At 46.0% G+C, this 71,358-nt stretch overlaps 1 protein-coding gene and 1 long non-coding RNA gene across 2 annotated transcripts; both read right to left on the bottom strand.

The window, feature by feature from the left end:
• Positions 1-27,346: 27,346 nt before the first annotated feature.
• Positions 27,347-48,779, bottom strand: LOC104696383. Its single transcript, XR_753004.4, has 5 exons — positions 48,190-48,779; positions 32,775-32,809; positions 29,421-29,574; positions 28,192-28,314; positions 27,347-27,656 (listed from the first exon to the last, which is right to left on the bottom strand). It is a non-coding gene; the product is annotated as an uncharacterized LOC104696383 (long non-coding RNA).
• A 2,988-nt stretch (positions 48,780-51,767) lies between these two features.
• EMP1 (epithelial membrane protein 1) lies at positions 51,768-66,537 on the bottom strand. Its single transcript, XM_010410699.3, has 5 exons — positions 66,359-66,537; positions 55,122-55,239; positions 54,316-54,418; positions 54,071-54,211; positions 51,768-53,455 (listed from the first exon to the last, which is right to left on the bottom strand). Exons 2-5 carry the CDS (start codon positions 55,197-55,199, stop codon positions 53,292-53,294), a joined length of 486 nt encoding a protein of 161 aa, XP_010409001.1. The 5' UTR covers positions 55,200-55,239; positions 66,359-66,537; the 3' UTR covers positions 51,768-53,291.
• Between the last annotated feature and the right edge of the window lie 4,821 nt (positions 66,538-71,358).

Here is a 71,358-nt window from a genome sequence, read left to right as displayed (position 1 = left end):
CAGGATCCCGTTGCGTTAAACATTTTTCTCATCCTGCATAAAAGTGACCCTTTTCACTCTCATGCTATCTCAGAGCACACATTTAAAAGCTGCCGGCTCAGGTGCCCGCTGCAGGGGAGGGGAAAAGAGTCACGAACAGGAACCAGAACAGCTGATACAAATTACCTCTCGAATTGGAGCAAATGCTCCCAGAAATGTCACCTATTAAAAGATCAACTAATAAGTTCCTGCTGCAGCCCAAATAACTCAAGAGAAAAAAAGAATATAAAAATTCTGATAGTCCTCAGGCTCAGGTTTTTTGTAAGCTTTGAATTCTGAGGTTTGTGCTTAGTGCAATTGATGAGGCTCTGGGCAATATTTATTTCAAAAACCTGCTGGATCTCCTTGAAAACCTGGACTTATCTGGAGAACAGACATGTGACTCCTTCCTCTTGCCAAATCAAGATGAGGACCATAGCAGATAGCCAGAGACCGCTGGATGCCAGGGCTGGGGGATGCTTTGCTGGTTCTTCACATGCTGATTTAGTACAGGTTAAGTTGAAAAATGCAGTAAACCTCCCAATGTACTGGAGCCTGAAAGAGCAGTATGGTTTGGATGAGGTTACAAGATGAACATCTCTTGGCTGCAAATGCTTTAAAATAAGTATGGTTTGACTGTATCCTAATGGGTAGATTTAATTTTCTTTGACTGACTCCTGATCACTTTTCAAAGTCATGTGTGTAATCACGGTGAAACCTACAATTTTCATAATTATAAATGTTGGCTATTTTAAGGTTTATGGAATCTTCCTGTCACATATTTCTTGTTTTCCCTGAGGAAAGTTAATTCCTGAGGCTACTAGCTGTGAACTTGGAAGGTCTTTACCATCCTGGCACAGGTAAGGATCTCTTTGGTAAAAAGATTATTTAACAATTTTTGAAAAAATCTATCAGACAACGACTAACTGATAAAGCAAACCTCTGCAGAGGCTTCTTAGAGCTAATGATAGTGACACCAAGCCCTAAACTGGAGGCTGTAGAGTCCAAATGCCGCTTGAGTCCAGCTGGTTGATAGGACTCACTCTTGGGGTTAGACTATCACCCACATAACCTAGTTTTAAGTCAGTGGGGATGTTCCTGCATGGGTAGCAGTTGCACCTGTATGTTGCAGTGCAGATGTGTCTGTGATCATGAAAGGATTGGAGGGAGATGTGTTTCTTCTCCTGTGGTGTAGGAGGGTAAGATGAATGATTGTTTGAACAGACTTACAGCTTTCTGTCTGGGTGAATTGCTGATGGTGTTTATTGTTAGAGTTACACCTGGGGAGAAGTATCACAGCAGAGACTCTTCTGTCTCCTTCCAAGCACCATGCAAGGGAAACACTGCCAGAAGATTAATACTTCAGTACCTCTGGCCTGCTATCCTCTCTGACATACTCTGTGTAAGAGCAGCATTGATACAGACACTTGCAGAACCACCCATGAAGCTTGCTGTCATTGCACCCTTTGAGCACTCAGTTCCAGGTGAACTGAAAGCCAGATTTCAGGAGAATTGCAAGTGGGCCTAATGCAAGTGGCTCTGGTCTTGTCTGACCCTAGACCCACCAGGTCACAGAAACAAGATGAATTAAGACCTAAGCTTACCCATGAAAAAAAGAAGTGTCGTTTATTCAGCAAAGTATGCAGAACAAGATGCTCTGCTTTTTGTGCTTTAATGGCTAGATAAAATTGGTTTTGCCCTGCAGAATGGTGGCCACTTGCCTTCCTGATGTGGTATGGACAACAGGTGGCCACTGGAATTCCATTTCTCTCTAAAGCTTTTGTTCTAGCTTTTTGACAATCCATTGCACAAATAGTCGACTGCGTTGGGGTACTTCCTGGGAAGCTACTTCTCATACAATCTCCAAGTTGGGTTATTCTCAAGCTACTGTCAAGGAGGTCTTGATTGCCCTATGGCCAATCTGCCAGTCCTGTAAGGGTGCCTCAGTGATCTTAGAGTGGCACATCCTGGAGCGAACAAGGCAGTAGCAGGGGACATCCCACACCATCCTGGAGATGACAACAGGGTTTGTACTCCTGATTGGGAAAGAGAATTTTGACTAGTCATCTGGGGAGAGGCAATTGTTTGCCACCACTTTTCCCTCCAGATCCTTGCCAGTACAGGAACAAATAATTTGTTCTCTCTCTCTGTAGTGATGTCTCTGCCAGGGGTAGAATAAAAGGGAAATAACAGGGTATACGGAGCCAAGAGGCAGGAGAGTGTCTGTGCTGTGCCAGACAAACCGACCCACTGCAATATATTAGGGCAGGACTAGAGCCAAGAGCTCTAATCCACAGTAGCTGTGATGCACCATGCTTCCAAAGGCTTGTACAAAGACTCCTGTTCTTCAGATCAGCCTGCTTCCATGAAAAAGGAAAACTCTGAAGGCTCTCTGTAGTCCCTGTCTTTATAGTCTCTATAGGGACATTTCTTGAGGAACACAGTTCTTTCTGAGACCATTAAGCCTCAAAGTTGGCTGAATGAGGGTAGAGAACAAGGTCACGGCCTTCTGCTCCCCTCCCCTAACACTCTCACTTGACTGACACCATGAAGCTAGATGCTAATAAATCAGAATCAGCCATGCCCTTCTGAATAATCTTCTGTTCCCCTACATTACATCTTCTAACATTGGCAATTTAATGTAATTAATGCTAGACAAGAGAAGGTTTGGAATTCATGGCCTATAGGAATGCAGGCTCTTTGTATGCAAGTTTCCTGTGCATCTGAAAGAACTCTGCCTTAAGTAATTGTTGCCCTGATTTTAGGATTACTGCTGGAATAAGTTAAAACAGACAAACCGAGCTGCCTGATGCATGGCAGAGGAGGCTGGAGCCATGAGGTCTTTGCTTTCGCCTCGCTGCGCTGATAATGTTTTACACAGGCAAACTTTGCTAATCCCAGAGCAGCTGGAACTCTCGCCGGGAAGGACACTGCCTGCCACTTCTGTATAATGGAGATGGAGTATTTAGACACACGCAGGCTTATATAATTTTCCTGACTAAGTTACTTCCTCTTTGATAATGTATAAATCAGATGTACCTTAAATTGCTGTCCTGTTTTCATGAAAGCCTGCGCAAAGATGTACAAGCTGGGAATAATGATCCCTTGATAAATGAGGGAACTTAACTTCCCAGGAAGGGGGGAAATGGCCCAGGCAACATTCTCATGAAAGGCAAAGATAAAGCCTTCACAAAGACTTACCCAATATCCCAGTACTGGTTTTGGTTACAGTGCAGTCTTCCCATGGACAAAAAGGGTATTTTGGTGGGGATGATTTCTGCCCCACTGACTTGGAGGGGAGGCAAATATGTGTGCCTAAGGAGTGGGAACAGCAGTACTTGCTGAGCCATGACATGGTGTTAATCTCTCTGTCCTCTTCAGTGAATATCTGCTTTTCTATCAAAAATGCTCATTATTCTAAAAGGATGGATTTGCAATCTGATGGTGTATGGGCTTAGGGAAACATTGATTGGTGTGATGAACATCTGGTCAAATGACACATAGGCAGAGATGCTGCAGTTCTCTACACAATATTCCTGCAGAAGAGGTCATACTTTATCCAAAGGGAGTTGTGTTCGAGCCAGTAATGCGTCCACAGATCTCATGAGTTTAATTTGTAAAATGTGTTACCAGACATTATAAAAAGGCTGCAAATTGATGCCAGGCTACTGCATTTGTTGAGCTTCTTTGGGAAAAGGGCAGCTGTCACCAGCTTCCTGAACTCATCTCCATCATGGCAACAGTGTCTGTTCGCAAGGGTAGTGGCTTTTCACTCTCTTCTGTTTCCCCTGTTTTGCCTCTGCCTGTGGTGTTAACTCCAAGGGAGAAAGGTGAAGGGATCTTTTGATGTGGATTTTCTCTGTCATATTTTGGAAGGCTCACTGTGTCTGTTTCAGATCTTGCTCAGATGTAAACTATTTGTTTATCTCTCCACCAGTGTAAAGCACAAGGTTTTATGGATGTAGAATCAGTTCTTTACAACTCCTTAGGTAGAAGGTTTAATCCTCTCTTAAGGGTAAGGAAAGGCACATAGATAGAGGTTCAATGACTGACTGGAGGCCTAATTATGAGTAGAGAATAAGCTTGAGATTAAAAATAAGGTTTGAATTCAGCCCCTTAATGAACGGTCCTAGATCTTGCTGCCTCATTTTATGCAAATGTACAAGCAGCATATGTTTTACACAACAGACTCATCATGTTGACTCATTGGAAGGAACAGAAAAGGACTGTTTCTGTATTATCCACTATCTGCCTTTTGCGATGCACTTTCCCTGTCTCTGTATCTTGACCACCCTCCTTGCTCTGGTCTCAAAGTATGTGTGTGTGTTCATGAAGCCAGATGGAAATCTATGCAATCACACTTCAAAGGAAGGGGTAAAGGTGGAGAGGGAAGGAGGGGATTTTGGCAGGATGGAGCCAGCTGAGGAATCTGCTCCCTTGCCCTAGGAATGGCGCAGATGGGAACATTGTCTGCCAGAGCCTGGACTGCATGTTCTGGGGGGGAGAAGGAAGCCTATAAATTAGGATTTCTTCTTCTCTCTATTTTAACATTTATTTATTTGTTCTTCTCTTTCTTCCCCCTCATCCCTCCCTGCCATCAACAACAAAACTAATGGCATCACGTCAAAATCTGTTAATGCATCTGCTCTGCAGGTCCAGGTTATGAAAAGTATTAGCTAAGCCAGTCTGCAAACACTTGGCAAACATCTGTCTGCCATCACACAAAATACTCCGCGTGGCAGGGAAAATTAATAAACCTAATTGGTTATGAAGCAGTATTAGACGTTGACTAATATCACATTGGAATACTTCCAGTGTCCCCAGAGCTGTTGCACACACTCTCTGTGCATGGACCATGACTGTAAGGGAGTCTAGGAGAGACTTGTTTTGGATCTTCCAAGTCTTACATATTGATCATTGATAGCATTAATCTGAACTTCTGATATTGCACCCTCTTCTCTCTAATGATTCCAGTGGTGATGGTGATGAGTGACTTTCCCCAGTCCATGGATGTTTAGAAATTGGTAGTGGGCATGCTTTTTGTTTCTCCCACTAAGACAGCATATGCTGTCTTTGAGCCTTTTTGCCAAGTGTGGTAGAAGCCTTGTTTCTCTGGGTAGTAGATGCTAACCATGACTCCAGTGCAAATCCTGTCATCCCATCTCCCCTCAGAAATAAACTATAATTATCCAGGCTGAAGATAGGAGAAGGATTCGTGAGATAGAAACCAAAGATGAGGTATCTTTTAGCAAATCGATAGACTTCTGAAGAGTTGAGTAGCACAGTGAGAGCTGTTGAAGGATTGGCAGGGAGGATTAACAACATGAATCCATCCAGGATGAGGCACAGCCACTTGCATTAACTCAGTCTCCTGGCTGCTGCTAGGAAATCAGAACAAGAGGAGATAAAAAGACATTCCAAAGCTGTCTCCCCTGTGGAGGGTCATATACGGTGGCTGAAAATCTGCACTCCACAGACTGCACTGTAGACCAGGTTCTTACTGTTTTCTCACCTCAGCGAACCATGGCTGCCTCAGGGAAAAGGGGAATGTAAGCAGCACAAAGAGGAAGCACTCCCAGGGAAATTGTGAAACAGCAGTCATGAAGAAGCAGCTGTCCTGTGTGGCTGAACAGGGGATCCTACTGCATTAACTCATTTTCTGCTTCTGGATCACCTGGATGAGCTCACTTTCCCAATCTGAAGCAATCTGGGACTTCCTTGCTAGATCCTCCTACCTCTTCTGTGTGGTTATGTCACAGGTTAGTGACTGGCTCCTCTTTGTGGTCCGAAGCATCCTGTCTCAGTCTAATGGCCTAGTGGGAGATGCTAAAGAATCTTTCCTTTCTCCACAGACTGGAGAGAGGTGGCAACACTTTGATCCTCAACCTTGGATCTCCACCAAGCCTTGGTAGCAGATGGACTGATCCCGGCAGGCTCCATACCTGGCAGCTCCAGCAATGATGCTCAGGCTCCACTGAGGTTTCTGCTGTGACACTCTCTGCTTTTGCAAATAGGTCAAAAACACTTCTCCTAGACTGAGACTGGTTTTTTGATTTGCTTTCAGCATCCCATTGGTGGCTGTAGCACCAGCATCCCTGTATGTTAAGCCATTCCCCACTGGAAGGACGCTAAGTCTTCAGGAGACAGCACTTTATGGTCAGCTCCACAGTCAACACTTGCTTGCTTCAACTCTTGCCAGAGCTTATCAGTGCCCTGAAACCATAACTGCTCCTATTCCTTCACCTCAGTGCTGGCTTGCATGCTGGGAATGTCTCTGTTCCATCTGGCAGCCTCTCCCGTGGTCCTGGTGCTCCCAGTCTCCTTGTCAGGCTGGGCACATAGAGTTCTGCTCCCCAGGTAGTTTTGTTCCTTGCCCACCTGAGTGCTGACGCTATGGTAAAAATAATTCTGCAAGGAAATGAGAGCACTGATTGGGATTTAAATAAAATTTACATAAAACTCTGCCTTGAGTACTAATTAATTAGGTGTTAAAAGCCCCTGAAAAAGCAGAAAGGGGGGCTGGTCTGCCTTGCCACATGGGGAGAAGCTATTAGGAATCATAGAATACAGAATCATAGAATCATTTAGATTGGAAAGGACCTTTTAGATAAAGTCCAGCTGTTAACCCAGTACTATCAAGTCCACCACTAAACATGTAAGTTTAAGTGCCTCATCCACATGTTTTGTAAATGCCTCCAGGGATTGTGACTCCACCACTTTCTTAGGCAAGCTGTTACAGTGCTTGACAACCCTGTTGGTGAAGAAATGTCTCTTAATCTAACAAGGAAAAAACTTCCAATCTAAACATCCTCTGTCAAAACTTGAGGGTGTTTCCTCTTGTCCTATTGCTTGTTACTTGGGAGAAAAGACTGACCCTCACCTGGCTACAACCTCCTTTCAGATAGTTGTAGAGAGTGATAAGGTCTTCCCTGAGCCTACTTTTCTCCAGGCTAAACATTTCTTGCCTTAAACTCACTGGCAGCCACAGCCGAGGCTGTGGTCACCAACACTGTGAGTGGCCCAGATGAGTATGGTGTGGACGGAGCAGTGTTAGTTGCCATGCTGTGCTCCCCTTGGCATGCCTTTTGCTGCAGCAGTGTCCCTGGAGCTCTAGGCTTTATGGCTCTCAGAACCCTATCTGTGACCCAAAACAGAATTGCAGCCTTCAGCCATGCCAGAGGTGCTCAGCACCACGGCTAGCCTAGATGAGAAAGGCAGGGAGAGAGAAATGCTGGGCCAGTGCTGTGCTCCCCTTGGCATGCTCTTTGCAGCACCAGTGTCTCTACTGCTGTGATGGGGAAGTGCTTCCAGCCTCATTTGGTGGTGTCTCCAGGCCTCCTTCTTGTGCAGGCAGTGCTCACAGAAGAGGCCTGTAGCTTGTCCTTGTCCACTACCCAGGGCAGTAGGAGGAAAGTGCAACATCAAGAGGGAGAGGGGCTGTGCTGGTACTTGTGTATGCTCTCTGGTAGCCCCTCGAGGCAACTTTTCCCCATCTATTACAAATATTGTAAGGGACAGTCTGCTGCTTGTGGTGACTTACTGGTTAATTAAGCAGTGAGATGTACCAGCCTGGGTGACACCACCAATTAACTTGTTCTTCATATTGTCTATCTAATTTAATCTATGTAGGATTTTATAGAATGCTCATGGCCATGGAGAGGCTGAGGGTAGGGAGGCCTCTAAATTTTACTGCAGTTTATAGTGCTGCCCAGAACCCCTGGGCCACCATTAGAAAATGGGTCACATAAATGGACAACCAGGAATGCTCAGTTGCTTGAGCCATTTGAAATGGGATTGAACCAGCTTGTTGTGTCAGAGAGAACATTAGATTCTTCCTAGACAGATTGGCCTTCTCATGCCCCAGCTGGTCCTCAGAAAATTTCAATAGGCTGGGTTATGAGGCTTCCTTACTCAGTAGCTCCTTACTACTCAAAAAAGTCCTGCTGTGTCAGACCGGTTTCTCTGCTTTCAGGATCTTTGTTTGCAAGACCATGGAGCAGTTTTGATCCTAATGGGTGTTCTCATAGAGGCTGCCTGCCAGGTTGGGTGTACAGTTTGTCTGGTTCCTGGCATCTCTGGGATATATCCCTTTCTCCTCTTGAGCCCACCTGAGCGGCAAATCACCTTTCACTTGTACAGAGATAGGCTTTCTTGGTCTATTGGCAGCCTACTGGTTGGCCTGCTCAAAGCTAAGAAGACATATCTTCCTGTGAAAATTGAGGGTTTGTTCCAAATTGGACACCTCGCCTCCAATAGAATTACAAATATTTAAATCATCTCCAGAACAGAATTTTCTCTCCTTGCCCAGTGGTAATCTCAAAGAGTGCAACAGGCTGCTGTGCAAATCTGGAGTTAACACTTTATGTGAGTCAAAAACCTTTCCCTGCTCAGCTTTGATGGCCAATCTCTTCTAGCTTTTTTCTTTTCATTTTTCAGAGAGGTTTGCAGCTCACAAAATCCACAAGCAGAGGAGAATCCCCTTGTTTTTCCATTAATTTTTCTCCACAGATGATCATTAAGTACATGGGAGCTGCAATAAGCCTCACTCTATTCCAGCCTTGGCATACACTACACACCTTGAGATGATAACAAATCTCCATATGGGAGTACCTTTTCATCCTTTCCATTCCACCATCCAAAACCAATCATATAGACTCTGCAAATATTTAGCTCAAACTCTCTTTCTCAGCATTTTCCCCCATAGACATCTGTGCCCCCAAATATTTTGAATCTTCCAATGTCCCTGGCACAGAGATGTGCCTTTCTGACTTGTTTTTCTGTATGTAATGGAGGGAGATCTGTCCTGATCAATGCATGGATGTGGACCTTTCAAGGAAAATTAAGTGCGTAGCCACCCTATGGTGGGCACATAGTGGATCACCTGAGCTTGGGCCACTGCAGTTCTGGAAAAGATGTGAACAGAGACCCTCATGCTTTTTTTCAGTGCTGTAGAGGTTAATTCTGGTTCCTCTGACGAATTCCAGGTGACGTTACATGCCGCTTAGCTAACCTTTTCTTTGCAGCAGCATTTGGCTATTGCTGTTTTGTTTGAGATTTTTACCAGAATGATAATGGTCAAAGGCCTGGAGAGCAAAGTCTAACAATCCAGATTAGAGTCCTTCAGTGTTGGGTGCTGTCCAAAGACAGGAAAAAACAGCTGGAAACTGGTTTCCTCGTTTCTCTTCCCCTGTCCCAGTTCTTATCCCATTTCAACATATTTAAATTGCAAGTTCAGACTGAGCAAATGCATAGTTAGCATAGCAGGCTACATATAGTCTTGGAAAATATCATTCTTCCTAGAATCTCAGATGCATTCAGCTTCCATTTTCCATATGTATTCTGCCCGCCAAGCTAAGTGTAAAAGCAGAGCTGCTCTGTTCTGTGTGGGTATTGAGGACCCCACAGTGTCTGTTGTTCCAGGAAGCGTTTTTCCCTTTCTAATGTCCAGAATGTCTTTGTCCTACAATGCACAACACCCTGACAGTCTGTGTAGTGTTGCTGCCATTCTACCAATCACTACTTCGGGCTGGAGACACCATTTGCAACACTCATTTGGGATTAATTTGTGTGGATGTGAAGCTATGCCAGAAAAGTAACATCTCTCCACAACTGGGTGACATGTTCTGTAACCAAGGCGGGATTGGTAACCAAGGTGGGGTGACTGAAAGCAGCTATGTCTGCATGCAATATTCTGATTTCAAAGTGTTGAAATCATGTCTAGCCTTCTGGATCTTTGGCAAGGTATCCAGTCAAGACCCAGAGCTCATTTTATCTCTAGTCTTACCTTCACCACTGAAATATTTGAACCCCATTCAGTAGTATATTATGTTAGAAGCTTGATAAGCATATCCATAACTAAATAGATGCATTTCTGAAGAGAGGAAATAACTTTGAAATATGAGTACTTAACTATACATTGCATTGTCTTTTCAAATGGGAGGGAACTCAATCTCTGTTTCTGTTATATATATCTTGTGTCAGGCTTATATTCAATGTTTCTGCAGTTGTCAGGACTTAAAAAGGCTTTATTCCTCCTGTCTTCTGAATTTTCTTCCTTTTCCATCTTTCTCTACATCTCTGGAGACAGTCATAGCTCAAGATAGGATGCAGACCACAAAGTTGCAGAGCTTCAGGTACCTTTGAAGTGTTCTGCTTACAGGCTCAAGATATTTGCTGAGCTTATTCATTTTCCTGCTAGATGTCTGAACCCTTTTTAGGCCTTCTCTGAGGAAGCAAGGATGCTGCCTCCTAGGATCACCTGGGAATTTTGTTTAACAAATTACATTTTAATGCAGAAATCCACAACAATGACAGCACTTAGGCTCTGTCTAACCTCTTGTAGTGCCACATTACAATGGTGGCATAATACGGGTCCTAAGTTTGTAACAGTTTGGTGAAGCATCCTGTAGACCCTAAACTGAGCAACACTTTTGTGACTGACTGTGATGACCAGGGAGCAACCTCAACGCCACAGCTGCTCTGATTGATTCCTCTACAGAGCAGGACACCTACCCAAATCTCCTCATTGACAGAGGTTAGGATAGTCAGAATAAGATCAGTTCTGCATTGCCATACTTCCCAAGAGATCTTGGCTGTAAATGTAATTATCTCAGCTTTTTTATTCATATCCTCTTGTTTCCTAATGTCATGCCTCTAATACCATCCCTGCCCGGCTCCGTGGGGTCCCGCGTGCCCCCACAGACGCACGGGTGGGCTCAGTATTACAGTCGGTAGCAAAGAGTCGAGAAGGGCATTTGTGCAGCAGGAGCATTTATTGCTGCTACACTGTCAAACGGTGCAGAGGCAAACACAAACATGATCCCAGCTCCCAGTTTTATCCGGGGGCGGGGAAAAGGCAGGACTAGGGAACAGGGACCAATGGGGAGCTCTGGGGGAGTGGCGAGGGGGTAGAGGCCAACAGCCAACCGGGGAATCCAAACTTGGACAGATTAACACGACAGAACAATGCATCCTGGGAGAAGCCCCCTTGGCCACCCCAACACAAAGTGGCTCCTGTGGTACTAGGGACCCGTCTTACTGAGAACTCTCTGTCCCTTGTAATGTATGTTCACCAGCCACCACACGCCTCCTCCTTATCTAGAGAAAATTCATATATTTCCTCTCAGTGATGGTGACCAGAGAGAGTAGGTAGAGTGGTAAAGGCTCACTGCCTACAAAAGAGCTGCATTGTATTTGATCCATTTCAGCCATCTCCTATCATTCTAGTGATTTCAAGAGAGCTAACTTGTTCTCAACTCTATAAAAAGCCTCAAAACTGCTTTAAGTTCCTGGGTGCTGCTGGTTTTGATTTATTTTTGTTTGTGAATCTAAGCTCTTTTTTTTTCATATGTGTTCCCCTACATGTCGTCCAGGTTAAAGTAAGATTCTTTAAATTTTTTTTAGGGATTGCTACTGCAAAGAAAGAAATCACTCTCCCATACATGTGATAAATTCAGTATTCCAAATTTCTGAAAACAGTCACTATGTTTTGGGGTCAAACCTGTAGATTCAGGTTGGAAGAAACTCAGGAGGTCATTTAGATCTTTCTCAGGCAGAGTCAGTTGTTGGGAGTCAGTGACCTGACTTATTTCACCTCACTGTCTTATACACACTGTAGCCTTAACTGTAATGCTATCTGAAAAAACCCAAAAATAGTAATTATAAAAAACCCAGACACAAATCTGTCAACATTATATGCCGTTTTGAAGCACTGTCACAAACACTGACTTTTTTTCTCTGCTAAAATACAAGGAATCTCATCTGCAAGTGGTAAACCATCACATTTCCATTTGATAGCACACTCTCATAAAAATCTCTTGCACACAACCACCACTGTTTTCAGTCCAGATCTGGTTCTGTATTTTGAGTTGCTTGGAAGTGCTGGAGGCTGAGCACAGGGAGCTCTGTATTCAGGGAGAGGAGCTGTGTGTAGTACATGGCAGCTCTGGTGAGACAGTGCAGACATCAATGTGAGACTCTACTTAAGGACCCAAATCCAACACAAGTAAATTTGTCCCAGATATCCTGGTCTGTTAGGCACCTGTCCTAAGGGGTGGAGGAATAAAACCATCTTTCCTGAAGTCAGTGGTCTCACCTCTGCACTGCCATGGCTACCAGGGTAGCTCCAGCTATTGGAGAGGGTCCAGGGATGGAAAGAAGCTGTAGTGATCTCATTCCTGCTTTCAGCTTCTACAGTGTGCAGGGTAAGTCCTTGGGAAATGATTTGCAATAGTATGTAGGTGCCTGCCAGGGTCATACCGACATTTTCAGAAACTCCCAGGCACCCAAGTATGTCAGTAAATATGTACCTCGTTTAGTAAATACGCACCTCGTTTAGTCCCTCACAGCATGATCCTGAATTTACCTGTAATGAGAAGGTACTGGATGCCTGGTGGGACTCCACTCTGGGGAACAGAGCTCTGATTAAGCCCAGGGGACCTGAGCAGCAAATGACAAAAATGACGCAGTTCTGGGAAACTGAACTCACTAGAAACCTTTCCCAGCCTTGCTAGCTAGATGTCTCACTCTTCCAGGGCTCAGCCCAGCTGTCCAAATAGAACAAAAATCTACCTGTCAGATTTTTTTTACTTGCCCAAATATGGATTTACCCCTCCCCCCGACCACTCCCCCTCTTCCTAATTACTCTGGCCTATAGCTCAGATTTGACACTGGCCAGCCAAGGGATAGGTTTTCTACACATCCACGTCTCTTGGTAACTGAAGTCATGTTGATGAACTCTGTAGCAGGTTACTGTGCAGTCAGAACATACTTCGTACTGACACAAGAATCACCAATGAGTGAAGTAGCTTTACTTCAGCTTAATATGCCATGCATTTAAAATGTCTGTCTTCTATGACAGGATCTTCCAGGCATAGCGATAGAAGGTGTGTGGGCTGTGACTATGCCTCAGCCAGAGATATCGTAGAGATATAACAGAAACTTTGAGAGTTGAATGGATTGGCATGAACAGCACCAGAGAACATGGCAGAAGAACAGGAATGACAGCTGTTGATCACACCTAAGCTAGAAGATCATCAAGATCACACCACATTTGCAGCTTCTCAAAACACCCAGACTGGGAATGACGAAGAAGACAAACTGAAGCCATTAAGAGGTAAGATAAAGGACAAGCCTGGAACCATTAAAGATATCCAGGTAAGGAAACTAAAGAGAATATTTCCTAATAATTCTGAAAGATGGAACCGGGTGAGTAGACAAGAGATCACAACCACTGTGAATCCTTAAAGTGAACAAAAGACAGATCCAAATCCAGCCTGGCTGCCTGCCTGAGATGAGCCCTAGAGATGTGGTGACATATTATATCATGTCCCATGCCCCCCTGTCTTTGGAAGGAGTCCTAGCTGGCGCACATTGGCATATACCTGTTGGTGCATGAGAAGATGTGGACATGAAAGAACGAGTGTGAACGAAATCAGGGGTTTAGAATAAAATCATCTCCTCTGATAAGGTCTCTCATTCAACTCTGCTGCATTAGTTGAGATTTGTGCAAGAGCAGAGCACTCTAGTTCCTAGCAAAGGAGTCAGTGTGAGCTAAACCCTAAAAGATGTTCTGCAAAAGAAATATGGAATATTCACACACAGCTTTGTGAAGGTAGGTGTGTGTGCTCCCAAGCTTGTGGTTAAATTAATTCTTAAAGCTCCTCAATTTGACACTGCTTTCCTCTCCATAAAGAATGTAACTGAAGGAGGGATAATTTTCTCTCCTCCTCTGCTTCTTTCTTTCTCTACCACCTGTTCCCACATATGATGTCTTCTGTCATCAAAGACTATACATATTATGTTGAATGAACAAGCCCTGATGCAGGGCTGTAGTCCTGAGGCAAAGGTGTGCAGAGAATATTAAGAAGGCAGGCTATGAATGGAGAGAAACCTCTACAGATTATATAAATTCTTCTTTGTCTTCATTTCCCTGTAAACCCTGGCTCTAACTCATGTGTGAGCTGCAAGACATCTGTCAGACTGAACACTGCTTATTGAATATATTTAGTGAGGAAAGAAGGGTTGGGCTAGTGCAGTGACAAGAAGCAAAGCCTTCATCTCAGTTGACAGATGGCTTGTGGCTACTGGCTGGACCCAAAAGTTCATCTTCCCAGGGACACTGGAAGTGACTTCAATTTTATCCTTCCTTCTGTACTCAAGCACCTCAGGGTGCCTGGATAACAACAGTATCTGAAGTCCCTACACACCTTTCCCCCCATCCCATTTTCACAGAGAGAGTGGGGATACCACCTGAATGTTAAATGGCTTCTTTATTCCTCCTGTTCAGCCACAGACCTGCTGGCTTCAAGCACAAGTCCTGCTTGTGTGAGGCTACAACTGTAGCTAACATGGGAGCAGTTTGGTGGCTGTATAAAGGAGTCAGTGTTTGAAGGGTGCCTGGATCCTGCCCGTTCTCCTGCCTGCCCACTGTGTACACTGAGGTGTGACTGGGTTGGAGGTGGGGGTGGTTTGCTGGGACTGGACACCTGCAGGTTTTCATTTGTGTGGTCTGTCTCTGTATAGGCTGGGCTTGGCATGAAAGCACACCCACTGCACATGGTATAGGTGTGACAGAAAATGTAATGACCCACTGAGTCAGAGCAGTGTACCCCATAACTCAGCTCTCAGTGCCCTATGGTGCCAGCAGGAAATGGTATTTTGGAATAGCATGGGAGCCTGACTGCTCTCAGCAGTCCCTTCACTGTGTACACCACCAGAACCACGGCATTTGGTGAGCAGCAGTTCTGTTGTCACCTTACCTACCAGACTTGGGGAGTCTGTAGAAGTTCCTAATATCTTCCTCTCAAAGCAAAAAGACCAGCCATTTCACCCTCTCCTTCCACAGTGGTTGCCCCAACCCTTGGCCATTTTAGTTGCTCTTCTCCATGCCTTCTCTGACTCCACGCTGCCCTCTTGGGAAGCAGGGACCAAAACTGCCTACCATATCCCAGAGCTGCACGCATCTGGATTTTACATGGTAGCAAAATGGTACAAAGGAAGAGGACTGTACAGTGGCATCTTGTTCCACTCAGGAACCATCAACTTCAGCCAGCGCTACCCTTGACCCCTTTTCCCATCCATTCCTGGCACTGGACAAAGCTCTTTTCACCAATCACTTTAGCTGTGGAATTTCCCAGCCTTTCTGCCTTTATAAATGTGACACTAATCAGGGAAACTTTCACACAGGGTGTGTAAGAGAGAGACCCTAACTTCTGGTGCTGCAAATATGGGGACAGCTCAGCTCAAAGCCCAGGCGCCCCTCCAAGCAATGAAGTGAAGGAAGCACGAGTGGATGCATCCTCAAGGAATATGCAGCCACCTCTGGGCAGGAAGCTACAGCAGCAGGGTGTGGTGAACCAGGGAAGTGTGAAGGTGAGGGCTACTGCTAATTGAAGTGGCTTGGGGGAATTTTGAGACAAACTGCATGAGTTAGCAGTTGCCTCATGGGGAATCTCTCCTAAAACAATCTTGCAGAGAGTCCATCAGACAATACTTCTGATGACCTTGCTGAATGGTCTGCTGTGAGGCAGAGGAGCAAGAAAGGAGGAAGAAGGACGGACTTTCCTGACTTTTCCTGAGTGTGAAATGCTAATTCTAGATAACTTTGAATTTTAGTGGAGAAGAACAAAATAGCTAAAAATAAAATGTCCCTTCACAAGGGCTATACTCTGTTTAGAAAGAATTGTAGCATTTAGAAACTGCATATATTCTCCAGCATTTGCTAACTGGACCATGGCAGGACTTCAGAACATCATTTTCCACTCGTAATACAGCTTCTAGCACTGTCAGTGCAGTCTTTTGCCATTTCATCCAACAACTTTCAGGTGGGAAAATAGGAGAAAGGAGAAGTCTCTGCCGTACTGCGCTGCATGACTATGGCTTTGGGAAACCTCCTTGGGCCCTGGTGGCATTGCATTTGCCAGTTGGATGCTCTGGGGGAGACGGCAGCACACGAGGGCCCCACCAGACAGGGGAGGGGTTCTCAGCTGGTTGAGCATAGCACAGGTGCTTGTGGGCGGACTTGTGGCACAGCAGGACTGAGGCATCCTGTGCTCAGCTCCTGAGGTATGTCTGGGTCAAATGCACATTGTCTGGGAGGCCAGAATACCCCTCAGAATGGTGAAACAGCCAGGAAAACATATTTGCCCATTTTTATCCTGGTCCTTTAGCTGAACTCACCTCCACAGCAGAGACAAGTAACTTGAGCCTTCTGAGTCTTAGTGTCACCAGCTATAAAAATGGGGTTAATGTCAAGCTTACCTACTTTCCAGTGAGTTGCAGCTAATTAGAGTTAGTGTTAGTTAATGTTTGCACATTACTGGGATGTGAAAATGGTAATATCATGTTAAGTGTTACTCTTGGTGCCTAGACACCGTGATTCTTCAAACCAGAGCAGTCAATTAAACTAGCTGAAAGTGGAGAGATACAGCAGTGAGGAAGGCAGAAGAGATATACAAACTTAATACTGTATGCATGATGGCCTGCAGCTGCAGAGGGCAGGGAAAGCTCTGTTCCTGCTCCTAAGGGAGCCAGAGAGACAGCTGTGTTTGTGTAGGGGTGCAGATGTTCCCCAACAGCTTTGGGCTGCACTGCAGCAGTCCACTGGCTGAGGAAGCAAAGGGTCAGTTCCTGACAGATTTTTGGGATAGAGGGCTCTGTTTAATCCTCACATGGCTCTTGCTCATGTGTCAAGGATGCTGATTTCCTGTGAGGTCTTCTGGACAAAGCAGAGCAGCCCTTCCCAGAGAGTGAAGGCCAACCCTGCCTCACGTCTGTCAGCTAGCAGCATCCTTGGGGGGGGAGTAAGGAAGACTCATCACAGTGTTCAGTACAGTGTTTCACCAACCACAATACAGAACAGCCCTGGGCATAACACAGCCTGATAGATACATTGTCTTGAACAGGGGAACCATTTCATCCATGCCAGCTGTAGGCATGGAGCAGACACTCAGGGACTGTGGGAGAAGTAGAGTGGAACAGAGCCATCTCTGTTCCCAGCAAGACACTGCTCTGAAGTGAAAAGAAAAATCATTGGACTTGCTTGAAGCCCAAAAGGGGGAATGTAGAAGTGTGTGATGCCATTTCCCAAACCTGGATTTTGTCCAAGACACTTGGATTAATACCATATTTTCTGGTGATTGATCAGGACTGACTAACTATGTCAGGACCAGGGCTTGCAATCTTTCAAGAGCCATCCCCAGCCACACAGAGGTCTGACAACTTTTAGAGGCGTGACCCACCCGGGAGGCAGAGGGAGGATTGTCACACTCTGGATCGGCAGTGCCATTTCTTACAGTTCCCTGGTGCTAACCTACGTATTAGCTGAGGACTTGGCTAGAGCTCCTGGCCAGCTTCCATACTCTGCAATTGCATTCTGCTGCCTTGAAATCCCCCTCCTCATGCACATGCACACCCCATGGTTTAAGAGGGACACAGAAGCTGTCACTGCTTTCTGTCCAAAATTCCTGCACAGTGGTGGAGGTGGCTCATCCTTCTCAGGATTCTCACTCCATTTCAGTGCCACAAGACACGAATTACGTGCCTGGAAAGGTTATAAAAATGCTTTGGGACCCTTTGGAAGGAAGATGCAATCTTGAGATGAAAAGTGATACTAAAATGTCACTCGGTTTGACTTCTGGCATGAGCAGGGCCTCAGGCTTTGACTAGGGAGAGGTGTCCTCGTGATGCTGGGAAAGACTGCCGACACTAAGCATATTCCATTTATGAAGTCATAAAGATGTCTGTACTGGGTAACTGATTTAGGATTTTGTTCCTCCTTTCTCCTCCTTTCCCTGTCCCGTGGTTTTTCTTCAGCCTCCTCCTCCTCCTCACACTCTGTTCTCCTCCCAAAGAAGCCAAGTAGCTCCTGCCGTCAGAATGATTATTCTTCCCCGTATTAGAATGAATGATTAGTCTTTGTCTAGTTGCCTCCATAATTAAGTGCTGCATGAAAGAATATTTTTATAAGTAACCAAGGCAGTTGCTCCCTCTGGAGCTGTTGGGAGCATGGTACAGCTCTCCATCGGCTTACAGGCAGAGAAGTGGGTGTCCTGTGTGGAAACGCATTCACACCCAAGCCTGGACACAGGTCCTGCATGCCCAAGCTATGCTTGTAGCTGGGGCATGCACCTCCCCAACAACGCTGTGTGCTCATGATGATCCCTTTGCATTCCTTTGTGGGCTGCTACAGATACCCCATCTGATGAGTGTGTGCACAGGGGCACAAACTCAGTCCCCTGGTCCAGGTACCCTGTCCTATGTAGGTTTGTACACTCCTGACTCAGGACTGAGCCTCTGCACACCTCCAGCTTGTCTTTCTCGTTTCCCTGACTCAACCATCAGACTAGTCCTTTCCTGTCTCTGTACTCCTTGGATAACCTCCATATTAAGAGAAGGCTTTTGAGGGAGGGCTAGGGTAAGGGGAGAGGTCGTGAGTGGAGAAGGGATATTAGACAGAAATAAAATGTAAAGAACACCCCACCCTTCCTATAAATATCCCAACAGCTCCTCTGCTTCCTAGCAGCACTAATGAGGCTCAACAGGAGTGATGAAGGGCAACAAAGGAATCACTGATGAACAATCAGAGATGGTGCTTGGCTGCTAATCGGCCTAATGAGCTGCTTTGCATAAGATGAGAAGGAGGGAGGAAGATAAGCAGATGGGCGCTTGGAGGGAAGGCCAGTGGCAGCAGGAGCGCCATGAGGAGTGCCCTGCAGCATGGCAGCGCTGGCTGCTGTCTCTCTACTCCCTCCTGGCAGGAGACACTGACCATGAGAGGGCCAGCACTGGGCAGCTCTGCCAGAGTGGCTCAGGCACAACTGAAAGCCTGGTGTGAACCACGACTTATCACAACATGCCTCAACCCACATGGCAGTTCTTGTATCATCCTTGTGCATCAGAGAGGTTAATCCAATCATTTGCTGAGGAGACAGGGGACACATCTTTTGTAGCTGCAGTGGCCAAGACACAGACATGGGGAATTCCAAAGGACAATTCATACTACTCTTAGAGATATCCAAGCCAGAGCAGAGGTGTTAAGACTCTGCAAGTATGTTTAGCATGGAGGACTGGATTGATTCTCTGCTTGTCTGTCCTCTGAGGGACACCAGCTGACCAGCTCATCAGACACATACCCTGGGGGTTATTATTCCTATGAAGGGGATTAGCATCTTGTTCCCTACTTTTTTCCAATAGGAACGGGGGTCCAAGTGGAGGTGAGAAACTCAGGTTTCACAGTGAGTTAGCAGCTGTGTTACTGGTAAGGAGGGTACAGGAGAAAGCGAGAGACAGACATACACTGCAATGGAGATATGCTAGTCTGTGCTTCCGTCAGCCATGTAGAGGCAAGCCATAGCCTCATCTCAGCCCACATCAAAATCTTGACAAAGATTTTGTGATTTAAGGGACTTAAGTGCCTGGTGCATTCCAGAAATGCATGGCAGGTACACAAAAAGGATTTCCCAGCTTGAGGGTATGACACAGGCAAAACACATCTGAGTCACTTTTCCTTGGTACTTTAGTACCACTTCTACTATGCTTGCTAATGGGAGACCGGAGAGACTATGGTTCCCTGTTTTGCTTCCTACACCTGACTGCTGATCCATCCAGCACTGCTAGGTGAGAGCAGATCTACCATCTCTGTCATCTTATTTAAGTCCTTGGCCATTTTTCTGAGGCTGTGGGCAACCACACAAGTCATGATCACTGTTGCAATCCAGACAAGCATCTGCTAATAGCTGTCTGAGGTCTGTTAATGTTTCCCTTCCACAGAAGCTCCCCAAACAGCCAGAAAATGGTGATGACCGTGCAGCAAGAGCAGCAGGTTAGAAAGGCTGCAGCATTGCTCTCGTTTGAATTCAGAAGCAGATGCTATAATTTATCTTGCAAATGGAACTGTACGAATGATTTTCTGCCTCGCCTCCATAATTTGCTGGCACTTTATCTAGGTGCACAGCTGTGGATGGGGTGTCCTCACAGTAGGGAGAAAGCACTGAGCTCTCTGCCCACTTACCACCTTGCACTGGGAGAGATGATTACGGGCTGGGTGCAGCTCCTCTAGCAAAGAGGAGCTGATGAAAACCCTATTTCCCCTAGGGCAGGCTGTGTGCAAGGCTGTACACTGACTCCTACTCCTGATGCTTCTTCAGTGCAAGGGGCATCTCTAGCATGAGATAGACCTAGAGAGCCATTTCTGTATTCAGAGAAGCCTATGAGCTACATAAAGCCACCAGATATTCAGATGGTCCTTATTCTTCTCGAAGTTTTGCAGGGAAAGGGAATAATGGAAAGAGATAAATTAGTGCTGGATAGATGAGAATCACAGTGCCATGTTGTCTTGAAGCCAGCCAGTTGGGATGCCCTCAGTGCTGGGCCAGGAGAGACTCCATGCTGTGGGGGTGTTCACAGGGGAGCCGTGCTCCAGCTCTCATCAGACCTTTTCCAGCTGCTGCTTTGCCCCTCCAGAGTCCTGCATGTTGAACTCCAACCTGTGAACTCCCTAGCCCAGGAGGATGTGATACCTACACTTAAGCATGGAGCTCTGAGGTGAGCTGTGAGGCTGATCACTTTGGCTCTTTGTGCTGCTTGTGGGATATTCAATCTTGTCACACTTGTCAAGTCTGCATGCCTGGAGTCCTGCACTCTGACTTGCTGTGAGTGTCCCTCTGTCACTGTAGCCCTCCTGTAGCCTTCCAAGGTCTGCTGAAAATGCTTCTCCTTCTGGCAGCCTTGCAGAGCTGCAGAGGAGCCCTGCAGAAAAACCCTGAAGGTTTTTTTTGCATGGAGAGTACTGCAAGGAAGAGAAATAAAAAAGACATGCTTGGCTCAAAATCCAATTCCCTTCTTCTGAAATGGTCGCCCTGCTTTTCTGAAGTCTGATCAAGGAAAGAGATCTACCTCTTTGTTAATGCAATATTATCCTTAATGACTATAGTGACATGAGGCTAAAGAAGGCCAGAGCCTTATGGATGTGCAGATGAAGATATATAAATCCTGTGTATTCCAAGAGTGTACAAAAGAAATCCATGATAGATGACTGGGGCAGAACATGAAAACACAATGGACGAAGTGCCACATGAGTTCTGCAGTTGTGGTTGTCACTGCCAGTGGGATGAAAGAAGGGCTGGAGGCCAGTTTGTAGCACTGAAGAGGGAAAGCATTGCAAGGCAAAACTACAGAGAGTGATGGGAGGATGTTGTCTATGGCCATTGGTCTCTGTCTGGTCTGCTTTCTGTAACTGCTTTGCCAGCTTCAGGCTGTGATTGGCATTTACTGCCAGCTCCTTTCCTGAAGTGAAGAAAGGGTACTGCTGTCCAGGCCTAACAATTATGTACGTTTTTCCCTTCAGGATCCAGAGGTGCTAAGATTGCTCACTTGGAGCACAGTTTTGTAACCTGTTCCCCTGCTGCTGATCCTGGCATCAGAACCTGAGTGCACCTGTACTTGTTTGTTCTAGCTATTAGCACACTTCAGTCTCCACCTGCCTCATCTCCATATTTATTTTCCCAAAAGTTAGTCAGGCAGAGTCAAAATGAGGAGGAAGGACACCAGACAGACCCATCCAATAGCAATTTTCCCCAGCATGTCCTTTCATAGTCTGGTCCTTAAAATACCAGACAGGGTGGTTGTTGCTCCCTAAGTGAGTATATTGGAGCTGATCACTGTAGCGATATCTTCCTTCCAGCTGGTAAATGCTCTCCTGCTTCCTCTGTGTAATAGGCTATTATGGCAGAAGGCTGCTGGGTTGGGGTTTGGTGTTTTTTGGTTTGTTTTGGTTTGGTTTTGGGATTTTTTAAAATTTTTCGTGGGTTTAGGTTTTTTGGGGGAGGGGGGGTGGTTTGTTTGTTTGTTTAGTTAGTGCTGTTTCTAGCTTGGGAAGAGAACGTCTTTGCTGAAACCATGGTGGGCAGAGAAGTGTTTGTTATGTTCCCATGATCATGGAGCTGTTGTGCTGCCTGTATTTATTCCATCGGTACGATTATGCTGGGTCTTGGCAGCTGAGCTGCATCTGCAGAATTCTTCAACTGAACACCTGCAGATATTACTCTGGAGATATTTATATCATTAGACATTTGGATGGAGGTCAGGACCTGTAGGTTCAACCACTTCTATCACAAACTTTCACTGCAACTTTAGACAAGGTATTTTAAGCTTTTGTAATTCATTCTTGCCTTCCCTCTACAAAATACAGATACCTAAATCTTTCTCTTACCCGCTTGGATTACAACATGCATAACTGCCTCTCTTTCTGCTCCTGAGCATCACCATACTACAGACAGATAGTTTTAGTATTACAGCTCATCATTTTTAGTAAGGGATGATCCAATGATGCTCGTCACAAGAGGGTGAAAGCTATGTTTGGAGTCCTGCTCCAGTTCTTCTCATATCAGTATTTTTTGTTTCTCTTCAGTTCCCTCTTCTGTTTCATATTTCCTTTATTTTCTCTTGAATTCTTTCATGCCATGCCGCTGTGCGGCAAAACAGCTACCATGCAGCACCTCAGCTTTGACATATATGTATGTGAGAAATAGGAGGTGACAGTTGGAAACAAAGTTCTCTTGTCTTGGATGAAAAACTGCAACTTCATATTCCAAAATCTTCAGTCAAGAACAATTTTAACTCTTAAGTTTCTGTTGACAACACCTTGGGCCATATTCATACAGCAAAGCAGCATAGTGGAAGGCCAAAACACCACAATGCACCCACACCTTCATAGTCATTTGGCCTGCCACAGTCACCTATGCTTGCCTCAGAGCTCACTATGTCATCTATGGAGACATCCGTTTCCAGGGGCTGTGTAACATCTGAGCACTTAACACACATCAAGTAGAAAATTTCCAAATGCACCCAGTTGAGGAAAGGGGTCTCTGTAATTATCTTTCACTTCACTGGCATACCTAATGGAAAGTCTTCTTTCTCTTGTAGATTGCTCCAGCAGAAGCACCATAGGATATGTTGCCATGGAAACAAAACCTTTTCCTTCTCGTATTTCAATAATGTGTTGAAGGTTTTCAGGGCCTTTTCCCTTCTTTTGCTCTGCTTGGCCTTTCAGCATTTACTGTGCATCATATTGCCGGAAGTGCAATGCTCTTATTCTTCAAAACCCAAACAAAAAACAACTCACAAAATTGTTCTTCCATCTAAACTGACTCTTTGCCATCCTCCCCTCTTATTCCTTGTCTCTGTCATTTAATGACTTTCTGTGACAGTCTAACTCCGAATCAGCAATTTGCTTTGTGTGATACAAAGTTCCTCTGCCTGTGCCCAAGGGCAAGGGAGAAATCCTGCTGCCGTGGATGTGTCTTGCAGATGAAGTTTTTCCCTGTTACACAATGCAGTTGAATGTCTTTTGGGGTATCGGGGGTGAGAAGGAAGGAGGTGTAAGCTTTTCCACTCATGGGAAGAGTGATGAAATGTGCTTTCACAGCAGTGACTCTTGTCTCTGCAGATTCAATGCCTTGCAGTCTCTGCACAACCACAGCCTGCTCGCTTCATTGCATAGCGCTGGGTTGCACTAGCGTATTGGAGTCTTGGTTGTTGAATTGCATAACAGATGAAAGAAGAGATCTAGGAGCAGTCAAGCTCTGAGAAGATGGTCCTCACTATGTTGTGCAGCTGCCTGTTTCCTTGCATGTCCTACAGTTCACTCTAAACAATGTATGTCCCACTGCAGCTCCTCCCTTACGGTCCACAGGTGACTCGCAGCTTGTGAAAACATTTTGAAATGCCTAGCAAAAGGTCTTATATTGGTGGCCATCATCTTACATCCCATCAGAATTTGTGGGCTGCATGTCAGATAAACATTATTATGAGCACACTCCCCAGTCACAGCTTCCCTCCATTCTTTCCCTCCAGAAAGACAGCTTTGGGTACTTCTGCCCTTACGTGCTAAAGCTGACTACAAAGGTTGTAGTTTTGTTTGTTTTGTTGCTCCTGAGTGTGTGGGAATAACTGTCAGCTCTAGAAGGTGAACAGTGTTTTCTAGATGATTAAAAAAAGGAAAAAAAAAAGAAAAAGGCAATTTATTTGAATGCAGCAGGGGTTGGAATGGCTCTGAAGGCATCCTCTGACCCTCCAAAAGGATAAACCAGGACACCCAAAAGCATGAGAGAATGCACAAGTTTACTGCATTTGACTGCCAGGAATAAGAAGAGGAGCTGCATCTCATAGCTGAGATAGTGAGATGAGATGACATGAGAGCAGATAACCAACAACCAATCTTACTGTGTGTTGGGCTTGCTGCAGAAAGAGAAAAGTAAAGGGAGAGGGTTCCTCTGAATCAAACTGTTCCTCTTTGGTAGTTTGGGAACACATGCTCTAAAATCAGTCATCAACCACCATCACTAACTTCCCACAATCTACTGCAATTGACCCACTCCAGGAGAAGGGTCAGAGGGGAAGATTACGAGACCCCAGTGTGTGCACTGCTGGAAGGCTTAAGACTGCAATAGCACAGTAAACACATGCGGCTTCCTCCCAGGGAGATTAGTCTCTGCTGTTTCCTTATCCGTGCTCTCAAATAGGAGTCAGGTTGAGCTGTCTCTTTATTTGTTTAGGAGACCCCTAACTTGTGCTAGAAAAAGGTTCTAATGGATTCAGAATTGGTGAAATTCCCCCTGAGGCCATGGAAAATGTTGTTCACTAGGCAAGGGTGTGCTTTGGGAGGTGCCTTCTTTCTGGGGAGCAGAACCACAACACTGAGCACTTGAAGTTGTGGAAGACTTTGCTCTCCAGGTTCAAATGACATAGGGAGACAAAAGTGCTAAAACACACTCCGAGTTCACAGCTTAACAACAGAATTGTCTACCATCAAGGAAAGTGCTTGAGATTAAACCATTATGCAATTGCACTCTAAACTCATAATTACTTCGAGCATTTCCTTCCAAAGATGCAGGGCTGAACAGTGCCTCTTATTTTGTAGCAATTACTGATAACAAATGGTTTAGTTAAAGCTTAGTAAAGATACTTTTAGTTGAAGCCTCTATTTTCCCACTGTGGACTGGGACTTAATATTTTTGGCCACAGCCCAAAGAGGTGACATTTCGAAGTATGAATAAAACTAGCATAAGAACTTGCAATCGTGCGAAGGCAACTAAGATCTACAATTCCTCTAATTCCTTCTGTTGTCTGCTGCTTTTTCTCATGATCTGTACTATCTCCATTTGGTTAAACAGCCAAATAAAAAGGGAAGAGCCATCTTTCTGCTACAATTTTATCTAGTGCCTTACACAGGAGCTGTTGGGGACTGCTGATGGGGGATGAGGAATGGGGCCCTACCAGCAGAGATGAGACTACTGCTGTGATGAGATGAGCAGAGATGGACTGCACAGAGCTGGGAGGGTGGTCCCATGGGAAATATAATCATCACACTGGTGCCAGTCACAGCTAGTAGCACTGGGGCTTAAATCCCCATCATCATGGTTATCAGAGCTGGCAGGAAAAGGGGAGCAATTTAAGCAGATGGAATATCTCTAATCTTCCTAGTAGTTGTGTTTGTGCATTGCTGCCATGAGGGCAAATAATCTGGGCATCTAAATCCCTTGTCTACACTTGGAGTGTATCCAAATGGATGTCAAGGTAAACAATCACAAATCCTGGCTTGGACTGTCTACTCTTGAGGCCTCCAGCGATGTCACCAGGCTGGGTGGTTGTGGATTATGATCCCTGCCAAATGTGCACAGGGCTTACTCTGAATGTGTCCTTTGGAGCAGAGTTCCCTTCCTAACACAGCTCTTAGGAGCCAACCCCTGTGCTGGCACCCGAGCCAATCTGCAGCTTTGTCTTGCAGTGGAAAGGGGCTATGGGACTGATAAAGAGCAAGAATTTGGGACAGATGGGAGAGCACGGGTGACAACCTCTCCCATGAGATTTCGTACACACACCATTTTCCTCAGGGGAGGGTCTGCACTCTTCAGACAGCAGCAATGTGAGGCCGTGGGGGCTTGGCTGGGCTCCTCTGAGGTACTGACATGCTGTGCAGCTGTGCTCCGTGGCTGCCTGGCTTCTAGGCATGGGCTAGGCAACTGCGTGGCATGGGCTAGGAGGCCAGGCTGCTCTCTGGGCAAGAAGGTGGCTGCCTCTGGGTGCCATTTGACTGTAGTAGTAGCAGGCAGTGGATGCCCACCAAGCTAGAGTTCTACTTAGGGGTGCATCCTCCAGCCACTCACCCCAACTTGGCACTCTGGCCTCTTTCATTCCAGAGCCCATAGGTCTCACACTGTCTCAGAGATTAACTGGTTCCTGCTTCCCTACCTGGCCAGCGGCTGCTTCCTATCCCGTCCACAAACCAGCCCCAGCCCACCTTACTTCTGTATAGCCCTCCTAACTCCTTCAGAGCTGCCCATGTGATACAGGAAGTTTGCTGTCTCCCGTCCTCCCACTGCCTTTTTTTCAAATGTGTTCCTTTTTCCTTCATTTTCATCAGTGGCAATTCCTGCTGCTTAGTGTGACTGCTCCAGCCACCCCCCACCTGCCTCCCCAAGGGAATGACTGCTCCAGTGCGTCATGCAGGTGTGCAAACAGCTGGATCTTGGAAGCACTTGCCAAAATTTCTCTTCTGAATGAATCAAAGACCACAAAAAGAGACGTATCAAGGGAAAAGTTGACTTATGCTAGTCCTATTGTTGTTGACTTCTACTAGGGGTACAGTAATTTTGTCTTACTATTTTTTTTATAACTCTGCCATGCATTTGTTTAAAAAATGAAAGGGTTTTGGTGGAGGAGACCAAACTAATTGGGCATTTGGGCCAAGTTTGAGAGAAGATACCGGTATTTTGAAACAGTTAATTTTGGACACAGATAAATTTTGATTTGGATGATTTTGGAATAGGACTTAAAAATACTAACAAAATACTAACATTGCTAAAAAAAAGTGACCTTGCTGAAAACAAGAAAAATGGGAACATCTTTTCAGAGTGATTAAATAACTCCAAACTGTAAGATAGGTCAGTTTGGAAAGAATGAAAGAGGTCAGGCTGGATCCAGAATAAACTACTTTGCTTAAAATCTGCTTAAAAATATTGCTCTGGGTCAAATCTTATTGAAGGTTATATAAAATAAATAAATGTCTCCCCAGTTCTACTTTATACAACAGTGAGAGATGCTAGAGGTGGACTTGCATACTTTTGAATGGAGACAACCCTATTTTTGTACAGTACAGAAAGAGACAGTCATGGCACAGCAGAATGTACAATCTCTAAAGAAAAGAACAGAGGGAAAAAGAAATAGAGAAAGGATATGTCCTGTCAGCAAAAAGGAAGCCTTGGTAATACATATTTGTTTTATGGTGATATATTTTATTAACAACATTTTAACCACTGCTTGGGCTTGTTTAAACACCAGTTTTATACAGATTTAACTAAATCAGTTTACAAAACAATTGAATTAAGTCAGGCAATATCTGAGAGCACAGGCACCTGTATCATAAGTGTTTATATTGGCTTAGCTTGTGTCAGTAAATCATCCTTTCTTTGCTGCCTGGCTTCTTCCCACAGCAGTCGCTTGATTGCATTGCAGGTGGCTTTGCCTCCTTCTCTCCCTCCGGAATTTGACCCCATCCCCCTGCAGCAGCACAGCCGTGAGCTGGAAGGACAGGCGCAATGAAGGCCTGTTGCCCTGGTGGGCTTTTTGGGAGGTGGCTCCTGAGGAGGGCAAAGAGGCAGAGGGGATGGCTAGCAGCTTTGCAGATGCAATGCCTGCATCACCTCAGAGATGCAGCTTGCAACTGACTACAGGGGAGTGCTGGCTCACCCAACAGCCATTTTAGCTGCAGGAGCTCAGACCCATGCCAAAAAGTTGTGGGGTTTTTTTTCCCCAGAAAGTGAGCAGTGCATGTGAGGATGCCACTTCTTCATGTTTTTCCCCTGTGCTGGCTAATTCCCTCCTGACCTAAAAGGTTTTGTGAAAATGTGTTTTTGCCTAGGCCACAGTGATACTATTTTTAGACAGCTTCCTTTGCCTCTTCACTGACTACTGCAGTGCAGGCCCCAGAGAAGTGCGGAGCAGCAAGTGCCCCTTGAAAACCAGCCTCTGTTGGTCAACATCCCTGACATTTTTGTATCTTCTGGCACTTTACTTGTTGCTGGACCTGCAGGTCAGCAGGTGACATGTCAGCCTTGACCTATGGCTGATGCATAAAGAGGAAAAGAGTGGCTAGGGTCTGTGGTGGAGACATACCTGTCAGGGAGGATCAGCTGCCTGGCACTCAGCGTGTCTTCTGGTGCATCAATGAGGGTTCTGCCCATGTCCAGGTGTTCACAGGTGATGTTGTTGTGTGGAAAAACAAGGAGCAGAGCTTTCCTGCAGGATGACAAGCACACACTTGTTAAAAAACACTTGTGTAGGCCTTCAGTGGGGATGGAGGAACATGTGAGCCCCAACATGTGACTCTGAGCAATGTCTTGGCAACATTATTTTTGTAGTGTCAATTTTGTAGTGACCAGTTGCAAATACCCTCTGCAGTGCAGTACTGGTGCCAGATTTTGCACCTGGGACGGGGCAACCCTACTGGTATGGTACATGCAGACTGGGGAATGAGGTGCTGGAAAGCAGTGCCATGGAAAGGGACCTGGGGGCCCTGGTCAATGGCAAGTTGAACATGAGCCAGCAGTGCCCTGGCAGCCAGGAGGGCCAAGAGTGTCCTGAGGGGCATCAGGCACAGCATCGCCACCGGGCAAGGGAGGAGATTGTCCCACTCTGCTCTGCACTGGGGTGGCCTCACCTTGAGTCCTGTGTGCAGTTTTGAGCACCACAATAAAAAAGATATTAAGATAATGTCCACTGAGGGCAATGAAGATGGTGACCAGCCTTGAGCAGAAGGTGTATGAGGAGTGGCTGAGGTCTCTTGTTCTCTTCAGCCTGGAGGAGACTGAGGGGAGACCTCACTGCAGGTCCTTGTGAGGGCAAGAGGAGGGACAGACACTGATCTCTTCTCTCTGGTCACCAGTGACAGGGCCTGAGGGAACGGCCTGAAGTTGTGTCAGGGGAGGTTTATGTCAGAGACCAGAAAAAGGTTTCTTCACCCAGAGGGTGTCTGGGCACTGGAACAGGCTCCCCAGGGCAGTGGTCACAGCGCCAGCCCGACAGAGCTCAAGAAGCGTTTGGACAACGCTCTCAGGCGCACGGTGTGACTCTTGGGGATGGCCCTGTGCAGGCCAGGAGTTGGACTCGATGACCCTTGTGGGTCCCTTCCAACTCAGCTTATGCTGTGACTCTGTGATCCAAGTGGCAGCCGGATCCGCCGGCCCCTGGGTGGCGGCGGGGCCCTGCCGACGCTCAGCGCACTCGGACGCCCCGCGCCACTCCCGGCGCGGGCCCGGGGCAGCCCCTCAGCGCGCGGGGCTGGGGGCGGGGCTGGGGGCGGGCGCACGCGCCTCCCGCCGCCGCAGGGGCCGCGCGGGGCTCACCGGGCCGGCGGGCGCCCCCTGCCGGGCGCGGCGGTGCCGCTCCTGTCCCTTCGGTCGCTTCTGCTTCCACTTCCCCCGGCTGCGCCTCGCCGCCGCGGCCGTCCAAGATGCTCTCTCTCACTAGGCCATCCTTCTCAATCTGGTACCTATCAAGCTAAATGAGGCATAATTAGGAATAATTATGACATGACATGGTCTGGAATGAGAAGCAGATGGGGCTTCCCCCAGGATGCACCAGGTTGGATTTCAGGGACGAGAGAATGGGGACAGAGAGGGGACATGGCAGTCTGTCGTGGTTTCCTACCTGTTGTCACCTCCGCTGGCAGGGGCTGGAGACACTGTCCCAGCCAGCAGGGTGCTGCAGCAGGACCTGTGCTATGGGGACTGTGCTGCAAGACACCTGTCATGGCCATGCTGGCTGCTCTGTAGTGGCTTTTTCCATCCTCTGTTAGAAGAGTGAAGCAGCACCTGAGTTTGGCCATGTGTGCTGTCCCTCTGACTCTTCTTTCTATGCAGTATCAGTCCTAACTTTGCAGTAGCATATGCAGGTTTTCTCTAGGAAGAAGGTGGAAGAGAGAGAAGGGAGGAGTGTTGGCTCTTTGGTACAGGCAGAAACCTCGGGTGCTGAACTGTTGAAACCAGGAAGGTGTTTTCACACATCCTTTGTGTCCCCTCTGAAGGACATTCAGCTGCTCTGTGTTGTAGGGTGGACTGAGCAATGACACTGGAGAGGTTCTGGATACTGATAGGAATAGGGATATTTAAAGGAAACCTCAGCCTTGGCTCTTCAGGTCAGATGCTCCTTTGAAAGGGCATAAGGAGGGGGCCTCATGTTTCTGGCACATTTGTTCTCCGTGATGCCTGTACAGGGGTAGAAGGGAATGTGGGTTTAGACTGGAGACGTGTGGCACAGTGGATCCACATGGATGTGTTGTGGAAGGGTAAGAGTATGAATTGTCATGTAAGCATCCATTTCCCATTAAAAACCAATGTCATTCACAAGAAAATCCAGAACTGACTAAAGGAAGCTATAACCAGTCTCTTCTCCCATTACAATAATATGAGATGTTGGAGGGCTTTTCTCCTGTCATTTTGTTACACTCTTAACAAAAATCTGGGTACTTCCCCCTGAAGAGAGAGCCAAACCTTAGCACACAGGAGGTGGTGCTGTCAGGAGTGGACTTCAACACCCACTGAAGCACTGCCTTTAGGTGCCTCTTTGTCTGCCTCGCTGTCAGGAGCATGAGGGCAGACTAGCCCAGACCTCAGATCGGGTTGTTGGGAGTCAGGACACGCGGCAATAGAGGAGCATTGTGCTGCTGTCCCCTTCACCTGTCCTCTGCTCTCCAGCTCCCAGCCATGCCCCCGAGGCAGTACCTGACATACAGAACGGTAAGTTTTCTTTAACCCCTTTCTGTGCAACCTTGGCTGCAGGGAAAGCATCCAGAGGGACAAGTTTCTTCCCTTCCTTCCAGGGTAAATCTTGCTTGTTGCTGAGAGGCATTTTTCACTTAGTCTTTCAAGCAGCCATTCTTTAAGTTGTTCCTTCTTCTAGTTACCTTAATTATAGATTTGCTTTTTCCAGCAAGAAGCCTTTTTTTTTTTTTCCCCACAGAATGAAGACAAAGCAAGAAATTTCCTAAGAATTTTATGGGAGATGGATAGGTGCACCCAGGAGTACTCAGGAGCTGCAGACTGGTTCTGCTTGGACATATGGTCATCCTATGTCTGTTTCTGTTCTGCTAGTATTGCTTGTGGCATCTCCAGTACCTGGAGATTTCCTGGAGACCTCCATGGTTGAATTCAACCTGCTGACCACTACTCTTGCCTCCTTAGGGTAAATTAGTTAGCATTGGCTCTTTTTGCTTGTTGCAAGGTGTCTGCCATGTCTCATATGTAAACAAACAGCCCAGTTCAACAGTGGACTTGCATAATAATTCCTCCTAAGGAGCTGCCTTTGTGCTGTGATAGTGATGGCTGTAGGCTTTTAGTTTTCTGGGGCTTGGAAGCTCTGGCTTTACCAAAGTTGATGGGCTTCTTGACATCTTTCCTGGTGAGTGGGAATGAAAAGCAGTATTTCTGATTTTTCCTCTGCAGGGAATTTTCAAAAATGAAACTGAAGAATTACTTCTGGAAAATCAGTCTTGTCATCTCAGAGTTCTTTAAAAGTGCCATACTGTTAACACCTTTTCATGCCAGAACAGTTGAAATATCTATTATTCTCATTTCATTTTCAAAACCACTAAAGGGAGGATTTTTCTTAGAATCTCTTGAAACCTCTTTTCTAGAATAGCTGCTTCTGTTTCTTTTATAGCGAAATATTTTAACACACTGATAGAAAGGGAAGGTGGATTCATCTCGTTCAACTTTACTCATGGAAAAATTAAGCATTTAAGCACAGTTTGTCATTTGGGGTCCTTTTGCAGTCAGGGAGAGAAACATAAATCAACAGCATGATTCAGTGAGGTCATGCTGTAACGAGATATACCTCCATCTCACAGAGCACAGAGCAAGTAGTACTGCCCCCTTCTTGTCTGTTTTGTGATCAGACCCACTGAATTGCCCTCTGGATGTTTCTGTTTCTCCCTTTTTTGCTACAGAGGGAACCCAAATGAGTAGTTTTGCCCAGATGCCTAATTATTAGGGACCTAATATTAATGTGATGAATGTTACCTCACAGGTCTAGTTCGCTTTTGAGAAAGGAAATGAAATATTTATGTCATTTGGACATTTCCAAAAAAGTCCTCACTGGTAAATGCAGTCATCAGTATGCTCCATACCCCTTGAGTCTCCATGCCCCTTGAGTGTGCATAACTGAAGCTTGGCTACTCCAGGAGATATTGCTTGGCTTCTCAATGAGACATTGCTCATGAGCATAATGCTGTTGTTTGCTTATACACTGTGACACATGCTGTGTTCACACGCACTGATTGTACTCCCCTTGGGCATCCTAGGTAACACTTTTTCTGTGATGGCATCTTTCATCATGTCCAGTTTTAAGAACTACCTTTATCAGCAAGACAAACTGGGAAACATTTCATGCTAGAATCATTCTAAGAATAGAAATCTGCTGGCTATCTATGCAAGATGCCTCCTGAGTTTATTGCCTTGTGGGCTCTTCGATCCTTTCTTGGAAGTATAGGTAGACACTTGCTTTGAAGCAGATCAAACTGGAAGACTCCTCTGTGCTGCTGATTCATGCAGCCCCACAGGTTATAGACTTGTAGCAGTGTATGTACCTTAACTTTACCCAGTGCTGGGTTCTGACAAGATTCCTAGATGAGTGTACTACAGTTTGTAGTAACTGAGACAGAGTGGAGTCAATTCACATGAATGGTGGCTGAATAATCTCACCTTCTCTGGACTGCTGGACATCTTAGGCTCAGCACCTGTAATTTAGATACAAATCAGATTCAGAAAAATATGTGTGCCTAAGGTAATATGATAATGCAAACTACTCCCCTTTCTCTGTGTCTTCTCCACATTTGGCACTTACCAGCTGATACAGGGGCATGGCTCTGGTTGGAAAAGTTGGGAGAAAGCACAGCATTAAGCATTCACTTAATCAGATAATGTAGAGGCTCCTGGTTAGTGGCCATTCCCATGGTGGTTTTGTTCTCTCTTCACCATCCTCAGTCATAGCGGCTGGTAGGATGTGCACCAGTAAGGTTTTTTGCTGTTCAGCATGTGGCTGAGTTTCACCCTGAGACCTCAGTTGTCAGCATTTTAAAGATTAGATGCCACCTCTCTAAGGTGAGTGTCAGAATCACTGAGAGGTAAAAGACATAATCCCTTAGGAGCATCTCATTGATCCTTGTATGGTTCCCAAGCAGCATGTAGTACTGCATAACTCTCTGTTTCTCCAGATTAGTTGATTTAGTTACACATCCCTTGGGCTTTTCAGGGGGTGAATTTGTATCCTTGGAAGATGCAAGAGTCAAATAAAAGCTACTCCAAACCAGCCCAAACAACATTACCTGCTTCAGCAAAGTGCAGGTGTCCCCTGGGTTTGGAAAAGAGCTATTTCTGTTGGTCCTGCTGAAAGCAGCCCAGTTCCACTGTCTCCGGTGGAACTGTATGCTATGCATTGAGATTATTGCTGCTGGCATTCAGCAAGGGGTCTAAATGCTGCCGTGCTGGAGAAAGATCTTGAGGTTTTTTTCCAACCTAAATGGTTCCATGATTCTATGACCTATGTCTTTACCCAGATTCAGAGCATCTGTGATCACAATCACCCCCCAGCCCCCTGGTGAATGGGTGTGTCTACATACAGCACCCTTGGGAATTGTTGACAGATGCTGCGCATATTGCGTAACCGATGCTCTCCCAAGGAAGCATTCTCTTTTCTCTTTATTTGCTTTATTCTCCCCCTACTCCACCCTCCACCCCTTAATGTTTTCTAAAGCGTCTTGTTTTCTGATATTCGGTCTGTGATGATGAGGTGGCTTGTCCTGACTGTGAACGCATGGAGGCAGCAGCCGTACTACCAGGGCAGTGTTCATGGGCATTTTCTCCAAGGAAAACCATTGAGAACAGTTTTTTCATCTGTTTGTTTGTTTGTTTGCTTGCTTAGTTGCACAGGAGGAAATGCAATGAATGGGGAGACTTGCCTGGTATTCAGCATACACAGTCATTTTGGTATGAATTAAGGAGTCAATTTCAGCTGGTCATTTATCACATATATACAAAGCCCTCTGGTGGTCATTGAACATTTTGTTTAAATTTTCTGATTTTTATCCAAATGCATATGGCCATTTGTAAGACTCATTTTGTGTGTGTGTGTTTTTAAGGGGGAGTTTTGCAAATGTTGGTGTAACATTTTAAGAATAGTTTTCCCACGCATTTTCATCAGTTCTTTCTATTAAGGATGGTATTGTTCAGTTGCCCAGTAATGTTTACTTGGAAAATTGGCTTGGCCTGAGAAGTGCCATATTTACTCTGCAGGCAATGGAAACTGATGGAAGCTTTTGCTGTGCATTTAAAGAAAATCCAGGGAGTGTTTTTGAGTTAGAATTAATTTCAAATTATCAAGTACCGAAACATTTACTTTGCCAAAGGGCTTCCTTTTAAACCTCCATCTCAGAAGCAAATTTTAACAGCTCTCCAAGGGTGGCTGAGTCTCTGGAGTAGAACAGGGGAAGTGGTGAAAGGGGAGAGGAAGGATACATGAAGAGCCATGCAGTTCTGCTGCATTTTCTAGATGCCACCTTTCCTTCAGCCTTTTCTTCTTAAGCACTTTAGCTATAGCAGCACCACTGCCTGTCTGGTTTCTTCAGACTCTTAAGAACAAAAAAATTGGCTGTGCTTGGTTAGACCAGAGGGACATCTCTTCTGGTGTCATGCTTCTGAAAGATGTCACAATCAGAAGTCAGTTCCCCTGGGTTAGACTCACATCTTGCTCTCCTGGTGTGCTGATCCTTGTAATATCAAGTTATGGAGGACCTCTCTTTTTGCATCTGAAAACCAAACCTTTTTCATGCTGTTGTCAGACTTTGACACAACCACAGTCTAAAAGACACAATGGATATCATCTCTGCAGATCCATCTGGAGAACAGGAGCTGCTCTACTTTAAGAAATCATTGACTACAATTATGATGTAAACACTCCTCTCAAGATGTCTGTCATGCAGGATCTCTCATCTCTGTGTTCCCAGCACATCCCAGAAACCTGGAAGAAACTATCTTCTTCTGAATGAGTGGGGCTGTGATTCATGGGCTGGACTGGACAGTGAAAGACAACAAGCAGTGGAAATCCAGAAGGAAACAACGAGTTCCTTTTTTCCCAGCTGGGGAAGGAGGCAGCTGTCTCTTGTGAGGAAGAGGCAAGAGTCAGCTTGGAAGGAAAGAAAGTCTGACTTACAAGGAGGAAAAGAGCAAATACTGCTTGAGAGGGCATATGTGATCTTTTTGGTATTGAACATGCAGTAAGCTTTAGTGTGTGTGTGTGTTCATGCGCATACATACCCAGGGGATCTTAAAAACCTCTTCCCAGGAGGTTCAAATAAACTTAGACCTTCTTATCTTTGGTGGCAAGGTGACCATGCAGTCCCTTTGGGGTGCTGGCAGTGAGCTCCTTGCAGGATGGAATATGAATGATGCCATGTGTCCAAGGCCAGCCAAGGAGCAGCTAGAGAGGAGAACTTGCTGCGGACTTGGGGTCAACCTGATGTTCCTGTCATCATGTTGAGAACTGCAGCAGATTTGGATTGCTTGCTTTCTGGACGGGCACCACCCCAGTCTGATTACTGAAATGCTGTCAATTTGCACATAAGTGGGTAAAAGAAATATTGTGGTCATTTATGAAATTTCACTCTGGCAGATAGTTTGTATAAATTTCCTTATAACATGGGCTGAGTCTTCATTTTGTTGCTAAGTGAAAGCTATAGGGGTTAGGAGGACACCTGGGAGCCAGGCTGTTCTCAGATCACTGTCTTGATTGTTATCTAAGTGATTTCTCAGTCACAATTTCTCTCCTGCATTGAACAGCAATAATAGTCATTATCTGCCCTGCCAGGCTGCTGAGACAATTGAATAGTTAATCAATTTGATGATAGCATGATATTGCAAGGCAAGCAGATCTGGGCCTGATCTAGCTTTGGTTGAGAGGTATGGGTGATACAGTAGATGACATTAGGATCCTGTCTGTGACATAGTGCAAAGTTGATGGACTTGATGGCCCTTCTGTGATCCAATAATTTGTATCAGGAGATTTCCCTTCCTATCACAGGCTCATTAGCATTTTCACAATGATATGGCTTGGTTTGAACTGATGGCCTTGCATTGTTTTAGTCTCCTAAACCAGCCCCTGATATATGCTAAAAAAAGGTTTTTTCTTTTCCAGTCTCAGAGAGAATAAAAATCAAATCCCTGCAGAACAAAGGACTTTGAAGCACTACAGAGCCATAGGTAGCCAAGTCAAGCCATTGGATGGCAGGAGAACTCTGACAGCCTAGATTAAATTGCCAACTTGCTGAAAACCCTCCTGAAGAGAAGAGATGTCACCTTTCACTCAGAGATGGAAACTTGTTCTCCTCAGCGTGAGCATGCACATGTGAGAGAGGCAGGCAAGGAGGGGGAGGAACAAGGCTAGTGAAGCACTACAGACTCCTATCGGAGCTGAGTGCACTGAGTTATGCAATTTGCAGCAACTGAGATGATCTGTGCTAATTTATGAGATGCAGAAGAGGCTTGTGCAAGTCCTCTAGCACTGTTGTCTGGAATTAGGGGCTAGTGTGCCACTGAGTTTTTCAACTGGAGTCTGCAGAAGTACTGTAAATTGCATCCCAAAGGCAAATTGCCTTATATTTGGAGATAGTAGCCTCATCCCCATGATGTATGTTCCTTTCCCATGAATCAAAACTTCAGGATCCAACTCATGAAAAAAGCTCCTTTCCCTCCCTCTCTTCCCCTATAGCCAGGCACGATCTCATTTTCTCACACTGATGAGAAAAGCTGGGTACCTATCTTCAAAGTGATCTCTGTCACCCTTAGCTCTGCTCTCCCAGCTGCTGCAGGACCAAGGGCTGCTGGAACAACTGTAGTGCTGCCAGCGCGGCTCCCACCAGGCAGGCAGAACCTCTCTGTGTTCAATAAACTGTGCTATAGCTTTAAGCCATTATGCTGCGACTGCTGCTCTTAGTGTGTGACACTGAGGTCACCACTTAACTGCATTCACATATGTGTCTCTGTAGGTCATTGCAAATCAGCCCAGGAGGAACTTTTCGACTGACATATCTGGAACTGGGGGAAAGTGCTACTTTCACCTGGGGTACAGCGAGGAATTGCTCTTTGTAATCTGCTTCCCTCCTTCTGCTGCATGGAACTGGGGCAGGGGTGGGGGGAGGGCCCTCTTCCAGCTGAGCAACAACAGAGGATTTGGCCTGTGTATGTTTTAGGGCAGTCACACTTATGATGGTTTTCTGACAAAGCTTTTAATTCCTTTTATTGATGTAATAATTGATCTCCTAACAGTGAAGCCTGAGATGCTGCCAGGCATTTCCAATGGGCTCGGATTAAATAGCATGCAATTCCTGCATTCAGCTGTGATAACACTTCTCTGGAATTATCCTCTAGATGAGATCAGGGTGAGGTAAGCTACCTCTGGCTTGTGTGTAGCAATTCAGGGGAAATGGGAGCATCCCAAAAGACATTGTTCAAGGATAACCTTCCTGGAGGGATATTTCTGCTTAATCCCTGCCACTTGGAATCTGGTTTTTATACCCTGCAATACACACAAAGCTCCTAAAAATTCCCATCCATTACAAGATGCATGAATCCTGTTCTATATTTTGCTAAATTCTTAGCCTGAATGACATCTTCCAACAAGAAATTCCACAAATTATTTAGATGCCATGTGGAAAACATTTCACTGTACCTACCCCTATCATAATCGAATCCCCTTCCATTTCCTGCACAAGGCAATAATTTTGCCTTCAACTTCCTTTAATATTTATCTATTGCAGCCCTCACTTATTTATTACCTCTCAAAACTAAGCAAAGACAATCATTATTATTTTTCTTTATGCCTCAGTCTCTTTACTCCTCTAGGTTTTTGCTCCTCTGTTCCTAGTTCAGTTTCTGTTATGTCTTTCTTGATATCCTGGTCCCACTGAAATTTGAGGCAAAATGAGTGGACGGCTTTATTAGTGCCTGGGTTTCACATTAAAACTTGAAGGTAGAGTGCTGTTTCAAGTAGAGGTGCATCACAGTTTTCTCTTCTGAGGGTACTTGCCCTCTTTGCAAGTTACTGATGATACCACATGTTTGGGTTATTTCATACTCTTAGAGGAAGAAATTCCTAAGAGCTCTGATAACTTTAATTGCTTGTCAAGGCATTTGCAAAAATTTAATAGTAGCTGCTGTTTGGCATCCAGAAAGTACACTCAGGTTCCCTAGGATGAATTACACTGGAAGAAGTGAATTTGTCATCCTTACCAAAATTATCAGCTTGCATTACTTTCCATAAAGATAATGATTTCAATGCAGTTAAATGATTTCTATTTTTCAGACCTGAAGTCCCTCATGCTCTCCAGTTAAATCCATCACATGCTTGGCATTGGACTCAGAGATGTTACAAGGATGAAAACTTGCATTTACTGTGGTTAGCTCTTTTGTAAAGGATAGCAGACATTGCTGTGGGTGCCTAGGTTTCTATTTAATTGAGGGAAACAATGCTTGAAAAGGTACGGTTGGCTTCATCTCTGTGATGTCTGAGACACAGAAGAATGAATCACCAGGGTGGAAGAATTGCTTGCTATTTTTTTTTTTTCCTGATAAGTCCCAGCATTGTGTCAGGCTGGAACTTGAAAATTTATAGCTTCAAATCAGCTGTGGATGTGTTAGATGCCACGTGGATTCCCCATTTACTTGCAGGTCAGACTGCACGCCTGGCATGCCATGAGTGGGCTGCTGTGGATACAGGAGCACAGCTATTTATGAATTCTGAGCTGGTTTTCTGACCTCTCCCTTGGTTCATCTACAAAACTTCCTTCCTCTTTCCTGGCAGTCATGAGGCCTTGGGCAATTGGTCCTTAACAGATCTGGAGTAAATACACAGTAAAAATGCTGATGAGGAAAAAAAACAAGGAAATAAATTCTCTTAGAAATAGTAAAACCAGAGTCTGAGGACAAAGTTTGATGTGTCCATGAATGGATATGGGTGGGTAGGAGGCTGCTGAGTTCATGATCTGTCAGAGTGACCAGAATTGCTTCTTTGTCTCTTCTTATTCCCGTCCTGGTTGGTATCCATCTGTTGTCTCTTGTCCTAGCATATTAATTTTGGCATGTAATTGAATCCCATCATCAAAAGGAAATAAAAAGGCTTTTAAAATAAATGAGTGTTGGAATTTAACCCCATCCACAAAACACTCCAATCCTCTTGCCATTCCTCAGCTCTGGTCCCCAGTCTTATTCCTGGCTTTGCTGCTCTGAGATACCTCTCGGTATTTCTCACTTCACTTGTCCTAGATCCTAACCCTCTGCTCCTATCTTCTTGGCCAACATGTCTCATGTCGCTGGCTGTGCACTGCCTGGACTACTCCTGAGCAGAGCTGGGATCTCAGGAGCATGTGATGTGGTTTTTGCTCATGGAGGTCTCCTTGAGCTGTCAATGTTCTCCTGTTGAAAGGCAGTGGGCAGACACCAGTTTTCTCTTGCAGAGTGAGCGGCTGAGCATCTACTATTTTCCTGCCCTTTTCTCCCTTGGTAGGCTTCTCTCCATTCAGCCCCATGACCTGCCACAACCACTGAAATAGTCTCCCTCCTGGGAGCCTCCCAAGTCCCTTCCCTCTGAGAAAAGTGCTCCTCTTGAAGACACTTTTCTTGATCACTTGCAGATTGCCTGGGGAGGAGATGGGCATTGGTCACCTTCATCCATATAGGTGAATTAACCCATCCTGTCAGCAGCTTCCTCACCAGTGTGACTCACAGTGTGGAAGAAGAGGACGGCACAGAAGGAGTGGGCAGTTGCCCCTTTGCCAAGCTGTCCTGAGGTCTTTGCTGACTGCTTTCCCTCAAGGCACCATGCTCTCACAGAGGAGACAACTGGGTGACTTGCTTGTACTGTGAGGGCTTGAAGAGTCTCATTATGCACAGGGGCTCCCAGGTATTGCAGAGAGGCTGAGAAAATGGAAATGCTGCCTCTGGAAGACTTGTTGGTAGATTGAGAGGCTCCAGGCAGTGCTTGATGCTTGAGTCAATTGGACTACATGTACCCTGTGGGTCCTAGAAGGCTCTGAGACCCTTGAGAACCCTTACTTTTCATTACTTGCAGTTGGGAGTCCTCAGAGTAGGCTCTTCAGTCCAGTGAAGGTCGTGGTGTTGAGGCTTGGCCTCAAAAATGCTTCTGGGGGTTGTGTTGTGGCAGGGTAGACCCATTCTCAGACACCAGTTCCCTGAAAAGCTTATGTTCGTACTTAGCTCTGTCATTGCACTGCAGGATACTCTAGACTGTGATTTATGAAAACCCTTAAAGCTGTGTTTGAGCACTGGTTGGGGGTTGAGAGGTGAATTATACAATTAGAGTTATTGTGAGGGGAAAATAATAATACAAGGTATATTTAAATGTGGGGAAATGAAGTGGGCGTGGAGTTGGGCAGGAAAATTAACGCAAAGTGCAGAGAGTATTTCTGAGGCACTCAGATACTTGCAAGTGCTTGTGTAAAAAAAAAAAATCTGGAGTAAGCATTTGGTTGTGGATTCCTTTGTGGCTTTCATTGCTGTTTGTCACAGGGGATCATCTCTGCATTGGAAGAAGGCACCAAAATAATCGTTCAGTGTAGAAGGTGGAGAATGTCTCCACTTATAAAAGGTCTAAAATGGTTTGATGTGCTGCAGATGCAGGATGAGTGACAGCTAAGGCTATGGTTTTGAGCAGCACATGCTGAAGTGCTCATACTGCAGCTGCATCCAGGATGGAGAAGGGCTGGCATTGGCAGGAGTAAATGGCTTATGCATAGTGCTAAAAACTGGTGCTAGAAAACTGGTTAAATCTACTGCAGAGAGGGTTAGGATTAAAAGTGGGCTAGTCAATGGCTGCACTGCTGCCAGGGTTTGGCAGGGCAAGGATGAACATCTTGCACATAGCTAACCACAGCTGGTTAGCATTTCTGGGCACAGGTTTGTTTCCAAGCAGTTGAGCCATCCCTGAAATCAGCTGGATCCTGTGGAATATCTTGTCCTAATATCCTCTTTCCAAAATAGCTGGTGATATCAGGCTACTGTCTTGCTCTTTAGAATCCACAGATAAGCCAGGACTGTCAGGTCCTGAGCCCTGTGCATGTGGCTGTTGGAAATAAAATGAGGTAAGGGCTTGAAGGAGTACTTAAAGCACTGATAATAACAGGTATGAATGTGTGCCAGCTTAAAGTAAGCATTAGCTAGAACAATGCATCTTGGGAAAGAAATGTAGAGCTGAAAAGTCAAGATAGCCCTAAAATAAGAGAGTCTGTGGTCCTGTATGGTCACCATCAACCTCAGTAGTTAATCATAATTTTGAATTAGCCTGTCATTTGCAGAAACAATTCTAACTTAAGAAACTGAGATGGTATGGGGGAGATGAATTAAATTAAGCTTAAGGATGCACAAATAGTTTTAAAATTGCTGGGTATGAATTTCCTATCATGTACAAAGTATTTTATCTCATTTGCCTCTTCCTCCTTCTACCCGTCGACAGATACTGATCTGACAACTACAGTGTTTTTTGAAAAAAAGATAAAGGAGGAGCAAGTGCTGTGGACAAGACACACGGACGTGTGCTTTGCTGACAAATCTGAAGCATGTGTGTGGCCTGACATGCATGCAGGTGGGCTGGCTGCAGGCAGGGGCAGAGCAGGACATTTCCTTGGGAGTCAGGCTGTCCAGAGTAGCAGAACAGCAGGATCTGTCACTGCGAGGAGAGACTGGTACCATCCACTTAAAGCAGTAGGCACTGTGAGTCTCAGCCTCCTTGCATGGCAGACAGAGCAGGTCAGCCTGGCTGGTGTGTCTGCCAGGAGCAGGTTTGGTTGTATTTGGTCCTTCTGTCTCCCTGCCTGAGGTTTGTCCCAGTATCAGCCGTGGCCACTCTGCCCCAACAGAGTGGCAGATCCTGCATGGTCAGCATACCATGTTTGATGCGGTCACTGCTGCCATGTGGGTCTGATCTCCTGCCACGGAAGAAACCTTTCATTCTGGTTGTCAACACTGAATTTTGCCTGTGCTGCTAGGCATTTTTAAATTAGCTCTGAACCTCTCTTCACGGGCACACACATGCATGCTTGTACTTATGCAACACCCATTAACAGGAAAGAATACTCAGTATGAACACATACACACGCAGAGCCATATGGACACATGCTTATTCATTGAAACCAGGCCCATGTACTGAATCTCTTCGTTAGCATCCAAATCCCGGCCAATCTGCCAGTAGATTAGGAGATGCAAGACTGGATCACTTCCATTGTCTGTCACTTAAAAGCTGAAAATTATTTCACTGGCACCTTGCCTTTGCTTCCATATTCTTTGAGAAATAGCATTGACCTTTTGTTTGAATGCACATGTGGATAAATCTATATTTTATGGAGTATACTACATATACTACATGTACTACATGCTTACTACCATGCAAGTAGTAAATAACAAGTAGTTACCTTAAGATAACTTAAGATGGTTATCTTAAGGCATACAAACAATTTGTCAGATCCAGTTTAAGTGGCCAGAAACACAGTGAACTCCAGAGCAGGGAATTTCTTCTTAAAAGTCTACTTTACACACTGGAAAACAGTCTTTTGATGATAAAAAGATTTGATTACCCAGGAAATGTCACAATAAAGTTCGGTGTGAAACTGAATTACTGCTTTGGCATCCCAAACAATTCACTGATCTTTAAATACAAGAGCACATGGTGCTTCAACACAGAACCTCACTCATCAGGCAGAGTGGAAGCAGCTTTAGGAGAGGTCAGAGATCAGTGGCAGTAAGTACTGCAAAGGGCAAAGCCTTTTCTTAGTGAAGAGAATGAGGTGGAGGTCCCCAGGCTGGACACAGAGGTACCTCCACATAAAGTCTGTTTAATGCTGTCAGGACAATTTAGAGGAATGCCTGTATGTGCCATAACTTTCTGTGTGGTGTTGTGGAGGGCAGTCAGACTGCTGTGGCCATTTGCTGAGATGAAGTTTGTGTGTGCCACTTCACCCTCTCATCAAAATAGAAAAGCTTTTTATGCAGACACATGTAATGATATCTTAGGATCTCTCTCTGTGTTTAAGGTCTGGTCCTGTAAACAGATCCCCGTGTCCTGCACCGTGCTCTGTAGGCAGAAATTGCATCTGGGTCTCATGTCATGACCACATACATCTCCTGGTCATGACTTGGGTGTATAAAATTCTGCCCTGAAAGCCAGGTCTCCAGCAGCCTCTGTGGTGAGCAGCACCCAATCTTCAAACAGACGAGACTCTAGCTTCTCTTCTTGAGATTGTTCCAAAAGTTTTGGTCTGAATTTTGTTGCTAAAAGATCGTTTCTTTGAAGCAGGCAGGGAACTGTGGTGACCAAGAGTGGAGCAAGCAAGCCAACTCTGGCAAAATCTTTGCCTGGTGAAGGAGAAAGTGCAGGGCATGGGGACTTGGGAAGGATGGATTGGCAAGAAAAGCTTAATTGCAGGCATTTTAAGTCATCCAGTTGAATCCATGCTCTGCACCAATGTTGCAGACCATAATTTTCCTGAGGTCTTGGTATTTTGAAACTCACTGTATGTGTTTGATCTGTCTTCCCTCTAAAAGACCATCAGGAAGATTTGCCAGTGATTTATTGTGCCCGTACTGAGGGGAGGGAAAGCAGATCATTAAGCCTCGAATACACCCTGCCATCTGGATGGGCTCAATGCTCAAGAAGGCGTAAGGTTGGGATGCAAATGTGCAGCACTTGGTCCTTAGCCAAGGCAGAGCTTGTGCTCAATTGTTTAAAGCAGATCTGTGCAGACATGACTTACTGCAGGGAAGGGAAGGGGCTGAAGGCAGCCCTTGGGGTCTGCTTTGCAGAACTCACTGCAGCTGAAACCTATGGGAGCTGTGCTTTGAGTGCATAGAGATTTTTATACAAGGGCTATTAGTGTCTTGACAGAGGTACCTAAGATTAATTGATCCTTTTGACATTTGTCTTTGTGTTCTTGTGTTACCCAACCAGAGGATTTACATTGGTGAGAGGTTTCCTAGTGTTCCCCAGATTGGGAATCTGGACATGAGGTGACTGGTGGCTTAAGTAGAGGCATGCAATCTTCCTTCAACCTCCTTATACAGGCAAGAAGACTAATACATCCAGCTGTATTGAGAACGTTACGGTGGGTTGTAGAAATACACTCTTCTCTCTCTGCCTTTACCATCAGCTCTGAATGTGATGCTGAGGACATCACGCACCCCCAATTTTTCAGCAGCGGCCATGAACTATTTTGTGTCTAGAGGCCACAGTGGTGGCCAGAATTAATGGTCAGCATTGCTGATTTTTAGCTGTGATCTGCCTATGAATCAATTCCCCTGTTTCTAAAATATCTGTGATAATAGTTTGGTTTTGTAGGGGTGACTGGAAGACAAAAGTCCTTTTGAGTTTGGGAATGGCTTGATGGTGATAATAATGAGGCAAATTGAAAAGCCCAGAAGGGAAGCAGAGTTCCGTATGCTGTGCAGTGCTCTGCTGGCGTGCAGATAAATACGGCCACAAGAGTGAATAACGAGGATAGCCTCATCCACAGAGCACTTCTGTGTGCTGAATGAGGCAGGGGGTCCAATAGAAAGGGGAAGAATATAGGATCAGTTAATTAAAACTGTACCTCTATTATTATTTCTGTTTCTAGAGGTTGCTCCCTTTCCACAACCCATTCGGTATCAAATCAAGGATGGGTAGGAACAAAATGTTTATTTTTAGAGACTCTTGTGGGGTGGAAACTTAGCATTTGATATCAAAAGCCATTTCCTGTCCATATTTGAAGTTGGTATCAAGCTATTCTGCAGCAGTTGCTAGTGGAAACTGTTGAAGTGTTGGTACACTTCCATTATCCATTGCTCTGCTCTGCAGTTCGGGAACTGGAAGGCATGCAGGTGGCTTCATTTTAATGTCTATTTAAAGTGTAAATGGCTGTCTGCAGTGCTCTTTGAAAAGGCAAGGGCTGTTGGAAGCTTTCAACACTGGTGGGAGCTCAGAGTGCACACGTGACAGAGAAAAGTGGCAAACGTGTTGCAAGATAATTGCTGATGGCTTTGAGCATTAAAGCAGGACTTTTGCCCTTTGAACACCAGTGGGAGCTCTGTAAGGTGGCAGCACCGGGAAGCAAGAGGAATGCAGTCCCCAGGGAAGCAATGTGGTGGGGGTGTGACAAGGCATGTATGAGTCAGCCCACCCCTGGAAGGGCTGGGGATCAGACTGGGAGAAGGGTGCTTTTGATTAAATAATGTCAAGTGGTGCCTATTTTGTGCCTGTTAGTCTGGCTGTCTTGAAAGTCTACATAGTCTACATATGTCTTGGCATTTACATAGTAGCCTTGTTTTACTTGTTGGAAACCATCAGACATAAGGTTTTCATAGACCCAGAAAGCAGAGGCAGTATAATTTCTCTGTCTCATACTAGAAATCTCTCTTTCCAGACCTGCTGGACATGACTTTGCAGCCATGCTTTCGATTTTTGTAAAGTAGGTGATGTGGAACTGTGAAAGCTGAGGTAAATCCATGCATATGAAGAATGCTGTTATAAACAGGAATTCCAGACAGTGAAAGAGAGAAGAAACAAGGGCTCAGAGTCTTTGGCTTCCCATCCATTGCACCTTCTCACAGAGAGAGCTGTGAGATGATGAAAGAAGAGCTCCGTTTTACTTGAATCCCACTCAAATCAGAGATTCTGGGGAAAAGCGTAAATTTACAACATAGGGACATAGATTTATTCTCTTAGCTCCATCTGGCATGACACAAGCAGGGCTATGTAGTGTTTTCCACTTGAATTCCAAACAGATCTGACTCTACTATGGCACAAAAGCTTTGCTGATATTTGGATATGTGTGCAACACAGTTGAAACTGGCAGAAAGTTAAGAATGGGCTCATTTTCCTGATTGTGGATTCTCTGAGCAAGTAGTACTTTTATCTATAGCATGTGTGTTGGCCTAAGTGGCACTGTGATATGTATTATAGTCATGCTTCTCAATTATACAACAGGGACCACTGGATTTACTGCACTGCAAATACAAACTTTGCCCTTATTGCATCAAGGTCATTGCAAATCTTCTGGTAGACACATGGCAAAAAAAAAAAAAAAAAAAAAAAAGAGACTTCTCTTTGTCTCCCTGTTGCAGGGTTTCAAGGTCTCTACTGGATGCCTGTGTCCAATTTTTCTGTCTTGGGTGTTTGAAATGAGATACTTAAACTGATGGACCTTGCCGAGCCTCTGCAGTTTGCACAGATTTCACTGGCAACTCATCAGAATTAAAAGCACACCCCTGAAAGCTGGTTGCCTTCATACAGGTTTAGCCATTGATGTGCTGCAATCAGTCTTTAGGAACCTAAGGCTTGCTCTTTGCGAAACTGAGAAAGACCCTGTTTTCTTAAGATTCACCGGAGGTGAAGGGGAGTTAGCTAGAAATGGTGCCCCCCTGAAGCAGGAACTGTGGAGGTCCTAAAGCTCTGAAGTCTTTTCATCTGCAGGCCATCCCATCACCTCCTCCATTCTCTGCTTCCAGTCTGCTTCCCCCAGGTCGATGTTATTTCTTTGCCTCAGTTTCTCTGCCTGTACGCAGCAGAGGGGTTAGCATTAACTGTAGGAGAAAAGGGCAAACCCATTTACCTCTCTGAGGCCAAAAGAGCTTTCAGTGGCCAAAGGGAATTGAGCCATGGTCACCTGTTCCAGCTTGGTGATTCCAAAATTTTTGCTGATTCCCCCACAGAGTTTCTTCCTCCATTTCCATTTGCCCTGTAGGTTTCTTACTGGCAAGAAACACTCCCATGATGTCACCTCTTATGTGGGTCAAGATGCTGCATTTTTCTTTTTCATGACATGCCACAGGCTAGCAGGGAGCCCATCCGAGGGCTGCCGAGTGGGGCTGGGGCATGCTTCCGTTTCTGAATTATACTGTGATAAATCAGCACTGTCCCTGCCCGGGGATGCCCATGCCACATAGAAACATAAATTCAGCAGAGGCATTTGCTGGGCTTGCACTGACCTCTAGTGACAACACAGGGGACCAGGGCCTTCAGCCACCAGTGGGCTGAGAGGGCATGTCTGGGTCGATCCATCGGTGCTGGGTGGTTTACGATAGTACACCACAGCTTTTGGTAGAACTGTGAACATGAGCCTGTGGTACTGCCTTGGGGAAGCAAGCTCCCTGACTGATGAGGGTCTGACTGCTTGGTAGAAGACTGCAGTGGGTCTCAGGTGTCCCAAACTCCATACAATTCCCCGCTAAACTGCTTGTCCTCCCCAGCCTACCAATGTGGTGATGGTCTTCATCTTCCACAGTGTTTGTTCTTCCTGTCCATCTCATTCTCTCTCCTGTCCCTAAATTTGATATCCCACTCCTTTTACTGCCCCATTCCTTCATGGCATCTGATCACTGACAGTCTACCCAGGGGTGATCCTGAGTACTTCATCTCTGCCTTTGACCTCTGCATCCCCTCCTCACCCCTGGCTCTCTTGCAGAGCCTGCAAGTCCTTTCCAGAGCTAGGATGCAAAGGGCCAGGGTTCTGGTTTCTTTGCCACAAAGCTGCTTGCTGTACCATGTAGTGGATCATCCTCTGTGTGATGCACATGGAGCATCTCCTGCTTCTAATGCCATTTAGAAACAGAATCCCCTAAAAAATATGCACAAGCTGTGTTGAGGTTGTCTTTTACTTCTCCAAGTCTGTAAATGAAAATGGTGAGAACTTTGGAACCAGTCCTGTGAGCTGCTAAATGTACCTCCAAAACGCTAGCCAGACTCAGCTTTCAGGGACACCATTAGGACTCATGGGCTATCAGCAGTTCCCAGGGAGCCCTGCATTCCCCAGGAGCATGGGGGAAACCTTCCATGGCTGCAGTGTGAGAAGCATGTGGAAGCACACTCTTTCACAGCCCCCCCTCTGCCACATGCTGACCCCACCCCTCACAGGCCATGCCCACAGCAGCACCCTTTGCTTTCTTGGCTAAACAGCCCTGGCGTGTGCATTTATGGTTTCTGGGTTCTGATAACAAGACAGTGCCTCATTCAGTTGATACTTCTGTCTCTCACAACTGTACATTCCCCCATCCTCCCAAAGCCCTAGGAAGTGCTCTTACTCACCAAATTACAGCTCAGCTACTCCAGCTCCATGTTTTCATCAGAGCAAGGCCCAAAAAGTCCTGCAATGAGCGCATCAATGAAGTGAACCTTTTATTCTGGTAGTTTCTTCCAGAGAAAGAAATAATCTATGATGCTCCACAAAACTCTGCATAAAAAGTCCCATCCATCTGTGAACTCCAAAAGCTAGTCTTCTGTCCACGTATACACGTATCTGGAAGGTTGACAGAGGCAGGAGCATCCCCAAAACCCTCTTCTTAGCACCTCTGACTGTGTTATGCTCTTCAGGTCATCTGTATGAGAGTTACCATAGTCACAGGACAGAGCTCCACAGCACTGCCTCTTCCCTTAGATAGATCCAGTTCTGTCATGCAAACTCTGATACTGAAATTAGCCTGAGAGATCAGTTGAAGCATCTTGGCTTCTCATAAATCTCTGCTGAGGAGCATGCTTTCTGTATTTGCCTTGAGGCATCTGCTATGGATTGACCCCTCTGGTCTCTGGCTAACCTGGTTCACATGAGAAGCCTGAGAGGGGGTGGAACATAGGAAGGCTGCCAGCTACAGCCTTCCATGCTAGGCTGAGCAGAAAGGCAATCAGGTTTCCTAAGCACTGTAACAGATGACAAGGTGTATATTTATACCAGATACCCACATACTTTGAGTGAATTGTGCAACATGAGATGTGTCATCACGCATCAGATCACAGTGTATCTAATTCAATACTATGGTGCTGACAATGTTGGGAGAGCTGAGCTGCCTGCAGTGATGCACCTCACCAACTGTGCTATGCGGGAACAGAGGGTCTGCGATTAATATTCCTCCCCAGTTCCTCCAACAATCAACTGGTACCCTGATTGCTCTTATTATCTGAGCAGGCAGAGCTGCAAATATAAATAATCACAAGTTTAGGCAGCCTTCTAATTACTACTAGTACAACCACAGCATACATTTCTAGGCTGCCCCCTGGACTGGAAATGTTTTGAGTGGGATAATACGTCATGCTGATTTCACCTTAACTTTCCTCTGTTAAAAGATTCCTGGGCTAGTTGCACCCAGGATGTCAGTAGTGAAGAGTTATTTTAATGCTGGGAGCAACCTGTAGTCTTTTACACTACTCCTGGGATCATCTTTGATACCTCCCATGTGCTCCTCATTCCTTGCACACTGGGTTTTTGTTGAGTTTTTGTCTGGTTTTGGGATTTTTTTGTATTTTGCTACTGGTGATGGTGGTTTGGTATTTCTGTTGTCTTTGCTGCAAGGGAGTCAAGCCATTCTTCTGCTTTGGATGTGCTGGCAGTCAGCCACATTCTGTAAATGCAGCAGGTGCTGCTGCCTTTGTGTTCACAGTGCTGTCATCACCCTGTGATCAGGCCAGGAGTCACTTACTTTGCTTGGCTGGTTTGGGCTTCTGCCATTCACAGAGCAGGGCTCTCCCTTAAGGTGTCTGCAGCAGCTTTTGCAACACACCCATGAATATGTACAGATAATTTCAAACCCCTTGATGTGACCAGTTATTGGACTACTTCTTCCCAGCCTATACATAGCATGACTTTCTGGTCAGAGCAAGAATGTCTCTTGTCCAGGAAGCTCTTGCCCCCTTGGCTCTCCCTCATTTTTAGCACTTTCTGCAGCTGATTTACTGTAGTCAAATGCCCTGAATTAGTCAGCTGTTTGTCTGTGTAAAACACCTTTCTCCTTGCAGTGACCTCCAGAAAAGAACCAGGGAGGGGGAATCCTTTTGCTCTGCAGTTGGACCTCAGGCATGGGAATTTCTCCTCTGTTTCTCCTCCTTCAAAAGCTTCTCTTCCAAGTCCAAGGACTCTGCTGAGAAATGCTGGAGTCAGCTGTGGTTGTGGGTCTTGTGAAGCTTGGTCTCTGAAATCCCTGTAATGGCTCTTGCAGGAGTGACATGACTTTGTGTCTCACAGTCCATGTGGCACTGGGTCAGTGTCACTTCAGGCTGTGTTGAAGACGGTTTTTGAGCAAATATCTGTCATATGACACAACCAATAGAGCTATTTGCTCCTGTCCTTTCCTGCTTCCTTATGTTTTGTAATTGATCCATGTTTGTTGGCATCTGCTTTTCTGTTTGATGTGTTCTCTCTTGGTGGTGGCAAATGTAATTTTGTGCCTGTGAGCCCCTAATGTAGCAGAATTCAGAAGATGGTGGCGGGAGCTGCTGGGTGTAGAGCAAAGGCTGTCTCATCTGGAATGAATTCTACTTCAGGGACCAGATAACTAGGTTTGTCAGATGCCAGGGGACTCAGTGACTTTTTCCACCTGTAGATTAGGGTACTGATCCTTTAGTAGCACAAGTGAATTTTCAGGCAAACCAAGCTACCCAGAGTGTCCAGTAGCCTTCATACCCTTTCTAAGCTATCAATGACAAGTTTGTGGTGACACAAATGCTGTTGGAGACCACTGTTCAAAAATTGAGACCATTGCCTATGACCTGTCCTTGTCATCCCAGCAAAGCTGGCCTTGCCTTGTCATCCTGTGAGGTATCATACTGTCACACCCATACCATGCTAGAAACAGGACACACATACCAGCCTAGCAGTGGGTGTGCTCCTGCAAGGCTCACTGGCTAGCTTCCCTCAGTATTCCCACCTCGGTGGGTGGCTCATGGCTCACCTGTCAGTGTTAGCCTTGTCCACAGTGGCCAAGTGGTCTTTGGTTACCCTGCACTTCTAGGAGTGCCAGGAGGATTCAGTGGCCACAGCATTAAGCAGTGCTCACAGCACCAAGTTCAAGAAGCATTTGGACAGTACTCTCAGGCACATAGTGTTATTCTCGGAATGGCCTGTGCAGGGCCAGGAGTTGGACTCGAAGATCCTGATTGGTTCCTTCCAGCCTATTCTATTATTTTATGACTCCTGGAACCTCCTGAGACCAAGACAAGTGTCCACCCGTAACACACTGTGAGCCCTTCCCACACCCTGATGGCTGTAAGAGGCTCCCCTCTGGTAAAACTTCAGCTCCTAAAGATTTATGTTCTACCCTCAATTAGCACTCTCTCAGAGGTAGATTAATTGATAAAGAAAAAATTACTACAGAGCTGATTCTTGCTAGATCTTACCTCACCTCACAGCTTACAGGATTGTGCCCCAAGTTTCCTGAGATCTGCCGGTGTCCTGGGATTTGGACTCTTTGCTCAAGCTCTAGAACTGCAAAGGTGTTTGGCCAGACAACACTGAAGACGCAACAACTATAGCAACTCGTGAGACCCAGACAAACACCTTGGTGATTTTGCTTTGGGACAGATGAGATCCTGCCAGAGTGAAAAAGTATGTTTCCAGCTTTCCTGGGTGTGAAACAAAGCCTGGCGCTGACACTGAGTGATACCACTGCTCACACTGTCTGCCTGAGCTTGCAGGCAGCCTTAAACAGGAGCTCTGAGAGTTGTTCTGCTTCCTCCTTCCCTCCACAACAGGAAATCTCATATACTGGCATGCAACAGAACATGGTAGTTCTGCATTGTCTTAAAGGGGTGGGCTGTGATTCAGTGAGAACAGCAAATACTTCTGCTAACAAATATCTGAAGCACTAATGAAAAAAAAAAAACCCACAGAGTAAAACTCTTTATTATAAAGGGAATCAGATTTTATTTTTATACCCACGAAGTTAAAAATATGCATTTCAAAATATTTACAATGACTATATATGAAATAACATTTGTTAATGAAACACCAACATACAGTACTAGAATATATCCACCAAATTGATAAAGTCTACATAAGAAGAAAATGTAACAGAAAGAGAGAGAGAGGTAAATAGCATCCATGCACAATCTGCACTAACATGTTTTTTATACTCTCTACCTTTTAGCTGTAAATGGAGTCACAGGAAATTTTGACCTCTCTTGCAAATGCCTCTTGTGACTGAGATTCTTCAAACTAACAGAAATTTGTGGGTTGCAGCAGTATCAATGCCTAACTTTCCTATGCCAGCCTTTCACATGGGGACCTTGTATTACAGAGTGGACTCAGAATCTCTCAGCAACCCTGGGAGGTAGCTAGTTTTGTGGAAAAATTTGGCAGATGGAAAAGCACCAGGTTAAGTGGCTGGCCTAAGGTTGTGCAGTAAAGAGCAAAACTCACAAGCCCTGCTTCATCTCTCCTAATCTCTCATTAGGGAATAAATTTCCTCTGCTAACCATTATCTGCTTTTGAGATGAGCTTTGTCACGAGGTGGGGCACTCAATTAATATCATATACCAGGTGATGATGCGGGAAAAAAGCCCTGCCTACAGATAAAGACTTGTCTCAGTGAGGATCTGCGATGTAGCAGTGCTGTTAACGTGTTCTGGAGTTGAACAGAAGATTATTTTAGTGTAGACACACATCCAGATGATTCCCTCTCTGCATGTGTACCACTGAGCAACTGCATCCTCTGCAATTAGGAAACCCTGTATATCTTTACCCCTACACTTTCTCTCTCTCTCTCCAACATCCATGCCTGTATGTTTGCCATTCCTACTTGTATCTTATTCAGTCATGGGAATATCAAATAGAAAATGGAACAACAAAAAAATGTGCTGCCTTATTTTTGTAGATATTTTAACACAAAATTAATCTGATTTCTATTGTTTTTTCTCTCAATTTAATGTCTTTCATGTTAACTTATGTGCATATATATATTTATATATATAAAAAAATGTAACAAAAGGCCCATACCATTTGTTTCAATGGACAAATAAAGGGGTCATAATCCTCAATGCTCAACCCACAAGGCACACTCAAATGTAAGTGAGAAGGGCTGTAGGAAGGGAAAAAGATATAGCCCTTAGTTTTGTGGTGCCCTTTAATCATCACTGCTGAGCTTGAAGCATTGTGAAGGTATGGCACAACTTTGCAGAAAAGGAGAAGAGCTGTCTGGGTCACTTGCAGATTTCTAGCCCCAGAAGTGCTAGATCAGTAGGAGTTGTTTCTCCCTCTCTTTGGTGAAGGAGTTTCTGAAGATTCTAGCTTTGTTAGTGATTTTTCTGTGGTGGCAGTGGTGATGATGGTGGCTGTTTCTCTCTATTGGCCCAACAATTCTCTCAGCAGAGTAATTCTTCCCCACTCCCAGTAACCAACCCTCTCCCCTGGACACCCATCAGCCTTATTTTTTTCTAAGAACAAGGTAGAGAATGCCGATGATGAAACTGAAGCAAAAGCAGATCCAGGCCAATATGAAGCAGTAGCCATGGTGAGCATTTGTGAAGTACACCATCGTTCCTGTGAACCGAGCTGTGTAAATGGAGACTGCAATCAGAATGCACATCCCTGTAGGAAGCAAGAGGGAAAAGAGAGTTGGAAAACGCACAGAAACCAGCATTGCCGCAAGACTTCTGAAGTACTGTTGTCCCCTGAGATTGCAATGCATGTCTTGTGCCATATGAGAGAGGAACTGCTGCCCATTAGGCTTATTTGTGGAGGATTTCTTTTGCAGCTGTGATGACATAAGACACTTGGGGCTTGTTTAGTGGGTGCCAAGAGGAATAAACCTTTGTTAGGAGGAAATCAGTAATAAGATCTGATGACAGTTTGGTGCTACGTGTTGAATCCCATGTGCAGTAGCTGTCTAACTGTTTATTCCCCTGCTCCCCCAAAACACTTGAATCCTTTTTGTTGTCTTTCAAAGGTATTTTGCAAAACTCACTGGGATTTCCTAATGAAAATCTGGAAATACTTTCATTATATACAGCAAAAAATATCCCAACCCAACACTTTCCAATTCCCCAGTCCTTTGTTTTGTAACAAAAATTGGGCCACTGGAAACATTTAGCTGGCTGACAACCTCCCCTGGTGACCGTGTGTGGCAAATGTGTGGCTGCTTGCGTTCGCAGAGGCAGTGGGATGCACTCGGAGCCGTGGCAGGGCGTGCACGTGCATACTCACAGCAAACCAGCATGACGGCTCCGGTCATGTAGAAACGTTTGCCTTTTTCCAGGGTGAACAGCTGGATAATGAACAGGATGAGCGCCACAACGGAGAAAATGATCGAGAGGATCATAAAGGCTTGCACAGCTTTGAGGGAAGCTGTCAAAACACAGAGAATAGATTGGAGAAGGTCAGGACTCAGTCTTGGCAGTGCTCATCAACGTCCTGTGATTCACCATTACGAAAACGCGGATGTAACTTACCCTCATTTTGACTGCTAACTGGCAGCTGAGTGCAGGTCTTGTTGCACAGCAGCCAGAGTCCTGTTGAGATCGTTCCAGAGCTGTAAGAACCCACCATCCAAACCTGAAATAGGGTAGAACGGTTGTCAAGGGGCAGGAAAGCTTCTTCGCTCTTCTGTCAGACTAAACCATAAAGTGAGCACGAGTAGCCCAACTGCCCGAAAATGTCAGCACGAGTTGGCCGCGATGAGCAGCTGGACTGGTGGGATATGCACTGGCTTCCAGTGCCAGGAGTCATTTGGTCCGGGGAAATCACCGTGAAGTCTGTCCCAATCGTCGTGGAGAAATCTCCCAGGTCATCCTGACCCTCTTCCTGTACAAGGTGGCGGGGGGGCACGGCTGGCCAGGTGGGTGCGAGGGGAGCCCAAAATCCGCTCCCACGGCGGGCGGGGGGCGCGGGGACCCCGGCAGCGCCACCAGGGGTCCCCCTCGGCCCAGATTTCCCCGGCGGCCCCGCCGCGCCCCTTGGGCTGGCGCTGCTGAGCTCCCCGGCCACGACTTGCACTCTCCCTGGTGAAGGGTGCTGAGGTGCTGCTGGCTCGGGGCTCCGGGGAGGTGACAGACAGAGGCTGCCTCCTGTACCACCCCGGCTGCCTTCCCGCTCCCTGAGCACACCCACCACAGTTTCATTTCTCTCCATCCCCGCGAGTGGATGTTCCTCACCCTCACCTGAGCACCCACCCCCTGGTCCACCTGCCAGCCTTATCTAAGGCTGGCTGCTGCTGTGGAAGGTGAAAGCCATGTCTTGTCCAGGGCAGTCTACTTACATTGGCAATGGTGGAGACAAAGAGCATGATGACAGTGGCGATGTGAACCACAAAGATACCAGCCAGTAGCACCAACATCTTGGGTCTCTTCTAGGTGCTGTCACTGATACAGAGAGCTCTGAGGGAGAACAAGAACAGAGGGAGGGTGTGAAGGGAAGGGCTGAGTCAAAGAACAGCATTACCATAAGTTTTATTTACATGCAAAAACCCAAGTTGATCTTAAGTCCACTCTGGAAATGGGGAATCACCAAAATAAAGCCAATAAAAACTTTGTCAGCATCTGCTCAAGAGGTTAAATTGAGTCTGAAGATTAAGGAACCAATTTGGGAGGAGATGTAGAGCATGGGTAGATAACTTGGGGGAATTTTAAAAATAGCCTGAATATATAGACAGGTTGCTTAAATTGATGTGCGTTAATGTAAAGTAAAAATGCCATACTCCAGGCCTACATTCAAGGAATAGGAGTTTTTGCCCATGGGATTCACAGAGGTCAGGAAAGATTTTTCTCTTCCTGTTCTCTGGTGTCTCAGCCTCTTCCAACTGGTCTGGGTCACTGACAGGTGGTATGGAATGGGGGACTGCATGTTCCTTGGTGCATCAGCTGTTGAATAGTGGTGGAGAGTGAGCCAGAGGGGTGGCCACTACTCAGTAGACCACTCCTTTAAGTGAAGAGGAGAGTAACCAGAACAGAAACACCAGGAGGTTTTCTGGAGCTGAGGAAGATGCCCAGGTTTGCAATGAAAACTGCCTGTTTCCCTTTTAAAACTTGAAGCACACAGGTCACTTTATTACTGCAATAGGATTCTCTTGTAATGCAAATTCCTCTTTGGTTTGTTTTGGGTATTTTTGCCTCTGTACCCTGCAAACTTTTACTTTTTGTAAGATTTCCTGTCACTGATGAACATGTGATTGGAAAGGGAGGGGAATGTGCTTTAGAAAGCTCACATGACACTGTTTGTCAAGACTGATGGCTTCTCACGTGAAAACATGAAATACAATGAACAAATCTAAGCTGTGAGAATGAATGCAGACAATGCTCACAAATCAAGTGAGTATATTTCAGGCAAAAGCATTTACTGAGTCCACTCTGTGGCCTGTAAACTTCCTAGAAAGTTTGAGAGGGCTCTGTTGCTCTTTCCCTGGGTAGTGCTGGTACTGAAGAGCAGTGTCAAGCATGTGATTAATGTTAGCTGTCAAGTTATTTTGGTCCAGGTGACTCAGGTAAGGTCTGATGCTGTCACCATTTGTACAGGGTGTGGTAACATTGTCCTGAAACAACACAATTATACTTTATGATGTCTTTCACACAAACTGTGACAAAAGGCTTTGTAAAGTCCCATTCATGCGTCTTTTTTTACTTGATGACTCCACCTTCTCCACTACTGTCTTTCCTCTCACTGCAGCCATGAGTGGGAGTGTATTCCTGTAAAATGCTGCAGCTGTTCCTGGCACTGCTTTGTGTACAGTTTCCCAAACCACAATGGGTAGGCAGGCTTCTCCATCAGTGGCACTTTGACCAGTTCAGCATTAGCTAGTGACCAGGAGGAATTCCTTGAGTTCAGGACCTCAAGGAACCAGCTCTGTTGGGTCACTGCTCCCACCCAAACAAGGCTACTCCTCAGTAAGACAGATTAGGTTTGGTGACTAGTCCTATCTCCTCAGCAAAACTTATCTGCTGTGAGGTTTCCTTCACCTGGAGAACTCTCTGGAGATGTTAAGCCCTGGCTTGCTGAATGTGGGCCAGGCTTGCTTGTCTGCTTTGGGGTGTCCTAGCAAACTCCTCATGCTCTAGAGCTTGATTTGGCTGGATGGTCTGGTCACTGTGACCTCTCTTGTCAAAGTACCTCCCTTAGTGATGATCTTGGAGAAAGAACAGCCTTCTTAGGACTTTACCTCTGACTGTAGTGACAGTCATTTATGAGTTCAGCACTGCTAAAATCCAGGTTCTCAACAGTATGTTCAGGCTACCACATGAACATACCTGACCTAAGAGTTAAACCCCTTCTTTCCATTGACTGTAAAAGGAACGAGGATTTCAAAATGCTGGATGGCAACTGATACCGATATTAACACTGCGCCTCAAACTGTTGCCATGACTAAGTGACATATCTGCAGCAAACTCTTGACTCAAAATCTTCCTGTCCCTTTGACTACTTCTCGTTCTTTTTCCTGATTACCTTGGTTCTTACACAAACTGTAACAAGTGCTCTTGACACTACAGGGTACTGGCATGCATAAACCAAACTCTGACAAATTTGCCTGCTCTGAAATTTGCCTTTACTGAACAGTGGCTAAACTTTCTTCTTTCTTAGATGGATGTATTTTTCCATGGCCTCTTTAAAATCTCATTCAGCGCTTTTCTTTTCCTTATTATTTTTGAGGACCTTCAAACAAAGTTTTCTACTTGAAAGAGTAAAAACCTACTTTCATGACATCCTAAAGGACTGGAACAGTCCTTTTAAATGCATTTTTTGTTTGCATTCAGAAATGAAAATGAGGGATAAATGTTACTTTACAATGTAAAAAAAAAACCCCAAAACCATGACCCCACACCCAAGACTTTGACCAATACTCTAAGAAAAAACAGAAATCCTTTATTCCCTTTGCTTTTTCTGCCTGTTCTAGCACTGCAGGAGAGCAGTGTTAGTTCAGGTGCTCTCAGTGCACCTACTTCCTGAGAACGTCAGCACCTCTCCCTGAACACACACGCTATCAAATGCAAACTCCCCCAGGGGATATGTGCTCACAGCTTAGTTTTGATTCTTTGTGAGTTAAAGCACAAGCCTCCCTCTGTATTCATTTGCTTTCCCCTTTCTTCGTCTCTCTCTTGCCTGTTAAATAAAACACGAGAGAACAATCCCAGAGGAGCCGTGGGTGAACGAATGGCACTGAAATAGATTCACTTCTGTCTCTGATGCTATGGCGTGGACTTTTCCTCCCATTAGATAGAGAAACTGGCAGAGCACTGGGGACTGACAGGATACCATTTCCATTTGTTAAGTGTGAGACATCGTTCTCCACTACAGGGTGGGGTCGCATTGCTGGAGCAATAGGACAGAATTGCATGCAAATGCCTTTTCTTCCATTCCCGTACCTAAACTGCAGCTGCATTTGGAGTTCCTCAGGCTCTTCTTGGGCTATGAGTCAGTCTTAGCCTTCCTAGAGCTGCCAGTTTTTTCCACTGACTCACCCCAAAGCTCTCAAACCCCACAATAATTTAACCCTGAAAGATAAAGTGCTCAGGACACTGTCAGTTTCAGGACTGCTTCTCAAGAACCAGTCAAGTGAACAATTTGTGAGTCTTCCCCAAGCATCTTTCAGAGGAGAGACCCCAACTAAACCAAGAAAAAAAGGAATGAGACATAACAGTAGAAGGACTACTGAGGTAGGGCAGGCTGGTGGGGAAGTGAAGGTCATGCACCTGCTGAACAGCCTGCATGAGTCAAGAGAAGATCTTGTGCTGATAACAGTGGACTGACTTTCCTTTTCATGGGGTGATGGATGAAGAGAAATAACAAGCCACACCAACAGTAAGCACGAATAAGAATCACCACAGAAGCCTTCAGTACAAAAGAACCTGCAGATAAGCATGACAGACTCTTAGCTGTGTAGAGACTATTTCTCTGACCGTGCAAGAGTACACATACTGGGGAACAACACACAGCCCTGCTGCACCCCAGTTCAAGTTCAAGCAGGCTGGAAATATCTATTAAAAACTAAGACAAAGTCTTCTCAAGCAGGCAGATTGTTGCCACCCGTATCACCCCTCTGTCTACTTAAGGGTTTGGATCCTTCTGTCTGGAGGGCAATATGGAGAAGTGAGTCCTTGCCCCTGGTTTGCTTCTTAGCAAAGGATCAGGATGGAATGTGAAGTGCCACTTGGAGATATGATAAAGGCCAATGGTATAGTTTCTCAAACATGGGGAGTGAGTTACTCAAGAGGGTAAGCCAGATTAGGTAGAGGTGCTTTGCTTCTGACAGTAAGTGCATTGCAGTGAAAGGACTAGAGGGTGAGTGTACGGGACGTTTCTGCAGGAATTACGGGGTTGTTTCGGGTGAAAAATCAGGGCACTCGCAACTAAATTTGAAATATTTCAGACCTCAAGCATTCCTTAATGGATGTAGCTCATCTGACTTCCATTTCCATCTTCCTCTCTGACCTGAGGTCCCTGCTTGGGACTGCCTCTCCCAGGCTCAGTTGGTGAGGTGTACTGTGAGAGATGCCAGCTGAGGTGAGAACCCAGCCAATAGCCTGTAGCTCCCTAGAGTGTCCAGGGAGCAGAGGACATCTAAATTGCACTGCCTGTGCACGCTGGTGACCTCTGACTCCTTTAAAACGGAGTTTGTCAGCTGAAGGCCCTTTACTTTGATACATTAGGTTTCTCAACAATGGAAAGATGGCCTTTTGGGGAAAAAACAAATGCTTTTGGTTAGAATGTCAACAAAAATCTCCATAGATTGAAAGCAACTAACATGAAAGAAATTCTGCCTTTTCCAGCTGCCACTACAGAATATAAGGAAGGCAGTAGCAAGTCAGATCAGTGGTCTGTCTCTCCCAGTAGGCTGTCTCTGATGGGGACAATAGGAGGTCCAATATTTAGAGAAAGCACATGAACTTGGCCACTGTCTGAGGGGGCACAGAGTCACACCAGGAATACTGGTGGTTCAAATCAGGGCCAAGGCCTCTTGGAAAGGAAGGAGAAAATTGGAGAGTAATGGACAGGAAGTAAAAACTGTTTGGTATTGTTTGAGACAGCCACAAACTTCCACCTCTGTTACCAGTGCATTCCTCACTGCAAAGCCAACCCACAAACAGCAATGCTGCCATGCTGCTACCAGTAAGGGAAACCTCAGTGTGGGATGAAACCTTCTGCAGAATTTGTACATCTGCCTTTTGACTGAGCTGAGGCCATCACTGCATCTTAGACCTGCTACAACTGCACACCTTGTGTGCACTATGAGCATCAGTCCTCATTGTGCCCAGAGTCATCTGGCAGGATGCAAAGATGGGAAGGTCTCTCTGATATTTTGGTGACATGATGACATTGGACATGTCAGACTGTTACTAGAAAGCTCATGACAACTTTAAACAACAACAGGGAAGAATCTTTTTGCTTTCACCCTTTGCTCTGTCTCTTGCTTCAGATCCAGATGAATCCCGAGTCTTTGCTGACTCCAGACTTTTACGTACTACTGTATGTCAGCACTGCTGTTGACAACCTGGTTTTGACAGACCAGCCTGACTCAATTTACAAGTCAGATGCTTTTTATAGACACGTGGATGAGTAGGCTGGTGCCTCTGGAAAGAGATTTCACATGTGTGGGAGAAGGGTTGGGCAGGAGGTGTGTGTGGGCACATGGAGACCTTTGGAGCCTCTGGTTTACGGCAGTGAGATTTCACGTACATGTGGGTAGTGGCTGTGATGACCACATGGGGTACAGCAAGGTTGTAAAACCAGCAGATTAATGCCAACCAAAAGGAAAATGTAGACCAGCCTGAGGGGCTACAGCTGAAAATAAGCTTAAGTAAATGGAAGATTTTGTCTGGTTCTTGTGAAGCATTTCCTGGTGGAGTGGTCTCCAAGAGATCAGTGGAATTTGCCTTCCCAAGGGAGTGGTGAAGCACCACCATGTGAAAAATTTCTTATGGGATCTGACAAATTCCTCAAGAATTCACCCTTGGTGATGAACCTCCACTCACTGAGAGATGCAGAGGGGAGTCACAAAAGATGAGACATAAGGGTTTTCCAGCTCTCATGCTCATGATTCATATGAGAGTGGGGAAATATCAGAGCTCCTAGGGCAGACAGTGAGAAATTGGCATTTTCTCCAGAAGAAACCACCCTCAAGCGCTCAGCCATGTGACAACATCAACTGAAACTCCAATGCTCGCTTGGTAGTCGGAAGGGGAAGAGACAGCTGCCCGGGGCCTGGCACGCAGCCAGCATCCGCTGCTGGAGGAAAACACTGTCACTCCTCACACTAGGCATGCCAAGGAAGGGCTGGGACTGACGGGCAGCTAGTAAGAGGGAGGGGTGGGGAAGGGACCCCAGAGCTAATGGAAGCACAGAAGTGTTCCTCTGCACCTCCAGAGGTGCGATGCAGAGCGCCCTCACCCCTTAGAGCGCTGGGTGGTCCCTGGGTGGGTTAATTAGACACCGGAGTTGCTGGCAGGACTTCCAACAAGATTCCGAGATACACGAGGAACATTTGTGGGAGGACTGACAGTCTGGGCGTTGACGTGTTGTGTGTAGGGGTGTGCATCTGCAGCTCTGTGTGGCTCCCTCTATGAATGGGAGTGTGCATCTGTGGGTTCCCTGTGAACTCTGTGTGTGTGTGTCTGTGTGTGTGCATGGCTTCTTTATGGGTGCACGGATCTATCTGTGTGACACTGGCAGTGCCCACGTGGGAGAAACCATCTGACAGCTCTGACAGGAAAGCTCAGGTTACAGTGCGGTATGAGCAAAGGCAAACAGCTCACTGCTGGCAGGACTACCTGCTTTTCCTCTTTGCAACAGCCTTTAGATAGAGGTTGAAGGTCTGTGAAGCCCACATCAGCTGTGCTTTTGGTTGCATTCTTGGATTAAAACTGCAATCCTGTGATTTACATAGACAGTTTTGTCTAGCTATTCCTTATTTTTTCCCCAAGGGAGTGTAACTCTGAAAAAGAAGTTGTATCTTATAGTGTGTCTGTCTCTCAAAACTGCAAAACCTCTGAACATGACAGTACAGCCTATGAGACACTGAGGGCAGTGTGACTCAGGCATCTAAAGAGTCTGAGCTTTTGGGTCAGTTTGCTTTTGGGGTGCCTTTGCTCCAGCAAGCCAGCTTGGAAAAGACTGCGCGGGATTAAAATGCAAAATTGTGTGAAAGCTCCTTCTTTCAACCTAAGTGCACAACTGATGAACTGGGGGGAACGTGTGTATAAAGCAGACACAGGAGGATGCTGTGCAGCCTGGAGCTGGTCAGTGCTCTGTGCAGGGTGGGATAAAGGTGGTCGTGATGTAAAATACCTCAGCTGGCTTTCAGAGGGCTCCTTACACCTGTGACCAGTACGGGCTGGCAGAACAGTATAAGCTAGTTCATGTTACATGTGGCTTTTGAGACATCAGGAACTGCCCTGCTGAGGGCACACCATGCTGGCCGAGTTGCGGCCACTGGAGGCCAGCTAGCCGGCAGGTTGGCTCGGCCGCCTAAACTGTCACAGCCAGTGGATGTGCCCAGCTTTCCTTCAGCAGTGGTCCACATTCCTGGAGCTGGTCTTCAGCAATCCTCTGACCAGCCTGCTCCCAGCTCTGAGCATTTTGTAGCTCTCCCCTCTTGCTCCCGTGACTCTCACTATCCTTCCCAGAGGCTTGCTGGAGCCAATACAGGGAAGGTATCTCTCTGGAATGAGAAGAATGTGGACAATGGACCCAGTCATGGTGGTTGCTTTCACAACTCCCCTCATTGAGCAGACCCTGCCCTTCGAGGGCAAAAGGACAACAAAGGTCCTCACCCTGGATTTCCTCAAATACAAACACATTGCCAGGTGGCCCCACATCACAAGAGCTAAGCCTTCAGCATGAGTCACTGTTCACCTGTGTCAGCCACTCCAGGGCTCAGAGTTCAGTGCACTTCTCTACAGGACTGGGGATGACCTAGCCCAGATCTGTCCCTGGGCTCTCGTCATGGGTGTCTCCCCATGCCTCTGCTACAGACTGGTTTTCACAGGGTAAAGGGGATAGATCTTAATTATGATCTTGGCAAACTTGTCACTCCCTCGGGCAATGTGCATTCTGGAGCTGAGTTGTCCTAGCCTGTCCCTCCCTTCTATGACAAGGCATGGGCTATATTTGGTCTTACCAAGAGAGCAGCTTCCATATACTCCCTGAAAACGGTTCAGAAGGAGCAGGGTGCGTGAAGCTGCAAACTTGGCCAGAGTTTCCTTTGTTCATTGTCAAGCTGTTCTAGCTAAGGAGGTACTTTCCAAAGCTCTCCCAGCAGGGTTTGAAGAAATCACACTCCAGATGGCAGCCCCGAGATGTGCTGCTTTGCTGCTCTCCCCACAGTGCAATGGCAGGGAGCAGCTTAAGAGGCACTCCAGATTCCCCTCTGGGCAGTTTATATGGGGAACTGCTGCTAGACCCTGTGTCATGCTGTGGGATGATTGGGTGTGGACTGGCCCTGACAGAGGATTAGTACAGGCATAATTGAGATGTGCTTCAGTGTGTTTGTTCACTGCCACTGTTACAGCACTGCGGCTATGAGTTAGTTATCAATCCTGGCAGGGCCATGGAGAAGAGCCTCCTTTTCTGTGAATGCTGCTTTGCCTCAGCAGAAAAGACCAATGAAGTATTAAGCATCCATCTTCAGATGTGAAGATTGGAAATCCCCTTCCTTGCCCTCCCTTTTAGAGGAGTAAAAGAGCAGCTCCAGGCCTCTTAATTCTCCCTGTCTTGAAGGAAGGGTAAATAAATCTCATATTTTAGTTTTATCTCATTACTTTTTTTGTAGGAAAGCAGAAGGAAGGAAAGAAATTAGGAGTGCCATGCTCTGCAGCCTGCCTTATGTTGTGCTGGGTGACAGTGCTGTCACTTCCCTATTGAAAGGTACCAGGCACAGGAACCTGTTTACATCAAAGGGGTCTAGTAGGGCTATTTCTTGCCTTATCGGGCATTTGAGCAAATTTTGCACTGAGGGCAAATTTCAGCCCAGCATCAGGTGCCTCATCCTTTGCCATCCATGCAGCACTTAGCAAAGGCAGCACTAAGTGACCTGGGGGATGAGCAAGGGGAAACATGCCATGGGAGGGGTGTCCCAGCAGCCACCTGGGGATTATGAGGCCCGTGAACCCCATGGGAGCGGGCAAGGCTATGGCAGCAGGCTCCCTCCTGCTTTTGCTTGCTCTGAGGAAACAGAAGCAGGCACAGGCTGAGTGCCATGAGCGAGCCTTGCGGTTGGGAGAGTGACAGATAGAGAGACGGATTAGTGCTTGCAGCAAATCTCCCCAGTCTCATTATAAAAAAGGCCCTGAGGTGGGTCTTTTACCAAAAAACATGCTGGATATTATCAGCAAATCTCCCAGAACTGTTTCAAAATACAATCTCTGCTCCACCCCAGACCACCAAACAGCAATTCCTGCATGCACTTGCATCGCTCCCACACTGCAAAATTGAAAGACCACCAGCTTGGCCAGAAGGGCCAGTTTACCAAGCCCAGGGCTCTCTGTCCTCAGCAGGGTCTCACTGGGGGAGCACTAGCAGCTGAGGCACCCACTCCAAAACTTGGTGCTTCCCCGCAAGATCCCAAGTCACTTCTCCATTAATGTGTCCTTGGGTGTGGCTCGACTCCATAGCTGTCAGCTGTCTCCCTCGGGATGGCATGTGCCCACTGGAGATCCCTGCTCTCACACAGGGGTAGCCAGGATGAATGGCTCAGACCGCGTGTGACGTGTCTGGATGTTTAGTCATAGCTGGGGGAGCTTCCACAGAAGCCTGCTGACAGGAATTCCTTGGGTGGGTGTGCAGGGCCTCGCATGAAGGCTCTGCACTTCAGGGTGTGCTTCCAGGCACTGCAGTGTTAGTAAGGCACCTCCGTTTTGATCCTTTCCCGATGCTAATCCCCAAGGCAGCAAACAGAAATAAGCTGCCTTTAAGGGCTCACCTCTCCCAGTGCTCACAGTCCCCAGGTGCACTGGGTGGAGGCATTCGGCTGTCCTAAACCCCTGTTATCATAGGAACAGTAGCTAATGGGCTCCAAGTTTTAACACTCTTCATGCCCAGCTCCCTTGAGTGTTTGCTCAGAAAAGAATCCCACTACATCCAGAAATGTCAAGTGGGCAGTTCCCGGGCAAATCTGCTCTCAGAGGTGCCTTGAGGAATTCAAAGCTTCAGAGTGAAAGTTGTTCTGTGGCCACAGCATTTTTTTTTAATACCAAAATGATTTAATTCTTAAATGACAACTTCCAAAAATGCTTTCTTCCCATTCTAGTTTCTGACTGCCCTGGAAACACTCGCTGCCTCAGTTTCCCCACCACTCCAACACATTTATTTCTCAGTCAGGGGGCACCACTGTGTGACTGAGCCACAAGCAACAGGGCCAGAGGGGACTTCAAAATTCACAAAATCCATCATTTTCCACAAAGTTACAGTCAGCTCAGCTTCTGCTTCATTCATACAGTAACTATCCACAGCTCCAGCCTGAGCCCCACCCATTCCTGCCCGTATTGGGCTAAATACTGTTCAGTCTCTTTCAAACCCTTGAAACTGTGCAGGGGCGGGCTGAGTTCCTGCAACAGGAACCCAAGTGTGGTGCCAACAAACTGGCTTTGCTGCACTCCCTTTCTCAGACCTCAGAAATAGTTCAGATTTGACCACAGGATGCAAACCATAGCAGACAGATGAAATAAGAGAACTGGTGAAGAAGAGGAGGAAAAGAAAGAGGGGACGGTTGCATGGAAAAAGGCAGGTGAAGAGGGAAAATTGCCAGTCTCTGCAGTCCTACACTTCCCATCAGTGTCTCTACCTCCTCGACACACCCTAACAGCAGATTGTGGTGCTCCTAGCAATTCCACCCGCTCCCCCACTTCTCCTCGCAGTGCTCCCCACTCCAGTGGCTGTGCTGCCAAGGAAGGCGTAGCACGCATTTCTACCCTTCACATGGCTTTGCTCAAGAGCTGGGGCTTGCCTTCAGCCTCAGGAGCCAGAGCTCCCAGAAAAAGGGAGATTGTCTCCACTGTACCCCAGAGTCTGCACCCTTGGGGCCTCTCAGTCTTCACTTGGAATGATTGCTATTGTTTTAAATTACAGCTTGGCAAACTAATTATGGAGGGGAGAGAGACAAGCAGAAATATCTGAGTGCCAGAAAAACCGAGCCAGCAGCCCTAATTCCAAGCAGGCATTTTTCCACACTTGTCAACAATGCTACTCCAAAAGCCCACAGCAGCTCCTGAGTGTGAGCTGGCCCAGGTTGGGCACCCTGTGCCTGTGCCCTGACTGCACGTGTCCTGGAGGTGAAAATAACATTGCTGCTGCCAGCGCTCCAAGACTGCAACCAGGGTGCCTTGCAGCGCCCCTTTGCCCTGGAACGCAGCTGGATTTCAAAGCAAAAGATGAAAATTAAGGTGCGTGCCATAGCCAGCTCGAGTGCCAAGATGAAGAGAAGGAGCAGAGGAGAAAGGCAGACTGGTGCTGCTAGCAGAGGGAGCAGCCACTGAGGGAGAAAACTTTGTGAGGATTTTCAAGAACAGCTCTTACCGTGTGGGCTGGGACCGGTGCTGGCACCTGTGGAAGAAGGAGCGTGCTGGGCTGCAGTGCCGATGTCCTGGAGTGCAGGGCTGGAGTGAAGGGGAGTGACCTGGTGGTGGTTTAAGTTTCCTCCGGTGGTGTGGGAGGGTGGTGTCTTTCCACTCTGTTTTAAAGGAGTTACTATGAATCAGACTGCCTTTAAAGAGAAGAAAAAAAAAAAGAAATTAATGAGCTACGCCCTGTTTTGTTGGCAGGGTGTCAAGAGTCTCTGGGACGAAACCAGCGATTCAAAAAAAATCTGCAGGGCTGTGTCTGACTCAGTGTGCAGCACAGAGACCGCAGCCTGGAAAAACGACTGACGCTGCTCCAGCTGAGTAAGAGAGGCCCACAACAGCATCTGTTTATAAAACTGAACTTTGGTTGTCATAAAAAAAAAAATTGTGTAGTTACAAATGTGGCAACAGGACTTCGACAATACAATCACTCAAACAAACAGTGGGTTGGCAGGGGGGATCCCGAGGCTGGGTGAGTCACCGCATCCCCTCCCTGTGCTGCATGGAGAGAAGTCGCTGAGGCTGACAGCACGGGGGAATTCAAATCGGACCTGTGAGGTTGGCATGGACAAGACTTTTGGGAATATATCAAGGAACAGAGATGCTCAAAATGCAGCTCTGGCCTGGCAGTGACTCCGGAGCAATTTTGCCAGATGGTGGTGGTTTGCTTCCATAGAGAGAGAGCAGGCAGGGAAGAAGAAATAAGGAGCTTGTTATTCACAGTTTTCTGAGGTCAGCATTTCTTGCCATCTTAAAGACTTCTAAAAATAGATTCTTTACATTTGCTGAGAATTGGCTGGTGGAGTTGTCTCCTAGATGCTACAGGCAAGATTGAATAGGGATGTGCTTGAAATGTGAGTGAAAGGGGAAGAAGTTTTTCAGAAAGCACCCATGTTAAAATGTGATCCATATTGCAATAGAGTTGGTGGTCTGCTACTGCAAGGAATCAACCCTGCCTTTGCAGACGCCCAGCAAGATATAAGCAGATACTGACAAAATACCTGGCAAAGGCCTTTCCCACTTTACTGAGGATGGCATTGGATTGCCTTTATTTGAAAAACGAAGCTGGTTCTCTTTGAAATCTACACAGATTAAAAGATCTTGCTGTTTTTCAGATTATTCCTTCTGTCTGGTGTTATTGATATGTGTCTGGTCTAATTTTAGACTATAGCAACCTGCTTAAAAAAAGAGCTATGGATAAAACAGCAGCAAAGATGACACATATGGTGGGCAAAGACAATTCTGTGGGAATTTTTCCACTGATGGAAAATAAAGACAGTCTTTTTTCCTCAGGGATAAAATAAGCCTAACTGTGTTTAATGCCTATGAATTAGAATGTGCTTCTTGTTGATATATATGAATACAATATTCAGGAAAAGTTTATTTGCTTACCCTGCAGAAGAAGCTGGCATTTGCATTTAGCTGCACCATCCGTTTCTCCTGCTCTGTTCCCGTGGCAGAGTTTATTGGAGTGAGGGATGCTCAGCTCCATACGAAAGAGTACAATAGAGTGCTGGATCTCAAAGCAAGCTCTGGGGACCAGAGTTCAGCTGTGGTGAAGTATCCTCTGCCCCAGACCTGTTCACAAGTGACTGCCCAACTGCCAGGGAACAGCTGCTTGCAATCACAGAACTGCTTATCTGGGACCCAGCAGACAAAACACTTGCATCAAAAAGCCACTCACATGGGGCAACAACAGTGGAGCCCCCTAAGAGGCTGGATATGAAGTGAGCAGTGGCTGACAAAGCATTATTTGTCCAGAGAGAGCAAGGTAGTTTTGTACAAACTGCTCTCTAGCCTGGGAGGCTGTGGCAGGCCAATATCAGAGGCTTCACAGGGAGGCAGAGGTGTTCTGCAGCATCAGCATCAGCTTCCCTGCAGGAGCATTGCTTCTGAACTCTCCATCTGGAAGTGCTGGTGCCCAGCCAGCAGAGAGAAGAGTAACCGGACAGGCCACACAGGCTGTGACCGTGGCCCTGGAGAAGCATTGTTACCCTGCCAACCATTGGCTTCAACCCTGTTGCTAGACCTGTCAAGCCAGGTGTGAGAGGGGGTAACAGCACGTGCCAAGTGAACAAGAGTATGGATAGATGCTCCTGTTTGGGAGCAATGCTGCAATGCTGCACGTCGACAAGAGGATGGTTTAAGGAAGAGAGGGTATCCCCATCATGCCAAGGTAAAATGAGGTTAGGGGAGAGTTCAGCTTCCACTGAGCAGATTGGTATCTCATTGAGATACTTCCACCTTTCATCTGGATACAGAGAAAGGGTAGAAGTGAGAGAATATCCTACCAATAGCTTAAGGAAGGAGAAAGTTTCAAGTTGATAAGATTTATCATGTTTTCTGTAGCTGTTCCTGTGGATGAAGGGTTAGCCCAGTAAGTCTTTATGTGTGTGTGATGGACAACCAGCTCTATCCACTCATCCAGAGAAGAGACTGGTCTTTCTGTATGCCTGCAGCAATTTCTCCCTTTATGCTGTGTGGTTTCCACAAGGCAGTTTGCAATAGAAAGCCCACGACATGAAAAGTGTCAGCATGAGATCAAAAGTCTTAAGCATTCTGCAGGTTTGACACACTAAGGTTGAATTGCCCAAGATCCCCATGCCATACTTCATGGTGTCCCTTGACGTAAGCATCACTCATTTCACAGGCTTTTCTGAATGCCTGCAGTCTGTTAATTGGAGGTGCTCAGGTCAAAGCCATGAGAAATTAAGCTGTGAGAATCTGGATTAGCATTTTCACGGGCAATGAGAGGGTGAAGATTTCCCATGTGTGTCGTGCCTTTGCTGAAGTTCTTCCCAAATGAGCAGCTTGCAGCTGCTGTAACTCTGCTTGTTTTGCCATGTCCCACATTTTTAGGCATTACTACTGTCAGTGAACAGTAGCCTTTGGCATTAAAGGTGTCCGCAGCGACATTAGATAAGAAAAGCATTAAGCCTTTACAAGCCCAGATCAAAGGAGGAATGGACGATATGAATGGGAAATGGGGTGTGGAGTTAGGAGTGAGGGAGGCATGGTCAGGCTTGGCTGGAAGCATCTAGAACAGATTGTTTTTAGAGACCGGGGGTGCCAGAAGAAATAGGCCATACATGGTCTCTCTGCACTCTTTGCAGATGCGAGAATTTATGCTTGGGAAAGTTCTGTAGCTGAGTTCCCATGCTCTCTGGGATGCTTTCAACAGGAGTTTAACTATATGCTATTTGGATGTGCTTTTCTGGCTAACTAGCTGCAAACACATATTGCATATTAAGCCCCCCTGAATCTAAATAGCATGTCTTTCTACCTAAAGAGTTCCTCTCTCTTGTATGTGCTATTTATTCTGTGCATCGTCTTGCTGGCTGGTTGCAGGACAAATGGAAGTGATACAGTCCGTGATGTTCACTACTTCTACACTTGTCATGACATGGAGAAGGCGGGGTGGAGCCTCAGCTGGTGTGTGGGTTTAAAGAAATAGAAACCAGCAAGTTTCATACTGCTCTGCAGTGGCGCAACTGATGTGTTTGTGTGTATATTGTGGGGTTGTCCATGTGATACAATAATTTGCAGAGACAGGATAAACCTCACAGCTATGTGTTAAACTGCGTTTTGTCACGCCTGACTTAAAATGTGAGCAGTCATCCACTGGAGAGGAAAGGGCGGTGGTTCCCTTATTTATAGCTTCACTCAGTTTTGAGGAAGCGGATATTGGAAGTCCCACCTCTGTGGTTTTGGTCATTTCTCTAGTGTGTCTTGTCATGTTCCTGTCCCTCTGAGGACTGCTGTATGTCCAGTACTTAGGGCAGCTGGCTTTGCAAGCTCAATGGTACAAGAAAAGGGTGGATTACAGTCAACACTGAGCAGATGTAACTCTTCCTGTGCACAGTTTAGTTTTTGGGTTAGGTTGGTTTTTTTTGGTTTGTTGTTTTTTGTTTTGTTTTGGTTTTTTTTCTGTCAGGGATGATCTCTGTTCTAAGTACTCTGGTAAACTGTATGATGAACAAAACCTACAGAAACATCTACATCTAGTTTTTCCAAAATCATTCAGGGTTGCCAGACTGACTGATCTTTTGAAAGTGCATGATAGGTATTGAATAGAAAATGCCCTGGTTTTACAGCATTTGTGTAGGCATGTTTTGTCACAAAGCTTTAACAGGTAAAAATTGGAATAGTTCCCTCTAGGACTGTAGCAGTATGAGTGGGATCTATGACAGAATACATTCTGCACATCTCACTTATCACATCTGGGAAGACCCAAAAGTTCCCTTGTTTCTTAACATGAATAAAAAACTTAATATGGACATGAGATAAGGAGGTTGTTCCTACTATAGTTGCATAGTGATTGGGATTTAGTTTTGTCCTCCCATGTGGAAAGGACCATAACTTTGCTCTTATGTCAGGAAGGGAGGTATGATTCTGCTGGGCAGTGGGTGGACTTGCATCTCAGACTGTCTGACAATCACACTGTGGTCGCTGCAGAAGATTCTGTGGGATTGGGTTCATGGCAATCCATTTGTAACTGGTGGAGGGGTTTGAACTAGTTCTCAGGGGGATGGATAGCCCAAAGGTGCCTTGCCTTCCTGGGTGCTGTTGGATGGGATGAACGGGATCCTCAGGCTGAGGTTCTGAACACATGGAGGAAGCAGCATGAGCTGGCTGGTGCTAGGAACAGAGACCCAAACCTGGAAAAATTAACTTTTTTTCTGTGCTTTGATGTAAAAGAAGGTGTGGTGAGATGAGAGCCATCTGATATGTGGTGGTCTTCTCCTGCTTTTATAAGAGCAGGGGAGCTGCAGTCCCCATCTCTTTAACCTCCATCTTAGTCTCTTCCATTTTTCCATTGGAAACAGCCCAGCTGAAGGTATTTGCTTATAATGTGCAAATGGTACCTCTGCTCTGGCAGACCCATCTGAGCTGTCACTTCCCACAAGAACCTCTCCCACTCCACATCAAAGGGTTGGTGGTTGATGGTATTCTCCA

This window comes from Corvus cornix, chromosome 1A (assembly GCF_000738735.6).
Source record: "Corvus cornix cornix isolate S_Up_H32 chromosome 1A, ASM73873v5, whole genome shotgun sequence".
Classification (NCBI taxonomy): domain Eukaryota; kingdom Metazoa; phylum Chordata; class Aves; order Passeriformes; family Corvidae; genus Corvus; species Corvus cornix.
The sequence above is the reverse complement of the archived record's forward strand: the minus strand, read 5'-3'. Positions and strand labels throughout refer to the sequence as shown.

What these genes read in the sequence shown, in the direction of transcription:
- EMP1 (XM_010410699.3), bottom strand. Translation starts at nt 55,199, where the DNA reads ATGTTGGTGCTACTGGCTGGTATCTTTGTGGTTCACATCGCCACTGTC. An exon ending in AGTTAGCAGTCAAAATGAGG is followed by an intron (nt 54,212 to 54,315) that starts GTAAGTTACATC and finishes GTGTTTTGACAG; the next exon opens with CTTCCCTCAAAGCTGTGCAA. An exon ending in AGCCGTCATGCTGGTTTGCT is followed by an intron (nt 53,456 to 54,070) that starts GTGAGTATGCAC and finishes TGCTTCCTACAG; the next exon opens with GGATGTGCATTCTGATTGCA.